Source organism: Salvia splendens, chromosome 15 (genome assembly GCF_004379255.2).
Source record: "Salvia splendens isolate huo1 chromosome 15, SspV2, whole genome shotgun sequence".
NCBI lineage: Eukaryota > Viridiplantae > Streptophyta > Magnoliopsida > Lamiales > Lamiaceae > Salvia > Salvia splendens.
In genome coordinates, this window is record NC_056046.1 from 11,662,446 (window position 1) to 11,723,278 (window position 60,833).

The 60,833-nt window shown below is 36.6% G+C and overlaps 4 protein-coding genes, 1 non-coding gene and 1 pseudogene across 7 annotated transcripts; 3 read left to right on the forward strand and 3 right to left on the reverse strand.

Moving 5' to 3' along the window:
• Window positions 1–6,576: 6,576 nt before the first annotated feature.
• Window positions 6,577–8,594, reverse strand: LOC121767677. 2 transcript variants are annotated; one of them, XM_042164005.1, is made up of 5 exons: window positions 8,492–8,594; window positions 7,908–8,044; window positions 7,768–7,831; window positions 7,581–7,694; window positions 6,577–7,156 (listed from the first exon to the last, which is right to left on the reverse strand). In XM_042164005.1, the coding sequence occupies exons 1-5, from the start codon at window positions 8,586–8,588 to the stop codon at window positions 6,873–6,875; spliced, it is 696 nt and encodes a 231-aa protein (XP_042019939.1). In that variant the 5' UTR covers window positions 8,589–8,594; the 3' UTR covers window positions 6,577–6,872. The 2 variants fall into 2 exon arrangements, with proteins under 2 accessions (XP_042019939.1, XP_042019940.1); XM_042164006.1 differs by lacking the exon at window positions 7,581–7,694.
• Window positions 8,595–12,080: 3,486 nt separating this feature from the next.
• Window positions 12,081–12,374, forward strand: LOC121766702 (NADH dehydrogenase [ubiquinone] 1 beta subcomplex subunit 7-like). The gene has a single exon (XM_042162966.1). It carries the CDS (start codon window positions 12,081–12,083, stop codon window positions 12,372–12,374), a length of 294 nt encoding a protein of 97 aa, XP_042018900.1.
• Window positions 12,375–35,048: 22,674 nt separating this feature from the next.
• On the reverse strand, window positions 35,049–35,153 carry LOC121769621. Its single transcript, XR_006043641.1, has one exon. It is a non-coding gene; the product is annotated as a U6 spliceosomal RNA (small nuclear RNA).
• A 4,150-nt stretch (window positions 35,154–39,303) lies between these two features.
• On the forward strand, window positions 39,304–43,155 carry LOC121767634 (putative Myb family transcription factor At1g14600). 2 transcript variants are annotated; one of them, XM_042163961.1, is made up of 6 exons: window positions 39,304–40,050; window positions 40,164–40,240; window positions 40,311–40,347; window positions 40,699–40,774; window positions 40,909–41,065; window positions 42,860–43,155. In XM_042163961.1, exons 1-6 carry the CDS (start codon window positions 39,909–39,911, stop codon window positions 43,070–43,072), a joined length of 702 nt encoding a protein of 233 aa, XP_042019895.1. In that variant the 5' UTR covers window positions 39,304–39,908; the 3' UTR covers window positions 43,073–43,155. The 2 variants fall into 2 exon arrangements, with proteins under 2 accessions (XP_042019895.1, XP_042019894.1); XM_042163960.1 differs by having other exon boundaries at window positions 39,305–40,050; window positions 40,681–40,774.
• Window positions 43,156–43,200: 45 nt separating this feature from the next.
• Window positions 43,201–48,380, reverse strand: LOC121767633 (uncharacterized protein At2g02148-like). The gene is made up of 8 exons (XM_042163958.1): window positions 48,011–48,380; window positions 47,416–47,539; window positions 46,989–47,327; window positions 46,396–46,558; window positions 44,967–45,090; window positions 44,807–44,872; window positions 43,946–44,146; window positions 43,201–43,465 (listed from the first exon to the last, which is right to left on the reverse strand). The coding sequence occupies exons 1-8, from the start codon at window positions 48,182–48,184 to the stop codon at window positions 43,364–43,366; spliced, it is 1,293 nt and encodes a 430-aa protein (XP_042019892.1). The 5' UTR covers window positions 48,185–48,380; the 3' UTR covers window positions 43,201–43,363.
• A 4,203-nt stretch (window positions 48,381–52,583) lies between these two features.
• LOC121768752 lies at window positions 52,584–60,469 on the forward strand (annotated as a pseudogene).
• Window positions 60,470–60,833: the final 364 nt, after the last annotated feature.

Genomic DNA, 60,833 nt, shown 5'->3' on the forward strand with positions numbered 1-60,833 from the left:
GAAAATGTCAACAAATGATAAAATAATAGTAGCAACAAAATATGTCAACACAGCGTAAACGGTTAATGCTGTGTTGACAATTTATTGACATTTTGTGTTGCTGATATTTTCTCATCTGTGATATTTTCTAACAGTCCAGATCGTAATTTGGAGTTTATACAATATATAGAGTTTGCGTTTTATCACTGTCCATAAAATATGTTTATTGAAGTTTGACGCCGAAAGAATGAAAGCTAGGACATTAGAAACATGTTAGATTTAATCTTACTCTTAGTATATTCGAAGCATGAATTATTACATGATAATATAAAAGAAAACTGTAAAATCGATAGTATTTTTTTAAAAGTCAAAACTAGCGTTGTATACCATCGCGGATCCTTAGAGCATCCACAGTGGTGCGGAATTCCCGGCGGAATTCCCCGTGAAATTCCCAAAAACACCTCCTGCCACGTCATAAGGAATTCCCACTACACTGCCACGTCATAAGGAATTCTCACTGCACAGTGGCGGAATTCCCTGCCGAATTCCCGAATGAATTCCCACAATTAAAAAAATTCACAAATTCATAAATTAAACAATTTCCGGAAGTAAGAAATTTACGGAATTAAATAGTCGACACAAATAGGGAAAAATATTCCATTAATAAAAAAAGAAAAGTACATTTCACCAAATAAAAAAAACATGTCAATAATGCTTCACCCCCACATCAACGACGACCCCTCCGCTGTCATACTTCTTCAATAATATCGTTCTGGAGTCGAACATGGGCTTGTTTTTGGCGCATGTCAGCGAATGCACGGACTCGATCGACATCGTCGTGGGGTATCCCCATGCGGACATTGCCAGTGGCCACGCCGTGGCTTGGACCCGCAGCATCAGCGTCCTCGTTGGTCCACTAAGTCAGTGCTGGACCTTCATCTTCGACAATCATGTTGTGCATGATAATACATGCGTACATGATGTCGGCGATGCTGTCAACATACCACAGCCGTGCGGGACCCTTCACTGCCGCCCATCGACCATGTAGCACTCCGAATGCCCGCTCCACATCCTTGCGCACTGTCTCCTGACGTTGCGCAAGTATATCTTCTTTTCATCTGTTGGGCACCTGATCGTCTTCACAAAGACGGGCCACATCGGGTATATCCCATCCGCCAAATAATAGCCCATGTTCTGCTGGTTGCCGTTGGCGACGAAGTTGATGGTCGGACCGACGCCCATGCACTGGTCGTTGAAAAGGGGCGACGACTGGAGGACGTTGATGTCGTTGTTCGACCCGGCTACTCCAAAATAGGCATGCCAAATCCACAGCCGGTAGTCAGCTACCGCTTCAAGGATCATCGTGAGATTCTTGGCCTTGAAACCAGTATTGTACATCCCTTTCCAGGCAGCGGGGCAGTTCTTCCATTCCCAGTCCATACAATCTATGCTGCCTAACATCCCCGAAAACCCGTGTTGATTCCCGTGCATATCCAGCAGAGCCTGACAATCTTCGTGGGTAGGCTTCCGAAGATACCTATCCTCGAAAATCTCTCTAACGCCCTGACAAAAATACTTCAGCCAGTTTCGCGCAGTCGTCTCGCTGAACCTCCGTATGCAACTGCCTAATTGCGACAGTGCACTTCTGAATTGGCGTGTAGCCAGGTTTACCAGCCGCATCCTCCCGCACCCTAAAATACCCGTATCGACGCTCCAAAGTGCCCACGATACGCATAAAGAGCGGCCGATGCATCCTAAACCGTCGCCGGAATAGGCTCTCCCCAAACCGTGGCTCCGACGCAAAGTAATCCTCGTACAACCGACTGTGGGCAGCGAGGTGATCCCGAGAAACTATAGTGCGACGATGGATTGGTCGAGGCACCGCCGCGGCCGCTTGTTCCTCCCTCTCAGTGGCCTCCCACACACGTGCGTGCATCATCCGCATCATGTGTTCATAATGCCCACCACCACCACCACTACTACCACTATCACTACCGGCCATTACGAATATATAAAAGAAATTTAGAGAGAGAGAAACTTGTTAATACAAGTGATGCGAATGAAATGAAGTTCAACGGGATGTATATATATGAACCAAAAAAAAACATTTAATGCATTAAACGGGAATTCCGTGCGGAATTCCGCGGGCGTCAACGCAATGGCGGACGTCCGCGCGTAATTCCCCGCGGAATTCGCGGAATTCCGTATCCGTGGAAGGGACGCGCAATGGCGGACGTCTGCCACGGAATTCCCGCACACCGATGGGAATTCAGCGTGGACGTCCGGATGCTCTTATAATAATACTATCATTGCTGCAATAATAATAATATCATGTCAGGCTATATGGTACGTGAGAATCCATTAACACGTCCATGATAAAATAAATACAGTATTTGTAAACAACGAAATCATGAAATAACAACTCTACGGAATTATGAGCTGACACAAATCAATTGATTTGCAAATGATACAATATTTTTAAACAATATAGAAAAAAAAACATGTGGGCTGCCACATAAAACGTCATTTAGATTTTCATGGCCTTCCACCTGCACTGCCAGAATCATTGAGATTTTGTGTCAAACATTTTGAAAATAAATAATTTCAATTTCTAACAGCTGTTTTCAATAATTCTACTTTCCAAGAGAAGTTGACGGCAACTACCTAATTAATTAAAGTATTAATTAAAGCACTAACATAGTGACCACCTAATGTAATTTTTAATTATAACTCTTTTACTAGCCACATTCTCTATGCAGACAAATTGTATCCATTTTTTCCTACTTTGTTGATTGAACATATACATGACCGTATAATGGTTCTTTAACTGTTGATTTTTATAAAAAGTAGGAGTATTATTATTATTGGCAAATTCAATTTAAATCAACAAAAGCAGAAATTGGGTCTTTTTTACAGATGAAAGTGGAATAGTGGATAGTTTCAGAAGATATTTAGGTGAAATAAATTTTTTTAGGTAATGGTATAATTAGTTATGACTTTATCAATACCAAAAAGTTTAACAAATTTGACCATGCGAACAAAACGACATACTACTAACCACTATGACTTTAATGCTTATTATTGTTGCCAGAATTTAATGACAGATCTGGATTTTGCCATTCTTTCTTTCTTCGCTTTGATTTATTCAACATAGGTGAATGATTGTTCATTGGATACATTTTCCAACAAATGGATTTCGTACATAGAATATAGGGATATGGAATGTATATTACTCCCTCTCCCGTTCCAAGTAAGAGTTAGATATTTTATCATTTTGATTCATCTAAGAGTCGCATTTCATTTTTACAATAAATGGTAAATAGACTTCAAATGTCACTAACCCACTTCACTCACATTTTATTATAAAAATAATATAAAAAAGTGGACTACATATTCCACTAACTTTTTAACTCACTATTCTTTACATTTCTTAAAATCCGTGTCCACACCAAATATGACTCATATTGTTGGACGGGTGGAGTATTTGACATAAATAGCTTTCAATATTTCCTCAATCGCATACTTAATTTTATTGTAACATTGCCTATATATATTACTACTAATATTCACTCGTCCAAAAAAAATACTCCCTCCATTCCCTATTAAGAGCCTCATTTGAGTTAAACACGAATTTTAAGAAATGTAAAGGAAAGTGGGTGAGAGAAGATAGTGTAATGTGAGGTCCATTTTTATACATTAGTTTATAATAGAATGTAAGTGGAATAAGTTAGTAGAAAGTGAGGTCTACTGAAACGAGGGTACTCGTATCGGTTCCGGCAGCGAGAGATTGCCGACGAAGGGGTAGGTTCGTTCGCGGGGTCTCCCCGTCGAGCAGCCTAGATTTCTCGGCCAATTAGGGGTTGGCGAGATGAATTTACAGAGAAAGTAAATAACTAAAATAAAAGACGATAAAAAGATAAATTGTATTTCTTCAATGAATGATTCAAAAGATAACAAATGCTCCTATTTATAATACTCCCTAATAACCTAACTTAGTGATCAAGAAATAAGAAAGATATGCTAAATCAATAATATATAAAATAATAGAGATATGAGAATATCTTGTAGATATACTCGTATCAACTCTCCCACGGTTAAAATTCACCTTGTCCTCAAGGTGGAAACCACGACAAAACGAAGAGTGTGGCGAACAAAAGCTTTGGCGAGGTATCCCCACCTGGATCAAATGTATACATACGCCCACGAACTCTCTCATTTCCCGGCACATCAAGCAAAACATCAACAAAATACTTCTCTCCTTCCTTCCCCTCATGAGAACATCTTCCATGAATTCGTTGGTGAGCAACATTTGTAAGAAGGGATACCAGTACTCTTGCCAACTTCAATATTATTCCCATGCTTTTTGTACCGCCGAGATTTGAGAAGTCATCCATTAGCTAACTAGATTTATGCCACACCCGAAGATAGTGCGTATGACTAGGGAGCTTGTCAACGCATCCGTGCATGCCCAAACATTGCACGTCATTGCACGGAGGAATCAACCGTGTATCAGCGTCGAGGAAAGTTGATCGATGATTAATACTTGTAACATTACCAACATGCCAAACCGCATATACACAGGCAATTACCTTCTTCATATCCTCAATGGAACCATCTTCGTCCTCTTTCAACAAAAAAGAATCAATCTTGTTGCTCAAAATTGTAATATCCAACCTGTTATGCTCCACCACATGTATAGGTTCTCGGCAAGTAAAAACAACATTACATGGATCATCTATGCCATCTTTACTACCATAAATTGGTCCACTAACATCAACACTAGAATGGATAACAATTTCTTCCTCTTCATCATTATCAACGACAATTAATTCCATCGAGTCATACCCGAAATTGGAGTCGCACGACAGAGATATTGTGGCTGGTGGAGACGGGATAGCAACGACAACAGGCAGCGAGCTTCTAGATGGATCGTGATGGAGATCAGCTGGGGCGGCGGCTGTCATCTGTGGTAGGGGACACGATACCGGCTCCGTGTACATGACACTGGCTGTAGGGTCTGGTGGAGGTCGTGTCGCGGCGTGTGGATCGCCCAGGCAGCGTTTGTTTGCATCCATCCAAGACGTCAATTGCTTGATAGTAGCAGTCAAACGCTCGAGCTGTGAAGCCAAGGCAGCCACCGTTAGATTCGGTTCAGACTCCAGCCACACTGGATCACGTGGCATGTTGAGAGGCTCCATATGGCCGACATCGTTGGTCGTTGGGAGACATTGCCAATCCGGTTGATCGGGAGGTTGCGGATATAACAATGGCGAGTATGGATAGGAGTATCCAAATTGCACGTTCTGGCTCTGGAGGTACCAACACGATGTGGGGCTCGACATGGGCAGTGGCGAGAGGAACGGTCTATTGAACTGGCGATGGACGTAGTCAGTGTAGGTGTATGACATGATGGCGGAAATACGGAGGATGAGATCACAATGAAAGCACCAGATGATACGGAGAAACCCGTATCAATGATAATTGGCGAGAATTCACCGGATATTGAAGGTCCGTTCGAAGGATCCTCCCGTCGAGCAACTGATGAACAAAGACGGAAAAGTAAATTGTAGAAAAATAAAAGACGGAACGATAAAGATAATTATATTTCTTTCATGATTCCTTCAAATGATAACAAAGACTCATATTTATAATACTCCCTAATAACCTAACTTAGTGATCAAGAAATAAGAAAGATATGCTAAATCAGTAATATATAAAATAATAGAGATATGAGAATATCTTGTAGATATACTCGTATCATCTACCTACCATTTATAGTAAAAGTGAACTTGAACTCCTAATGGCGGACGAACTAAAATAGTACTCCTGATGGTGGACGGAGGGAGTAGTGCATACTTAGCTATTCTCTAGTGTTTCAATTATCTTAACCTTTCTTTTGTGGACATTTATTTGATACTATACTCTCATGGGTCTCATGGATTAAATTGATAACTGACAACTATGTAAATAATCTATGTTAATATTGATGTCAACAGAAAACATAAGTATGTCAACTACATTTAGTTGACATACAAATGTCTTCATGTTGACGTTTATAGAGTGGGTTGTTGACATAGTTATTAGTTATCAATTTAAAATAGTTATCAACTAATTATATCCTTTACCCTCATTTTATATACTTTATTTACAAATACGTGATTCACCATTAGGTACATTAGTTAACAAAGAAACAACAAAATAAAGTTATTTTTCCATTCACAAAATAGTATAAAAGAACAAAATAAAATAAAGTTATTTTTCCATTCACAAAATATATTACTACTATCCAACTTTAACTAAAATTTAACTATGCGTGTATTAGCTACTTCTAAAATGGACGAAGTACTATGCTCTATTTGTTCGCGAGTAATAGAGTCAGTTTGACTTGGTACGAATTTTAAGAAATATAATGCAAAGGATTCGAAAGTGGTAGTGGAAGGGTGAGCCATATTTTATATATTAGTTTTATACTAATAAAATGTGAGTGGAATTAAGTTAGTAGAAAATTGTAAAATAAGACAATTAAGCAATATTTTACCAAAGTGTAGCCAGACAATGGATGAATTCATGGCATAATAGTAATGCTAATTATACTCATACCCACAAAGCACTAATGTACATAAAGAACAAAACAAAAAAAAACGCGATTTTCCTTGCTTGACGGTCACTTCAACTTTAATTTAAGTCTAAGATTTCAAATTAAATAAAAACAAATGTACTACATACATACGTACGCATAATATCTACACATACTATTTCCCTTCTCTATCCTTTTGAATAATCTCTCTCATTATCTAGCACATCCATTGAAACGCACTAGTACATAGGTTGGACCCTCATCATATCCAAATCTTGCATGAAAATGTGTACATGAAATTAATTTATTGTCCCCATCAACCTCTTGTCCGAACTATAGTGATTGTGCCTCTCCCTTGTGTATGAATTCTTGTGAAGGCCACCACAGCCTTGCCTGACAGACCTAGTCCGTCAGGCGAGACTAGTGGCCGACAAGCAAAGTCACCCACAGGGTGTCGGACCGGCCGCGTCGGGGGCATTAGGATTCTCTCGTTGATGTCATTTAGCGTTGCATCCCCTTCGAATCCCCCCGGCTTCACTAGAGCAAATGGGTATACCACTTTTGCCACCGCCCTCTTTTTCCTTTTTTCACCACTACCACCTGATACAGTTAATTAAAGTGTTACTTGAGTTATGGAAATAATAATGAATGAATAATTTAGAAGTTGTTGACTTTAAATACTCAGTTTCACATTTTTATAACTTCTCATACGAAAAGATAAATTGATTAGCCGAAAAGCCGTAGTTAAATAAAACTCTTTTGGAATAAGATGTGAAGCAAAGTATATATGCCGACTGATTTAATTTGGGCAAATTGAAGTATAGCTTGACTTTAATTTGTACAGTCTTTCTTTATTAATTAAAGTTTCTCTCTTTACTTGTAATTAAAGGACAATTCTTTGTGAGGAAAAGACAAGTGCAGGGAACACTTTGAGGGACAAAGATTCTTTAGGAAAGAAATCTAACTCAACAAAATTAAAAATGATTGTTGGTAATTTGTAGAGTTAGAAAAGAAAAGTAGTTACCAGAAGCAAAAATATTGGGGTCTATGCAATATAGGTTTTCTTTCTCAGGTGATTCTTTCTGAGAAGACGAATCATAGGTTTCCGAAACAGCACCATCTTCAGGGCTTTTCAATTCTGCCACACTTTGTATTTTTAGTTCCAAATTCGGAATTTATAATAATTTGTAAAGTGAAACGAGATGAATTACCGGAAATGGTGTCGAATTCGGTCATTTGATTGAAATTTTGGATCAGATTTGACGTCCAGCAGTTCTGCGCATAATCAATTAAAATGTTAAAAATGGCAATGCATATGTATGTATGTATGTATGTATTCACACACAAATACCTTGATAGAAGTGTCGATGATCCTTCTTCGTTTGGAGGTGAATTGAAAGAGGACATCTTGGAGGTATCCGGTGGAGAAGCGATGGCATTCATCGTCAATAAATGAGGATTGATCGAATTGTAGGCTTCTCTCCATGTCTGATTAAATTAGGAACAATTAATTTAATGTTGTTCAGTGTAAGAGTGATACGATTCTTCACTTAATTAGTTTAGATTTATTAAGATTTTGCATATCTTTACGTATATTTATTTCTTGTTCGATAAGTTAGGATTTAGTATTATAAATAGGGAAGAATGTGATCATTTGAAGCAATCAAGGAAATACAATATTAATCTTTTGCCCAACGACGAGTTGAGAATTATCTTTTACTAAGATCTCGCGCTGCCCGACGGAGAGGAATTCCCGCGCACAGCCGGTTCTTGCTACCGCCGATCCTTCGTTAGGACGCCGGTAAAACGGGATACGACGTAGGGTCGTATCATCTGGTGCTTTCATCCGTGAGCTCATGAGCCGTTTCCACAATAACGGTGAATCAGTGTGGGGCGTTAATCGCCCGGAAGAAGAATGAATATGAAGGCACATACATTGAGACATGTCTGCGTTGAAAACTCCAAGATTATGAGCTATGGATGACCTCTGCACATTACCACTGAAAGCTATGGACTCAAGTTCCTCCATCATTCTATCTCTCCCTCTCCCTCCCCCTCCCCCTCCTATTATGGAGTTATTTATATATTTATTTAAGACGGGCAAATTGCCTCTTTTAAAATAATTGCAATGGGAGATAAATTTTACTTACATTATTCTAAAATAAGTCATCATGATGACATAAATTGTTGTCCATGTATTTTGATCTATTCATGCATTAAGGGAATTAAGTCATTTTCTTCCACAGTTAGACATGGGACATGCTTGAACTTCATAAAAATACTAATTGTTTATAGCAACTTCTATACAAATAACGGGCGTGATCAATTGCAAATTTTCTTAAGTTGCTAACTCAGCTAACTCATCAACGCAGTATATTAAAAATATCAGCACAATGACATTAAAATGTCAAGACATAATTTTGGTGACATTTCAATATGTTGTGTTGATATTATATATTGACATTTTAATGTCATTGTGTTGATATTTTTAATATACTGCGTTGATGAATTAACAGAGTTAGCAACTTAAAAAGTTAGCAATATAACACACCCTCTATGTTACATGTCTCATGCAAGCATTATTTATATACATTGCTCGCATATCATCTAGCACATGTTAGCTTTAGTTCTTTTTGTTTTTCAATTTAGTTTGATTCCAATGGTTTAAAAGTTATCATTAATGTCATTACTTGTACAAATTTCAAATAAATTAATAAAAGAACATTTTTTTAAAAAAATTTAGAAAATTAATGGCATCAACAATAATTTGAGTATAATTTTAAAATCAAATAGATAAAATATAAAAATAATACTAACATGAAATAAAAAAGAGCGGTATCACATAAGATCATGGGCGGACACAAATGCAAATTTCAAGGTATTGAAGGCCTTACTAGAATTATTTTTAAAATTTTTTAAAATTTATAAAAATTTGATGTAAATTGTTATTGAAAAAACATCTACTATCAATTATCTATATCAGTTAAAAAGTATATTTAAATAAAATTTATAAAATATTGAATCAATCTAAACCTTTTTCCTACATCCACTCATGCCTAAGACATGCAACATAACATCTCATTCTATATATATTCATTATAAACATATTCTAATTTCTCATCGTCGTCCTATTAATTATTCATCATCAATGCACATATATCCAGCAATTCACTTATATTTAGGTTAAATTTATATGAATAAATTAGTACTACTATAAACAAAGATTAGCTTAGCATTACTAGTAATTAGGTCCGGCTCTAGATATTAATGAAATTGGGTAAGAAACGAAATAGATAATCGGCAGTCAACGGCCAGAAAGAAGAGATGATAAAGATGGATATGTTTTCTTGGGATTCGGAAAATATATATGCTTAACTTTTTCATATTTCTGCAAATCTTTATGTGGGGCTACAACATTGGTGGGGTTAAAGTGGGGGACTAAATAATTGCTCTTCTAATCATATCTTGTTTCCATTCCATACAAAAAAGTGAATTTTCAAAACCTCTTGTAATACTCTATCTCTATATCTATATATATTTATTCTTGGTTCGAATAATATTATCAACTTAATTTGTTATACTAATTTGAAGTTTCGAGGATAAATCATTAATAGGTTCGTATAATTGGACATTGAACAATATTTTATAGTTATTAAAATATGATAATGAATCAATCATTTCAATTACCACGTGGATGTATTTGATTTGCAGAGTTCAAATGTGAATATGTATTAGAGAGAGAGAGAGAGTATTGACTGCACTGCATGGCGATAGGGCACAATTCAAATGGGATTTATTTCTTTTTGATTTATGGTTGTGGGATGGTTTCCAACTATTTTCTCCTTTTGTTATTTGATTTTGGAGACTTTTTCTTCACTCCTACCGTGGTGGGCTCACGCCAATCTCATGCTTTTCCTTATCATTTTAATTTCAACATTTGTTGAGAGTTTTAGTTATATGTGGTCAATATATACCATCATAGCCTTGGTCAAACTTCTTTAAGGCATGTGTGTTTGGACCATGCAATGGTTGTTGTAATAATGTGATCAAAATTGGGAAAACCATGTCCTATTATAATTTCCTTTTTTCTTGCCTTACATCTCATATGTATGCAATAAGTAATCCATCAATTTATATATAAAAGGTATTCTATGCTAGAGCTTAACCAAAAATATATTGATGAAATATGAACTAGTATGTGAAATCGATACCTTAATCAAAAGAGACACGTGCAAAACTTGTAATAATCGGCAAAAATGGTTGTCTTCGCCATTTTCCATCTTCTTCCCTATAGATAAATAATACTGCATTTAAAAAACAATTAAGTGAAAAAAGGGCAAATGGTGTTGAGTCCTGGAGTCGAATGCTATGTTATTAAGCCAAAATGAAATGTTGACAATGGTTTAAGATTGGTAACACATTATTTAAGCCCATATTTAAACACGAGTTTGGATCTAGACAGGAATACTATCTTTGAGATGTTGAGAGGGTCCCACACAAAATTTAAAATTACTTTTATGATAAAATATATAGATAAATTGATTCATCATTTGATACAGATCATTTGGTAATATTAGATTCATTATTTTCACGTTGTGGTAATAATTTAAGTTAATTATTTTTGTGTATCGATGTTCAAACATTCCGATTGATATATGTCAAATTCACAATCTTTGGTTGGGTCCAGTTGGGAAAATCCATGGACCCTGAAATAATCTGTCTTAGAAAGTTCCTACTTATTTGATTCCCTAGCCCATGCTCTAGCGGATTCTGGGCTTCATGTCTCAAAACACTCAATTTCATAACCCACTCTGTTTGAGAAAAACCTTATTAATAATTATAATATTAAATCTCAACAATTATTAAATGATCATAAAATTGGGAGAATGCTATAATTATATACTTCAATTTTTCATTGGAATATTTATCCAATGAAACGAAAGTTTTTAATATAAATAGAACACTTATTTAAACACAAATATGATAAATGTCCAATTTATCTTGGATACTATACTATTAAAATGAACTTCAATGGTATAGGTGTATATTTTTATGCTAGTAATTCGAACCGAAACCAATGAAGAGTGACATGTGAAAATAAACCGAACCCAACATTGAGTTCAAGCTGGTTCGATTTCCAATGTCATTATATTCAGCTTAAAAAAAAAACAATTTGAACATTTTCGAAAATAAAATGGGGAAAATGTTATTTATATTGCGTTTCTTCTATCATTGTAAATTTGTTAAATCACAGCAACTAAAATTCGTCCATCAAATAATTACGAAATTTTTTAGCTTCGTGATTTTAAATTTCAGATCAAATCATTATAAAATTCACAAGAAATGACGAGCATTCCAAATTGAACTCAAATGTAAAAATGACTAAAGGGGGAAAAGAAGAAGCTTAAACTTAAATTTCCCAGACAAAACAATAACAGCGAACCCCAACATACAAAATCAATTCAAAATTGAAAATTCCCCCAAATCTAAGAAGTAAGAATTCACCGTCCGATTCATTCATTCAATGGAGGCTCCGGGCTCATCGAAGAAGATGATAGCGACGCAGGAGGAGATGGTTGAGGCCAAAGTGCCGCTGGCGTACCGAGACCAATGCGCCCATCTGCTCATCCCCCTCAACAAATGCCGTCAGGCGGAGCTCTACCTTCCCTGGAAGTGCGGCTCCGAGCGCCACTCCTACGAGAAGTGCGAGTACGAGCTCGTCATGGAGCGGATGCTCCAGATGCAGAAGATCCGCGAGCTCGAAGCCCAGTCGAAGTCGCAGCCCATTCCCCTCCTCCCCAAAACCGCCATTGCTTGATTCCACATTTTGATGATGATGAATGATCCTTTTCAAGGTCAGTTTTTGCAGGTTACTTGATGATCTTGTGGTTTTTTGGCTTCTTCCTATTTGTGCGCTCTTTCAATGGAATAGAATCTGCAACTTTGAAGCATGTTTTTTTTCCTGTTGACTCTGTTTAGATCTTGTATTTGAAGATAATCGAACGCATTGTATATGTCTCAATGTATATACATATCCTGAAAGAGCTTGTTGAAATTAACCTGGAATTAAGTTTGTGATCCTTCATAACGGGCACATATGATTAAAGTTCATTGAATTGTTTGAATTGATGCATGGTAAATATGTGTGAATATTGCATTTTGTACATTGTTGAGTGATTTATTTTTGCATCTGTATCTGCCTGAATTTGATGTTGATGTCATTAGACAAAATTAGAACGCGTAAGAGGCATTGCTATGAAAGAGGATCATCTTGCATTTGTATGCCAAATATTGTGGTCTTAATGAAGTTGATAGTGAGATGAGAAATGGGAATGATTTAATACGTAGAAGAGGGTAATGTTTAAGGCTTACAAAGAACTCACATGTTGGTAAACAGTACAGCGTCTGAGATTCTTTTTCTTAAAATCTATATACAGGAGGCACTTCAAATTGTTAGGAGTATATGTTTTTTTACCAAAGATAAAACCAAAAGTGTGACTATGTTATCTAATTATATATTTATGTAACAAGCATGATGAGCAACAGTGTGTAGCTCGAAATGCAGAGTCAACATGAATAGTATATTTTCATGTGCTGTTGTGATTAGAGCTTGTATTTCATAGCTCTATATTAATGTGCCTTTTGAAAGTCTTGTCCCAGGTTTGTATATAAATTTTTTTCTATTTTACCTGCCTCTATTTCTCTATGAAGTATGAACATGTATGTCCTCTGTTTTTAGGCTTCAGGGATGACTTCTGATTAATAATATGGATGATTGAGATTTTAGAATACATTAGAAATAGAGTTCGTAGTAAAATTCTGTGATACATAATGCATCTTAAATTTTTTGGATGACTACAAAATGGGGTATCATATTCAGAGCAACTCTTTTGCAATAATTTTGAATTGAGAAGTGAGTGATTGGTAGATGCATATCTGCCTATCTGGTCAAATTACTTAGCTCCTTTTCACAAGGGCCTCTGTGGATCATTTGTAAACCAATAATTAGAGTTCATTGTCATCTGGATAAGGGATTGAAGAAAATTAGTTTCATTGGCAGCAAGGATTTACCATTTTACCTATTATCATCAATATCCTTGCTAGTTCGTTAAATTAGGCCTTAGGGTGGGTCAGGCCTTCATTCTGGGAACCCTACTGTCTGTTTTTTCCTTTTGTATTCAAGTTTAGTTGTTAGGTTGTTGAGTTGTTGCAAGCAGGGCACACTTGGATTGAGTTTGTACTTCTTTTCACTGCTAGTATTGTTAGTCAAGTTCATTAATCCAGTGTCCATTCCTTTTGACCATTGACTGAACCAGTACCACCGTGTGTCAATAACTCTGTTGCTACATTTTCTTCTCATACCGACCAAGAGCTGTACTTCCTTCGTCCCTTTGTAGTCAGTGTTATCAAATTGCAGATATGGCGGCGCCATGGCGCTATGGCATGGCGTTTGGTAGTGGAAACGCCATAGCACCGCCATATCCACCATTGACAACATTGCGTGTGTACTGCATTTAGGAATGGGGCATTATGCTAGAAACATGGAGGTTAGAGTTGTATTTTTTGCTTTATTAATTGTTTTAAGAGTTTTAGATGTTATATTTTTATTATTTTCTAATTTTTGAATTATATATAAAAATATAAGTATTATTTTATTTATTTAATTATTGACCGCCATATCCACCATACTAATACGTCATATCCCTGTGGCGGTTTTTAGGCAAACCGCCGTAAGTCGCCATACGAGATTGATAACATTGCTCTGAAGTAGAGGTGTTTCTTTTGGGCACAAAATTTAAGAAAATTGTGTTAAGTGGGTTAAGGGAAGAGAGAAAAGGTAAGAAAGAGAATAAAGTAAGAGAGAGGAGATGTGTTGCTTTTTGCCTAAAAAGGAAATGACTTAGCTATAGTGGGACAACCCAAAAAGAATACGATTCAGCTGCAGAGGGACGGTGGGAGTAATGTTTGTCTTAGTCAATAGCCATTAACTAACAAAAACATAGTAGAGCACCAGGCTGCTGGTTAAAATTCATTTCCTGTGAACTGCCATCTATTGCATCCAATTCATCGCTGCTATCTACTGATTTTAAACACTGTGTTCAGGTTAGTTATTGGGTCCATATAGCTAGGGCTGGAAATTTATGTAACAGTGTTAGTGTGTTGTGTTACATGTGTCGACCACACTATAAGCATATGCCCCTATATCAACACAATTGCTGTCTGTTAAGTTTAAGTGTTAACGACTTAGATACAAACATTTTTGTGTTGATATGACACTACACAATATGAAACAGTTATAAACTAATTAAATTTAAAATTTAATATTAATAAATATATAATAAAATAAATCCGTATTATTGAATCTCTAACTGGTTGATCACACTTCACAGGTTATCCGGTTGTTAGCATGTTGTAAGTTTATCATGTTTAATAGGGATTAGGGTGCTTTGAAACACAATACAAAAATTTTGTGTCAGCATGTTGTGGCTACGACAAGTGTAAAGTACATTAACCTGATTATCTATTTCATGTCAACAATTGCCAGGCCTACTATAGAAGAAATTTAGTACTAAAGGAAAAGGCTTCGTTCTCAATAATCTTGTTAATACCCATAAATTGCCTGGTTTTATTATCAAGTAGTTTTCCAAACCTAATCCAGAGCATTTCTGAGCCTTCCTTGTCAAGTAGGTTACAATCTCCCTATCCATTTCTCATTAACATTCCCTTGAAGACCCCTCTGCCCAGGCCACCTGAACATGTGCTAGCATGCTAGATCTTCAGAAGGCTGGATCTGCAGGGATGGCATAATGGTTTGAATCCTACTCCTATAAGATAGTATAGCTGGTTCAGAACTCTGTGGACCTCTTCAATCTAAAATGTCCTGGATCATTGCATGAGTTTGTGCCCAAATAGTAATGTATATCTGCTGCATGTATTTAATTTCAGCGGTACGTACCTGCTGCAGATGATTTAAAGGATAGAAGCAGGCAGTAACATGCTATGTTCCAAGTAAAGTCTGTTGCAGCTTTAACATAAGACCAGCATCCATCGTGGATGATGTTTTTCAACTTCGTATAGGAACTAGATATTACATATGCTAGAAACAACTTTGTCCGTCTCTTTATGAATATCGACATGTTTCTCTCCAGTACAACTGGATTTTACCCTGGCAAATCGCCCTCATTAGCAACCCCGTGTTAAAGAAATAATGTAGATGACATAGAAGTGTACAAAAGTTCATAGGGCATTTGTTTTGCTATAACTAACCTGAACAATTAGCGACATACAAACAACCAGTTGAAATTAGCCTTTCTCCTTTTAATGGGAAACAAGCATTTCCATGGTAAAGATTGATTTTCCTCTTCCTCATGGTTGGCTAGATATCATTCTAAGTTCACTAATCAAAGCTTGATAAAGGTAAAAACTAGATGACAGAGATAAAATTCTGGTGATTAACTGACGATTACTTCCGGTATTGAAATCAAGATTATTTGTATTGAAACATCTCGTGTTAGCAAGAATGCTTGCCTGGTTTTTGTTATCTTCTTTCCACATTGCACCAATGATTTATATGTTTTCACATATTTGGGCTGCAAAGTGAACAACCTGTCTTCCATTAAATATATTTCCCATGGTTGCTTATTTCTAAACGAATTACTCATCAGCTTTTACATGTCACACAGGAAGAAGCTGGAAGTATTGACAGTGGCAGAATGTGGTCCGAAGTGGAATTTATAACTTTGGTTTTCTCAAGGTACACCAGTCTGTAATAAATAACGCATCTGATTGTGTTCCATGTTTACTTATTTTCCAGTCTTTTACCAAAATATCCAATGAAACGAGTGTGTTTTACTTCTAAATGTTGCAGTTTCATATTCAAGCTTTTAAAAGAATTAGATGGTGCGTTTGCTTGTTTTGATACTACTGCTATACATCAATGTATACTTTTATTCAATTGATTAGATGAATAGATATAATTACTAGTACCATGAGGAATTAACGCTGTTCAGCTGTTGTTCAATGTTGAGTGACTGTTGCCATCACGAAAACATAAGCAAAAAATTCTATAAACACAGAAAATGGCCGACACATAAATTTTTGCACAAATGTGACATCGAATAAATGCACGATGAATAGTTGCACAAAATAGATTGGAGCACTGTCTATTTGTTTTCCAATTTCATGTTGGCCCACTTCAATGGGGCAGCCACATTATTATTTCACTGTAAACCTTTTGGGCAGACTTTGTATCTCAAGGACAACAATTGAACTTTTAAATCATTATATAATAAAGGTTTACAAAATTATGTACTCCTATTCATCTTCTGGTAATTAATATTTGGCCTAAATTGTACTCACTCTGTCCCATCTTAGGACTCCCAGTTGAGTCCGACATGAATTTTAAGAGCATTCGACATGAGTTTTAAGAGCATTAGCAATGGAATGACCCTCCCATAGGGCCCTTCTTTTTGTTATTATTTCCACGTCATTTTTTGAAAGGGCCTATCTTCCCACAATGGAAGGGCCCTCCCATAAGGCCTGTCCCTTTCCATTTCATTTCCACGGTATTATTTTATTTTAATTTTTTAGTACATCTATATTTAATATGTTAACTTAATTAAATTAAAATGTAAAAATATTATAGTACATGAAATAAATTTTAATATATCTCAAATATGTGACAACTTATTAATTAACTAAATGAAAACCTAAATTAGCCCATCTCAAATATAGTCTATTAATTTAATAAAATTATTGGGCCATTAATTTATAGTCCATCTATTTAATAAAATTATTGGCCCACTAATTTATAGTTTAAATATAAATTATTAGGGTTAATCTTAGTAATCACACCACCGCTTTCTTCTTCTTCTTCCTCCACGTTTCTTTCTATCTCTCATTCTGTTTCAGCAAAAAAAAAAGAGAAAAAAACAAGATGAAGGACCGATATCCTGCCCTCTCACCACAATGAAGGGCCGATCGAAGGGCCCTTCTCATCGGCATAGACCGATATATCGGCCATTTGGGGGAGAGGGGGAGGGGGCGATCGACCGCCCCTTGGCTGCTATGGTGGGGCGTTGAGGGCCGATGGGGAAAGCCCTTCCATCGGCCCTCCATTACTAATGCTCTAATAACTGTAAAGAAAAATTTGTGAAAAAAGATAGTAGAATGTGAGTCTCACTTTATGCATATGACTATCTATGAACATGCCATCTTTTTCGTCTCGCCAAGATGCATGTTAACTTTTTCTATGATCATAAACCTGCACAGATAGAAACTGATTTTGCTTTTATATATATATAGATAATCCTTTCACTTTCTTTTTTCATTTGGTGGGATAAAAAAACTGATGCTAGAAGATCTGTATCTGATCAAGTTGATATGCAAGCAGTTAGCCGGGGACCACTGCGAAACAGAAAGATGACACGTATAACCGATGCGCTGGAAAGCGATCATCAATCGGTTATCAAGGACCACGGCGAAACAGAAAAGGGGACACGTATAAGCTGACTCGATGTGAGATAGTTAATAATTGTATATGGATAGTCCAAAAAAATTGGCATATAGCATTGTTTGAGCTTATATATAAAATATTAAAGGTCTGGCCATAAACTGATATTTGTTGTATACAGACAAATTTACACATTTCAACATTTACATGACATTTAAAAAAATATTAATGTATTTTGTTCGGTTTATTTGAAATTACTTAATATGTAGTTATCAAAATTCATGACATTTTAATGGAAAAGGTCATAAAACCAAGATTTTCCTACCATTTTACGAAGTGCGTCTTATTCAACACCCATTCACATGCAATTTCAAATAGTATATATGATATATTTAATGCTTCAGGAATATTTTATTTCAATATCGAAATAGTGTTTGTATATTTATGAACAGATACAGATCTTCTAAACTTCACCCATAAAGCAAACCTATACATCAGTCACCTGACATTTAATCATGAATAGAAATAACCATGCCAAATAAGTGTATCTGTCCATATATAAGTAAGATTTTTTTTTCTAAAATAAAGGACAGTTTAATTTATTCCTATGTAAACTATATTAGACCGTAAAATAACACAACTACTACTTATTTGAGAAAGTAGAACAGGAAAATGGTTGAGAAGCAGTAGCATTGAAAATCAAATACAATTTGACACTATTTTTCATAATTAACTCTTCCGCGCACTTGATTTGCCATAAACAACAAGAATTCGACCAACATTTTTTAATTTCCAAGGTTTGAATATTTTTCTCAACTCAAGTATTTAACTTAGAGCAGTGGGGCGCCCTATACACCGCCACATTACCATTTTATCCTCATACCCTTCCACCTGCAGTGGGGCGCCCTATAAGCCGACTAAAGGCCGCCCTATAGGTTTCACTATTGTTTTGTTAATTAATTTAAATGTTTTCAAATATGTCAATGCAAAATAATTAAAAAATACCACGATTAATTAAAAACGGAAAATCCTACATTGATTAAAAAAAAGTTTTACACGAGTTATAAATGAAAAAAAAAGTTGACTACTCTACAAAAGTCACCTGATCCCAGTGCTTGTGGAGCTGTTCCCTATGGCGCTTGTACGCGCTCGGCGGCTTCGCCTCATTGTAGTGCTAGGCGATGGGCTCCCAGTACGCAACCTGCTTTTGGTTGTTCGTTAATATTGGGTCCTCCGAAATATCCACCCAACAAATCGTCAAGACGAGGGTTTCATCCGGTTGGTAGTTCGTCCTCCCGGGGGCGTACTCTTCATTCATTTCCGGAGGTGGCACCTTGTACGCCCGGTGCCGGTTCCACTTCTTTCTAGCGGGGGCGGCGGCGGGAAGGGGCGGCGGGGCGAGTTGGAGACGACTCCATGTCAGACATACCGTACGAATCCGTACTGAATTCGGGATCGTACTGCGTGTTGGATTCGAACGACAGATATTCGTCAGGGTCTGTACCCGGTCAACGTGCACCACCCCCAAACATCGGACTATTCGGACTTGGGTATTCACCGGAATCCATTTTATAGTGTAATTTGAGTGTGGAAAAGTGAATGGAAAGGTTACAAATGAAGGTGGGGTAGGGGGTAATTATATAAATAAATTTTTTGAAATTAAAAAAAATAAAAATAAATACGCGTTGCTTCATCCACGCCATCGTCCGCGCACCCACATTGGACGATGCCCTATCGTCCGGCCCATTGCAGATGCTCTTAAAAATATTAGTCCAAGTGTTCAATTCCCCACATATTAATTACTCGACGCTAGCAATTTGAGTAAAATAGAATCAATAATTTGATTTGTGTAATTGAATAGCTGAAATAATTAAAGTTAAATGAATATCTGAAGTCTGAACAGTATACTGAAAAGGGTAAAAAATGAATAATACAACCGGCGGGCTCGACGGTCAAGCCATGTAAAATGTAGGCTACCATGCCTACATTTCCAACCCTATTTGAAATTGACATCACTAGCTTCTTTCTCATCATTGACTTAACCACTCTCTCCTCCGTTCTTCCTTGGGGATCTCGTTTGAGTTCAACACAAGATTTTAAAAATACAAAAGAAATTGAACAAAATAAAGATAGTGAAAAGTTAAACCTATTTTTATATAGTATTAATTTTATAATAAAATGGAGGAGAATGAGTTGGAGGTAAGTCCAGTCAACCTACTATTTATAGTAAAAATAAAAATAGTGAATAATATCAAAAGTCTCTAATATTTCCATTTGTGTCACTTCAGGCCCCTAACAAAAAAAAATATCGACAGACAACCATAACCTTAAACATAATCAAATATCATATATTTGTAGCAATTTTTCGGACAAAAATGCCCAAATACCTTCAGAGGCATTTTAGTCAACTTACCAAAAACCTGTACACCTACACTGCAGACCTCCACTGCCTTGCAGACATACCCTCTGTAATGTCATGTCATATTTGAGACCTTGATGATTAAATTTATTTTATTCTAAACAAACCCTCTGAATTAACTAAAGTAATACATGTATCAAGTCAAGCCTATAAATTGTAGTACTACTACAACAAATAATACTTTGAATTAATTTACATGCATGTGCATGTACAACCTATGTATGTATAGTTTGTCTATTTTATTAATTTTTAAACCAATTTACACTAGATCATTTAGTCCTAAATCGGAATAATTAAAAATCATTCCATAGCAATTCCATCCTAAAATTTTAAATTTATTAATTTATCCCCAACATTCTCAAAATTTTCGACCTACTAATCTATCAAATTTAAAAAGTGAAATAAAATCAGTAAGCTTAAAAAGGTTAGAACAAAATTATTGAAAATTAGAGATACATTTGATAATTTTAAACGTTGAGATGAATCTGATGAAACAACTAAAAACAAGATAGATTCGATACAATTTTAAGTCAATAAATTTGGTCAAAACTTTGATCAAAAAGTGTTTTATGGGGTATTTTATTATTTTATATAAATGCAAATTCTCACCATTATTTTGTGAATTTACACTCATGCTTCAATTGTTCATAAAATAAGATATAGTATTAATTACTTTCCCCAATTGCAAACTCTGATATTTTGTGAATTTTGCAATGTCATATACAGATATATTATCAATTATTCTTAAGTACAATAAATGCTACACAATTTTGCAATCGTGGACCTAACTTTATTCTTAAATACAATAAATGCTGCACAATATGTCCAATCGCCAACCATCACTGAAATGATCGGAATGCCCTTTTAGGGCTTAAGGGCAATATAGTTAGAAAAAACACGATATGTGATTATGTTTAAGGTTAGGATTGTCTGACGATTTTTTTTGTTAGGGGTCTGCAGTGACACAAATGGAAACGTTAGGGACTTTTGAGGTAGTTCACTCAAATGAAAAATGAACCGGAACTTCTAAAAATGGTCAACCAAGACTCCTAAAGACACGGGTTTTAATATAGGGAGTAAGAAATAAGGAGAAAAGGTGAATAAAATATAAGAGATAAAAATAATACTATGTTGGTACACATGAGAGAGAAGAGAGAAAAAGTAGATAGAAAATTATTAATAATTTGTGAGATATTTTCCAATTTTTGATGATTCTATTTTTTATAGGCATTTCTAAAAGAAAAAATGAGATTATATATCATGGATGAATAAAATATTATTTCTCATTTAATTATCTCTTTAAAAGGAGATGAATATATCTTCTTATTAGAACGTAGTAGTGAATTTTTCAAACAAAGAAAGTAAATTAGAAAATATATACATATAAAAGTAAAAATTATATTTGGTAACCTTTTGTACGTTCAAATCTGAAAAATATATAATAAAGGATGAGTTTCCAATTGATCACTCTCATAAAGGATAAGTATAGTGGTTATTTCTATTTAACTCCTCCTTGAAAATGCTTTTTGTAATTATTTCATATACATTCCTAGATATTGTTGATAATATTACATGACTAGACATATTATCCTAATTAATAAGTAGTAGATGAATTTGAGGGGAAAACTAAGCTGAACCATTTTACTAATGCATGAAACTCTATCAGCTAAATTTTCATTTTCAAGCCTTTTATATACTTCCCTTATCCCACAATAAGAGTCACATTTTATCATTTTGGTCCGTTTCACAATAAAAGTCACATTTCACTTTTATCATAAATAATAAATAGATTTCACATTCCTTTAACTCACTCACTCACATTCTATTATAAAACTAATATAAAAAACTAAGAGTCACATTCCTAATTAATAAGAGTCACGTTCTATTATAAAACTAATATACCTTCCTAGATATTGTTGATAATATTACATGACTAGACATAATATCCTACTTAATAAGTAGTTGATGAATTTGAGGGGAAAACTAAGCTGAACCATTTACTAATGCATGAAACTCTATCAGCTAAATCTTCATTTTCAAGCCTTTTATATACTTCCCTTGTCTAGAGTTACATTTTATCATTTTGGTCCGTTTCACAATAAAAGTCACATTTCACTTTTATCATAAATAATAGATTTCACATTCATTTAGCTCACTCACTCACTCACATTCTATTATAAAACTAATATAAAAAAGTGGACCTCATATTCCACTAATTTTTTCAACTTATTATTTTTTACATTTCTTAAAATTCGTGTCTACACCAAAAGTAACTCCTATGATGAAACGAAGGGAGTACTCGACAATCCGCTTTTTCATAAACAATTTTCATAGTGGTGTGGTATCTATTGTTACAATATACAATTACAACTTTCATAAGCAATTGAATATGGCAATTATTGAGATATAGTAGTACATCCTAAAAATTCTTAATTTCTTTTTTTTGTTGAAAATTATTTAATTTATTAACTAATGTTACAAGTTTATCTAACTGTTACCAAGAGATCATCTATACTATATGTACTCAGTATTTGATATCTTCATGAACTTTGGCGGAATATTATGCAAATTGCAAACCAATAATGACGTCATATATATAATAGTAGGAGTACTAGCTAGAAAATTGAAAAATGTATACAGAGATATAGAGAGATACTCCCTCTATCCCATTAGAAATGAAACGTTTGATTTGTCTCACTAAAAATGAAACGTTTCCAAAAATGGAAACAATACTCTCTCTACTTTTTCTTCTCTCTTACTTTACTCTCTCTTCATTAACTCACAAAACAACACTATCTAAAATCTCGTACCGAAAAGCAAATGTTACATATTTAATGGGACTGAGAAAGTACATTGAGATAGAGAGAGACATGAAACCTGATGCGTGCAAGAATTGCATGAAGATAGGAGGACAGAGACAGTAGGATAGATTTGGCAAAAAAAAATGGAAATGCAATTGGTTGATGAATGGTAAATACAGAGAATAATTAAGAGGAAAGACAAAAGGCATTACAGAGAGTAATAAATTAATAGGAGTACTACTGTATCTTCTGCAGTTTTCTTAGACATATTTATCATTTTCTGATAGAATTTCCCATCATTCTTTCTGCCACGCCCTATTTAATGCCACTTTGGCCCCCCCACCCCACCCCCATTATTCTTTTTTTCACTCCCAACATTTCACCATTTATCTTAATCACCTCAATACAATATTAGTACTTTTTATTTAAGCTATTAAACGTCTAAATTTAATGTACTCTTTTCTTTTAGCTATAAAAATTAAAAATTACTAGTACTATATTTAGTGAGTTAAATAATATTAAAACTAAGTAAATATGTAATGAGAATTTTTTTTAAAGAGAATAAAATAAAAAATAAAGTAAAGGAGAATTAAATTCTACCATTTCTAGGTAATTAGTTTAAGTCCATTTCTATGCTAGTTGTATTTGAGAATTGAAAGGCACGTGCAAAGTCAAAATAAGGGATAGATTTATTAATCCAAATGAAATATATGTTGCTGAGTTAACTTGAATTCAAAATGAAAAATATGTTGCTGTGTTGTGTATTAACTGGAATTCAAAATGAAAAATATGTTGCTGTGTATAAAATTTGCGTTGGTTTTTGCTTACATATTCTGTTCTCTTTTCGAGTGGGGATGTTTATATGTTTAGAAATTTGAACTCTTAAAGTTCGTCATACTTTTTGTCATTCACTTTATTTAATACTCCACGTACTAGAAAGAAGAAAATATAATTAAATAGAAAAAATTCAACATATTATTCTATTCATAAAATAATATTCGTATTTTAACATTTTTTACATTCATGAATTGAAATTTTGTAATATCCCTCAACAAGGACTACTTAGAAGTATATTCTTACGATGTAAAATTTTTAGAAGTATATTCTTACGATGTAAAATTTGTTCGAACATCGGGTTAGAAATAAACAATTTTCAAAAACGAGAAAAGAAAGGTTTAAAACTTCATGATAATGTAAAGTAATGTTGTTTATAATAAGAATATGATAAGAAAATAAGAGTATATAAGAGAAACTGTGAAAATCAAATGGTTTGGAAAAGTAAGTTTATCGTGCAAAATGATGCCTATAGTGGCCGACTCGGGTCAACAGGGACATTTTTATGTGAGAGGATGTTGTGGGACTCAACCAGACAGCGCCAGCTATGTCCATGAGCTCGGCCATGGGGTGAGAAGTGCTCGGCCAAGATGGAACATCGTTGTGCTAGCGCTATGGCCCATTGTGCAAGGCCATCGAGCCATGTCGTCGTGCTATTCTGCAAGGTCATCGCGCCATCGTGTAAGGTTGTCACACCCGCATTTTCTAAGGATAAAAAATACGGTTGATCGCGACTAGGGGAGGATTTAAGAAGCGGGAAAGAAAGGGGAAAACAACACAACTCGACTATAGCTCGAATAAAATCAGAGTATCTCAACAATCAACAACTCAAAAATGAATATTATCTCAGCGATACAAGATCTCAAAAGAAGGACAACTACTCAGCGGAAGCATTTGAGAGAAGGAATATGCCACGTGTGAAGACATGACACATTCTAAACACTTAATTTCTTCAACGGTCTTGCTCAACACCCACCGCATCCGTCACGCTCAACCTGCACATTTTTAAAAGAAATGCAGGGTGAGTACTTGATGCACTCAGTGGACTCATGCCGAAAACATTTTATAAAAAGTATTTATCATGCCACCATTGAGTGACCTCAGGGTTTTAACTTTAGAAATCGCCCAAGACACTAAAATAATTTCCATCATAAAATTCGGTTGATCAATTATTTTCTCATAGCTGTCTACCATATCCGATCCATTGATGACAAAGAACGTGACCACATTCCAAGTCACTAGACCGGCCAACTCGAATAATGGCGCACGATCTCCATAGGTGTACACTAGCCTGAATAGGGACTCACTCCCTAGTCAGACCCGAATTCGATTATCCATTAATGGCAAAAGCCACATCAGATAGGTTCCATAGAATAAAACAAAACACGGCATGACAAATATTCACATCATTTTCACATAAAAAATATACTTAGGTCATAACCCTTATTTAAAAAGAAAGCCCACCTCGTTCGTTTAAAGCCTTAACTTGTGGTCCATTCCATTCTCGAAAAGCATGCGTGAAGTCACCCATTGATTTAAAGTACTCCGGCCCAATCTCCCATTGAATTAATTTATCTCAACCTCGCTCCTGTTCCCAATCTCGCCACTGCCCCTGTTTCCAATCTCGCTCTCTCTACCCTCCGATCTGTACTCCGTCGTCATCGTCGGCGAGCTCGAAGGCTCAGCTCTCCGCATATCTTCTTCTCTCATCGCCATTGCGATTTGCCGCAGCCGCGACTCTCCATCGCTGTTGATCAGCCAGCGCTGCCGCCGCAGTGGTGTTTCAGATCTCGGATACAGCCGAGCAGCCACCGTTGAAGATACATGCCTTGTCCAATTTCTAATCGCAAAGCCGCTAAGTCGTTGGCCATCGTTGTGGGGCCCATAATGCCTCACTCAACACCTTCCCCCCCCCCCCCCGTTTAAAACTCTAAACATCGCCACCCATCTTCTCCCTCTCTCGGTCCTTTTGGTATTGAAAGAAAAATCTGACTTTGCTAAACTCTAATCTCTCTTTCTCTAATTTCTAACTCTCGATTTTGTTGGAACTGGTTGAACTGAAGAAAAACGTGGAATCGATGGAATATATATCTCCATGGGAAAAGATTTGACTAATTATATTCCTCTTTTTCAGGTTGGTGGAGAGATTTGAGATAACTACCGTGGATTTGAAATTGAAGAATGATAGATATCATTGGATTAAAATTAAGAGGACTAATTTTGGGCTCAAAGAAGGAAGAATTAAAAAGTTTTGGGCTCATAACAAGCGGGTTCCTAATTGATAGTAAAAGAATAATTGTTTGGCCAAAAAGTGAAATACTTCTCTCGACAAATAAATAAAGGCGAATTTTTTTCAGGTGCACAAACGATGTCACTACGAGAACAAATAAAAAGGGTAGAAAGAGTCGGGGTGTTACAGTCATCGTGCCAGGTTATCGTGCCATTGTGTAAGACCATCGTGTCAGGTTATCGTGCCATTGAGCAAGACCATCGTGCCAGGTTATCGTGCCATCGTGTAAGGCCATCGTGCCAGGTTATCGTGCCATTTTGCAAGGCCATCGTGCAAGGCCATCAAGCCATGTCATCGTGCCATCGTGCCAGGTTATCCTGCAATTGTGCAAGGCCATCGTGCCAGGTTATCGTGCCTTTGAGCAAGACCATCGTGTCATCGTACCATCGTGTAAGGCCATCGTGCCAGGCTATCGTGCCATTGTGTAATTCCATCGTTCCAGGCTAGCGTGTCATGCGATCGGGCCATTGTGCCATTGTGAAAGGCCACCGCGCCATCGTGTAAGGCCATCATGTCAGGTTATATTGCTAAGCCCCAACCATCTGCACTGTGAAAATATGTGATTAATTGAAAGGTTCAGAAGTCAAACATATACAAATGCGAGAAAATACGAGACGTTGATATTCAGTGCACGCAAGTGATTTACTTGATGTGTCCCTGCCCTTACTATTTATATGATTTTCGTAATATATTTGATTAAGTCACGAATAAGCCAGATGAGAGGAAATGTGATACTTGTTGTATGGTAACATCGGGTGATACAAGTCTGATTCATCTGCACCCTAAATGGGTGGTTTGATAATCTGTTCTCTGATCTGTCTGCACCCTAATAAGTGGTCTGATATTCTGTTCTCTGATCTATCTGCACCCTAAATGGGCGGTCTGATATTCTGTTCTCTGCTCTGTCTACACCCTAAATAGGTTTAGGGTGGTCTGATTATTTGTTATCTGCTCTGACTGCACCCTGAATGGGTGGTCTGATTATTTGTTCTGCTATGTCTGCACCTTGAATGGGTGGTCTGATTTTCTGTTCTCTGATCTGTCTAGGTGGTCTGATTATCTGTTCTCGGGTCTGTCTTAGAATGCAAAAAGGATATATCTGGCATATTTTTTGGTTTATTATTTTTGGGGCGTTACAAATTTCATTTTTTGACATTCATGAATTGATATTTCATTTATTTAGACCCAATACTTACTAAATACATTATATATAAAATTATACATAAAAAATGAGACTCTCATCAATTTTTTTATCCATTTTTCTTTCAATTTCAAAGAAAAGCATCGAGTGAGGCGAGATTTTAAATCTCCATGGAACTGAATTTTTAATATGCGGCAATATATACAGTATAATACTACTTTCTCGGTCCATTAAAAATGATAGGATGTTTGTTTTTTGGGGTTGTCTTATTAAAAGCGATATATTTCTTAAAATGAAAATAACGTCGATCTCTAGTTGATCTATTTTATTTAACTTTTTTTTCATAAAATAACATTATATAAATTACATACAGCAAAAATAAATACTAAGTAGTAGGAGTATTTCACATTTAGTGGGATGAATATGTTTGTAAGTTAATTTATCTCCGAGCAAAATGACAAGACTGCCTCACACATTTAGATTTTAGTCTTGACCAAATGATTATTTTAGAACTGATCATTACTTAGAGCATCTCCAATGGCGGACGTCCGGTCGGACATCCGCGACGGGCGACCGGGACGTCCGCCATTGTGGCGTGGCAAGTCGGATACGGACGTCCCATAAGGACGTCGGATGTCCTCGGACGTGCGGGCGACGGGCGGGTGGACGTCCGCCATTGTGGCGTGGGTCGGACGTCCGGTATTTAATTTTTTTTTAAACTCTATATATACGGCTCGTTGAACTTCATTTCATTCGCACCACTTGTGTTTTATTACTATGTATTTTTTTTCGAAGCATGTATGTTTTTTTTAATGAAGTTGTTAATTTTTCCCGTTCGTATTCGTGTTGAAATTTTATTTCCGTAAACGTAAATTGCTTTATTTGTGAATTTGTGATTTTTTTTTTATTGCGGGAAGTCCTAGTGGGAAGGGCGATAGGAAGGACGGATTGTGCAGGGGAAGTCCTAGTGACGTGGCAGTGGGATGGGAAGTCCTAGTGACGTGGCAGGAGGTGTTTTTAGGATGTCCTAGTGGATGTCCGAGTGGGACATTCGGGCATTGGAGATGCTCGTTGATTATGACAATAGAATGAACAAGTTTAAATTGTCGCCTTGCAATAAGAACGAGAGTGGACCTATTCCTACTCCTACCCACACCAATATTTACTTTAAATGGAACAAAAATAAAGGGTAGTTAATGGGCCTCTTAATTTCTAATAATTTTCCAACATCTAATAAATTACTAGTGTTAGAATAAAAACTAGGCCTTCACCCGTTTCAAAATACTAGTATTAGAATAAAAACTAGTCCTTCACCCGTTTCAAAATAGATAGCTCATTTTTTATTAGTTCAAATTTTAGAAATTATTTGACTTTATAAATAAAAGTGAGTATACAAAATTAGTGGACGTGGTTTCTACTTTTATACTCCCTCTGTCCGTTATTAATTATCACAAGTTGACTTGACTTGAATTTTAAGAAATTAAAAAGAGTGAACTACAAAAATGGTTCATGGACTATGAGTTTATCTCGCCTATACTCCCTGGACTTTAAAAATATCGCCAGACATCCCAGGACTAAGGGTTTATTTTGAAATTGATCCTTTTGGCTATTTTCCACCCGAAAATGCCCTTTTGAGCTGTTGGGCAATTTTGTCTTTTCACATTTTTAACTTTTTCAATCTGATATTAATTCAATGATGTTCTAAATCTGATATTATTTTAAAATTATCGTCTTCTTCCCTTTTTCTTCATCCTTCATTTTGTTTCATTTTTAAATATCATATTTAATTTTATAAAATTAAATTTAAAATAGTAATAAATTATTTTAATTAAAATTAATAATTTATAACTTTGATTTTCAACCTTTCTTACAATTGAATGTATAACTTTGATTTTCAACCTTTAATTATTTGATAGTACTTTCGAAAAGTACCACTTGATTTTTCTATATTTTTTCTAGCCCTTAGAATATTTTACACAACTTAGTAAAGAGAGTTAATTGTTATTTAACTTATTCTTATTTCTTAATTAATGATCATATTTATTTATGTTTAGAAAAAAGACCAAATCAGAAATTAACAAATATTTTATGGTATTGAAGTCAATTTTTACCTTTAGTGCTAGAAATATTAACAGCTACTTAAATCACAATATTTAACCAAATTTTAGTTCGTTTCATAAAATTTAAGACAAAATAACCAATTTTAAAGTATCAAATATTTTTAATTATCTATACAAAACTAACTTCTTTAATTAGTGATGTTTTTATTAAAATAAAAGATGGGAAAACAAAAGGAAAAAAGATACTTATTATATAAATATACAACGTCGATTTGAACATCACCGAAAGAGTTTTGTGTGAGCTGGCTGCATAGTTTTATTTCTATAGTCTTATAAGATTTAAATACTAATAAATTATTTTTAATTAAAATTATTAATTTATGTATTCTATTATAAAAGAGTTTTGTGTGAGTTGGCTGCATAGTTTTATTTCTATAGTCTTATAAGATTTTTTAAAATAAAACATGAAATTATGGAGTTTAAAAAAATTTATTTTAGATATTCGAACTATAAGAAAATAGCATATCCAATACTCAAGAGAGAGAGAAAATATTATATCCAGTACCTAGTTATGAAAGTCCAATAATACCCTTCATGCCTTGGGGGTATTTTTGGTGCAAATTTATAATGAATAGTGAAAGGTACCATAAATGTGATTATACCTTAGTTCATGGACTACCCATGATATTTTTAAAGTTCAGGTAGCGTTTGCGTGCGAAACGCATAGTTCTGGGACCAATTGCGTAGTTCGCTCTTTATAATAAAATGTTAATGAAATTAGATAGTGGAATGTGATATCCATTACCAAAGATAGTAAAAGTAAATGTGACAAATATTGATGGGCGGAGCGAAAAAAAACTAATACAACACAAGTAATAATGGTTAACGGGTGGAGTATATGGTTTTATAATCAAATGTGAATGAAATTAGTTAGTAAATATGTTGTCTACTTACCAAAAATAGTACTCCACCTGTTCATTATTAATTGAGTCACTTCTTTTCGGCATGAAGTTTAAAAAAGATGAAGACATAAAATAAAGTAACAGAGATAAAAAGAGAATAAAGTAGAAAAAAATATTATTTTTTCTAAATGTAGAAATGACTCAATTATCTTAGAATTTTTCGAAATAGGAATATCACTACAAAAAACTTGTCATTTAATGACAAAAAAATTGAGACGCAATTACTTGCATTGAAAAGTTTTAAAAAAAACGACAATCAAGGATGCAAAAGAAACATCCCTAAAATAATGACAAATTAACTTAATCTTTTGCTTTTTTAGGACACTTCTATTTGCGTCCTCTAATTTTAGTTGGGACACCAACAATAAGGACGTTTTTGAAGTGTTGGTGGTATATTTATAAAACACAAACTAGCGTTCTTAATACATTAAATAGGTCTTAAGCAATTTGTTTTTATTTTAGTGTATGACTCAATATAATAAGGAACATAGGGAGTCAAAGTGAAATATTTTGTAGCGGAAGAACGAAAAAAATTGAAATATTTAAGGGCAGAGGAAGAAGTAGTAGACTAATCTATTTTTTCAAATTTTCATAATTATGCCCTGATTGATATATTATGCAACTCAAATATTGTTCGGTTGTACTCCAACATGCTAAATGTAAATGAGATGTTAAGTATTGTAAATACGATAATATTGGTACAAAATTGTGAAATATTGTAAGAGAGCGTGTCACATAATAAATGACATGAAAATGATAGTACATCATATTGGAAAATACTCAATGATTGTGATGAATTAATTATTGCCCAAAAATGGACCATGCAGCACCTAACTTACTTATTTTTAGAACGTTACGATAGGGATGGATGGAGGAATGTCTTCTCTCAAGGTTACATAATTGGATCTATTTTTGTAAAAATATTGGTACGCTATTTTCACATTATATAATGCATTTATGTTGATATAAAGTGTAAGCAAATAGATATATAATGGACTTCTATAATTGCAACGATATTTAAATGCTACTCCATAATAAACGGAAAATGAAGATGGTTGTTTCACATAATTAATAATGTCACATGTAGCGAGGTAGATTGTTTAAATATCTATCTACTTAAACATTAACTAATGGTAGATACTTATTTCATAAATATTCTATTTTATATTGCCCAGTACAATTAATTTCCATCTATAAATATATATATAGGAGTATTTTTTTTTGTTTAATGAGTGTCTCAGTTTTTTTAATAACAACACTTCAATCACTTTTTTTCTCAATCTATTTCTTATTTTATCAAATTAAGATTATAAGAGGTAGAATTAGTAATAGTAGTAGGAGTTGGTCATGCCTGCGGTGGGCAGGGAGCAGAGGCCACCCATTTATTTAATCTGTATTTCATTTATTAGATACTACTATGTGACTAAATTTATTATTTAAATACATAAATTATACTCCCTCCGTCCCATGCTACTCGCACTTTTCATTTTAGGCCGTAAATTTGGGATTGATTTTTTTGTGTAATTAAAAAAGAATTTTAGGTGTAATGAGACATCACTTAATAAAAGAGCTCTTAACTTAAACTAACATATTAATTAAATGCATTAATTCTAACTTAAATTATAAATAGTGTAAGGACTTTGTGACGAGCCGAAAAGCAAACGTGCGAGTAGCACGTTACGGAGGGAGTACAACTTAGAATGTACTAATTATGAGTCTACTAGTTTATTTTATTTATAATTGCGGATGTTTGCGGATACCGTTTCAGAAATAGAGGCGTATCTGTGTAGTTAGACATGATAGGAGATTGTCCCATCTTAAGAAATATTTTTGGATGGTTTCAAATTCAAAATCAAATGAACTTCTCTTTCCTTTGTTGAACTAGAACGAATAGTATCTTGATTTCATTGTGTGGCCCCATCTACAAATTCAACTTTTTTGTCGCATAGAAACAAGAAAAAGCACAAGCTTAAGAAATTATTGTAATTGTATGTCCAAAAGATAATTTTAAAGAGTATTTGTCTTTTTTAGTTATAGAGTGAACTATAACTTTATATTGAGTGAATTATAAATTTAGTTTATAGACAATTAGATTTTAACCTTTTCAATATCTAAATAATTTATTAGTATTAATAATTTTTGGACATATGGTATAACATTATTCCAGGATATTTTTATCCTTTTAGCTATTTTTTGAGTCGAGGGACAAAATTGTTCACTGACTATATATCCACTAATATATGTAATTCAAATGGTACCTGAAACTATATTAAATACTTTTTATTAAATACTTCATCGGATACATTTCTTGTGATTTTGGTTTTAACTATTTTTCACTTTTTTTCCTTCTTTCTCATATTTTTATGTATTATTCTTAAAATATTAAAATAAATTAATTACAAAAATTTTAAATCGCAATTTATTTAAGCAAATTTTATCAATGCTTAATTTAAAAAGATGATCAATAAATAAGTGAATCGATAACTAATTAAATCATGCCCTTTGTTGCATATATTTTAATTGTGTTGATACATATTTCTATATATTTATTTTTATTACTATACTACCAATATGATTTACTCCCTCAGTCCGTCATTAGGTGTCTCGATTGACCATTTTAGTCCATCCGCTATTAGGAGTCTCGATTCACTTTTATCATAAATGGTAGGTTCACCTCATTTTCCACTAACTCATTCTCCTCACATTTTACTATAAACTTAATATATAAAAATGGATCTCACGTTTCATTATCTTTTTCCACTCACTTTTCTTTGTATTTCTGAAAATCTGTGCCGAACTCAAATAGGACTCCTAATGGCGGACGGAGGAAGTAGTTGTTTTTTTGATATGTTGAAAGTTCAAGACATTTTCTTTAGAAATCAAATAGTTTAAAATTTGATCCAATAATAAGTCGTTTATTTAGGGTATTTGATTAATAGGTATATAAAAATATATGAAAAAAGGAAACAAAGAACAAAAAAGTTGACTGAAACAAAAATGATAAAGAAGGTACCCAATGAAGTATTCCGTAAAATTTAATATTATTTCAAGTACCCTTTGAATGATGCATATTAGTGGATATATAGTTAATGGATAATTTTTTCCTTAGTTCAAAACATAGCTAAAAGGGTAAAAATGTTCAAGGATAGTGCAAATGTTCCACCAACTGGAACATACCCTGTGTCCAGGGACTAATGGTGTTGATAAAATTAACTTGGTATGGGAGGTTATTACTCAATTGCCTAAAGACTAAATTTGTAGTTCATTCTTTTGTGTTTAAACTTGAAATTATATCAAATGCAATATTTAAGCTTTAAAATCATCTTCACACGTCCCTAGACTTTGATGTAACATCGTTAGAGGTACTTTTGAACTTTTTTTGGTCCAAATTACCATTTGGTCCTCGCAGGATATTTTAGTCTATTTGTGATGAAAAAAGACCGTCACCATTTCCCTTATTAAATCATTATTTGTAATATTAATCCTACAAATTAATTAACAAATAAATGAATGCTAATACGATATGGGAAGTAAAAGTATACCTTCCTTCCGATTATTATTCAAATTTTGTTTTGGGTCATTACTCATTGCTAGTTCCACGAAAATACATTTTATATTGCCTACAATCTTTTATTGATAAGTGATAGTACTATTATAGTCTATACAAAATTTGAAGTCCGTACAATATTTAGAGTTTAAAGTTTATTCACTGCCAAATACAAATAATATGATAATCAAGGGTTCATATGGAATTTTACATATTATTGTAGACTAAAATAGATATCTATCTAAGCCTCATTGTACGCATAAAAAAGAACTTAAAAGTGGAGAGTTCAGTGGTTGCGCAGCATGCTCGATTTTTTCAATGATCCAATGAATCAGGTTTAGAATAAGTTTGCTTGCCCTCCATGCACCGTCTATCTTTTTGTACGCACAAAAAAAGAACTAAAAGTGGAGTATTTATTTTTTTCAAGTACCAAAGCAACTACAAATAATTGCGCAATGGAAAATGGAGAAACAAGAAAAAGGTAGTAGCATGGAAGAGTAGTCACGAAAAAGAGGTTGTTCTTGGTCCTACGCACCCTACTAGGCCTCGTCACTCAGGGACATACGTGCACCGAGAGTTCGAAAATGCCACTCGGCGATTGATCACTTGTCTGCAACGAAGTATGCAATAGCAAGTTACCGACTATCGAGTTCACGACCAATCGCCAAAAAACATGATATATGCTACTACTTGGTCGATAACATTTATCGAAGATGGTAGGTGTTCGTGAAATCAATTACATGGCCCACTTACCTAAAAATGGCATTGTTTGCTCATAGGAAATAGGTGGCCTGAAAGGGTGCTGAGAGTTTTCGATGTACCCCAAGCATGTTAGACAATAATAAAAGGTATGCTGCATATATCGTGTATATGCTATCAGTCAACTATGCATATGTTATCATGCATGATGTGATTATCGAAGGCTCAGAACCAACCTAGTCTAGCCGATCATAGACCCATCTTATATAATTAGAATTAGTAATTAATTACTAATTGTCTATTTCTCAATTTATTTGTGTCACTCTTGCGCATGATACATGCTAATTTTCTCTACATTGTTCTAATTTTATCGGGATGTCCCCGAAGGGACTTAACAACTAATTATCTGATACTTATACAAATTCCCAACCAAATCCATATTTATGCAACATTTATTTTTGGATGATTCAGTTTTTTTATATATTTATTTATCCAAGTTAAAAGTAAAATTGATGGTCATAAATTATACATTTAAAAATGTTACTCATGTCTCGGTATTCAGACAATATCTAATGAACAATTATAGTAGTATTTTTAAAATTTATTATAGTTAGTTCCTAAGTAGTACTTTAGAGCATCCACATCCGTGTTCGTTGGCAAATTTATTATAGTTAGTTCCTAAGTAGTACTTTAGAACATCCACATCCGTGCTCGTGCCAATGAGCACGGATGTGGGTCCGGTCCCACTTTTACTCCTTGCTCTTAGGCAAGAGTACAACACCCACATCCGTGCTCTTCCGCAAGGATAAGCTCAAGGGTCCCACCATTCTATTATTCAATTTAAATAAAAACATTTCAACAAAATTAAAATGCATTAAAAATACCTGAATAATATTACAAATTACAAAAAATTAAAAATTACATAATTAAACACCTAAAAAATAAAAATTACCCCCGTGGATGACTATTCATCCGGCTCTACCCCCAATGTTCTTTGGCATCGCCACATGCGATCGAAGTTGCTCAGGGGTCATATTTGACCTATCGGCCAAATTGAGTTGGGCCAAAATCCCCCACAACGAGTTGGTGGGGGGGTGAGGTGGCACATAGGGAGCGGGTTTGGGAGCGGGGGCGGATGGAGTCGCGGCACGACGGCGGTTGGCCGCTGCCTTCTTCCTTCCTTGCGGCCGGTGTTGGGAACTGCTCGGGCCGGCGTCGGGGCTACCCAAGTTAGCTCCGGCAAGTTGGCTAGCCACATCCTTGGAGCCGGCGTCGTATAGGGATACCGACCTCGACCGTTTGGAGGAGGAGCTAGCGGAGGATGATACGCCTCCCCTATACTTCGGATGAGCCGTTTCTCCTGCCAAATGTTGAGGTACTTGAACGGCTTGTAGTTCATCGATTGGTAGGTCGCCAAGGCGGCGGAACTGATGATGTCAAGCTCGTTTCGGCCGCTCCCCGTCGACCGCTCTTCCTGGAGGTAATACCCCTGGAACTTTTGGATTTCTTTGTTGGCTCTGTATATGGCATTGCGCACCATACTCTCGTTGCGCTCGATTGTTCCAGCCGGCCGGTTTTGATTGTACCGGCGACAGATGCGCCACCAATAATGGTCACCGGATTGGTTCATGCCAACCTCCGGATCTTCGGAGATTGACAAGTATGCTTTGAATAATTGCTCCATCTCCCCCGGAGTGTACGGGGTACGGACACCACGAGTAGGAAGAGGAGGAGTTTGAGAGGGGCCGCTCCTTCCCGCTCTAGGTATGGGTGGTTCGGGTGTCCACCCGTATTGTCCTTCGGGGGCATCTTGGTCGTCGATCGGGTAAGGCCGGTAGCCACCCGGAACTTGCGAACCTTGGGTTTGAGGAGAGGCCGAATATTCCGTTTTCGGACTAGGAAATGGTTGTGAACCGAACCAATCAGGGTTTCAACCGTGGGAGCCGGGGGAGGGGGGTGATCGCCGGAGCCAGATTTTTTATTTTTATTTTTTTTAATTTTTAATTGGATTTTTTAATTAAAGTCTGATTTTTAAAAAAATAAAAATAAATTGCCAACGACATTGATGTTGTCCAATCACAGGCTGACACGTAGGCTGCTCGCTGGCACGGACGTGCTCAATGCATCGAGCAGCGCCATGCCAGTGGCAAGAGCGCAACGCCGAGCAGTGGTTGTCACGCCGCTGACATGGACGGACGGCGGATTTCAACCGCTGTGGATGCTCTTACTCTCTCTTATCTCTCCTGTTTCATTATTTCTCATACTTTTTTTCCATTCAACTCGTTAATTACAACTTTTTAAAATCTCGTGACGAAAAAGATGCTTCAAATTGAGGGAGTACTTCTAGAAAAATATTTGATGTCATTACAAAGTCAACAAATAGACTTAAAATGTTTGTTTAAGTTTAAATTTAGTGAAAGGAGACATATATAATACATGTTATAATATATTTTATTTTTGTATATAATATTTTTTAGCACCTAATATACTTAAATAAAAAAAATATAAACAAGGTTTGTCAGGGTTCGGCATCTACCTAGCCTGGGCTCCCCGGGAAAGGGCTGACCCGACCCATTTGACAATTTTTGCAGAGTCTGCAATAACCTATTAAATACTTACTAGTTTTAAATGAAATAACAGTCAAATGAGTTAGTGGAATATATGATCTATTATCATTTATAGTAAAAATGAATTGAGACTCTTATTCGTAGTAAAGAGAACAAAATGGAAAAACTTGATTCTTATCCGGACAGGACAAAATGGAAAAATATAGTTCTTATCCGCGGATAGGAAAGTAGTTGTGTGGCTAAGAGCATCTGTAACGCGTCGGGCCGGGCCGCAAATCACGAGTCCCGGCCCGTCCCATGCGTTACACGGAGGCGAGTCACGGCCCAGGCCGGTCCCGGGGCCGCGTTCCCGGCCTGGTGAGCGTCCCGCGTCCCGGCCCGGGACGGGGTTGCACAGTGACGGGCCGCATGTCCCGCGGCCCGGCCCAGCGTTACACGCTCTTCGGGCCGGGCCGCAAATCCATTTTTTTTTTAATTCGATGTCTATAAATACGAGCTTGCGTTCCATCCATTTCAATCCCGCGTTCCATTTCAATACTCTATTATACCCTTTTTTTTCGGCGCCAATGGATTGGTTCAACAACGATCAACGTGAGATGGAGGAGTTCGTTAACTCGAACAATTGGTACATACCGTCGTCGCAACCATCGCAGACACAGCCTAGTCCGGGAGTCGGTAGCAACGTCGACATTACATCGCCGGTCAACACCGAAGATTTCGAGCTCAGTGATATGGAGCCCGCTCAAGAACGGGGAAAGGAGAAGGTCAGGGAGGAGGATGGGCCGAAGAAGTACACTCCGCACGAGACATTGTGGCTTGCGAGGAACTACATCGATGTCGCCGAGGATCCTATCATCGGCAACTAGCAGACCGGCAAGGCTTTTTGGGAGCGGATTGCGCAGAAATATAACGCTGGCCGTCCGAAAGGGTCAATCGAGCGTAGCTACGTGAAGCTGCGCAAGCATTGGGGTCGGGTCCAGGCGGATATGAGCAAGTGGAACAGAAAGTGGGCCAACGTAGTCCGTATGTGGCCGAGCGGGTACAACAAGGCGGACCTCGTCGAGAAGGCGAAGGATGCGTTCTTCACTGACGGGAAGAAGACCTTCAAGTACTTCGAAGTTTGGAAGCTCGTCGAGAAGAGCCCGAAGTACACCAGCGGTGCCGAGCCGGCGGCAACAGGTGCGGCGAAGAGAACCAAAGTTTCCGCCTCCGGAAACTACTCTTCGAGCGAAGGAGGTCCGGCGATCGACCTCAACGTGACGGACGACGATGTCTTCTGCTCCTCTCCTAGCATTCAGAGCCGCCCGATAGGAACAAAGGCGGCCAAGAGGAAAGCAAAGGGGAAGGCAGCTGCGAGCAACTCCGCTATTGTGCCACCGCTGACCAATCTGTCTCTGGATAAGATGACCGACACTTTGTCGGAGATGAATATTACATAGCGGATGAGCCAGCTGACGGAGTTGACATCGAGGGATACATCGAAGATGTCGGACGAGGAGATCGAGTTGCACCGTGAGATGATTGCCTACCTTCGCGCCCAAATGAAGAAGTAGTAGTCGTGGCCCGGGTTTCTTGTATTTCAAATTTGCTTCGTCTTAATGTTAATTTCTAATGAACAATGCATTTTCCCGGTTTCAATTGTTCAACGAATTGCGTTTACGAGTTAAATAGGTTGGAGTTGTGAATAGTGTCATTTATTAGTTGCAGCCCGGGCCGCAACCTGCAGGGTTACAGCAGTTGGGGCCTGGGCCGCAACTGTAGAGGAATGATGACGTGGAGGGGACTTGGGGCCGGAAATGGGGACGGGTTAATGATGCCCTAAACAAAATAATTATTATATTATTATTACGTTAGACCCTGGGAAAAGAGTTGTTGTGGATTTCATTTATAAACTTTTCTATATATATATAAAGACCTTCACCGCTTGAAACAAATTATCATTCCACTGAAAATTCTAACACTGATATACGTACACATTTATTATTGCATAACATTACCAAAAAAATTACAAAATTGAATGAGAATAAGATGTCAAAAAGGAGTGGTTATAGAAATGAAGAAGAAATGTGTAGTTTAGTGATGATGGCAAAGCAAGTAAAGATGTTAGAGAGAGGGAGGGAGAAAATAGTCAAAGGAGCAGCAGAGTGTTGCAGCGCAGCAGTTGGTATTTGTATTTTGGTAATGATTTCGTGCGGAGAAGAAGATCAGATGCCTCGTGATATTCCTTTTCTTTTCAATTCCCTTTTGCTTTGCTGCATTTCCTCCCCCTTCACACATATACATACATACATATAGAATTATAGATATACCTCTCTCTCTCTACACAGTACTTTCACTAGCAGGAATTTTGCAGCTGTAGCTGTGCTGTGCATACTCCTCTTCCTACCCTATTTATTTTTTCCACGCCTTCTCCTTCTCTCTCTCTCTCTCCTATTTATGAATTTGATTATTTAAACTGGATTGGGGTCAGAAGAGGCGAGAATTCCTTCCTTTTGTTCCCTTCGATTAAAGCAGGTCGCAATTGAAGTATCCCAATCCTCAGGTGCCACAAAATCAAATCTCCCTCGATCGAGAATCAGAATGGGTAGCGGTAGCTACGGCGGCATCGGAAGGAATCATGGCGTGAGGCAGTACGTAAGATCAAAGGTTCCGCGCCTGCGATGGACTCCCGATCTCCACCACTGCTTCGTCCACGCCGTTGACCGCCTTGGCGGCCAAGACAGTGCGTTACTCCTCTTCTTCATTTCTAGAGAGAGAGAGAGAGAGAGATTTTTAATTTAGGAGTAGTAATTGTTTATGATTTTGTTTAATTTTGGTTTGTGTGTGTTTTTGCAGAAGCAACCCCTAAATTGGTTCTTCAATTGATGGAAGTGAGAGGCCTCACCATATCTCATGTCAAAAGCCATCTACAGGTTCAAATCCACCATCTTAATCCACATTTTATTCATTTGAATTTACTTTCTCCATAATTTGTTCATGTAGATGTACAGAAGCATGAAGACTGAAGTTGCCAGACAAGGTATATATATATATATATATATATACATATATAATATTGTGTGTGTTGAATAATCTTCTGAAAATTCAGTAATACTAGTCATAAAATTCCCGCATATACTATCTTTTATGGAAATGGAATTGGAAGGATGTAACCACTTCATTTATGAATAACATCCCATTTTTATGGCATTTCATGTGAAGAAACACAACCCCACCAAGTCTTCTAATTATGGCATATATCCAAGGAATACTACAACCCTCATTTATTCAAATTCTCTGCTTCATCACATTTCATTTAATTCAATTCACACCCTAATTCTATTAATTGTACTAATACATACAATGTCTCAAGTTTCAAATGTGTTCCCAGAGATGAGCATTTCACAGCAAAGGAAACACTGTTGCGATGAACGACAACAGCTGATGTTTCTCTCTCCTGCAAAAAGGTGACCACTTTTTATCTCTAATAAATTACTCTCAGATTTCGAGAAGGAGGTGGTAGTGAAAAACAAGAAGGATATGGATTTTTTACAAGTTCCTTTTCAGTTATAATTACAAATGTTGGTGTTGGGGTGTGTAGAGCGAGAGTGGGGAAAGTGGAAGAATGCAGCCAAAGGAATCCGTACGGAGATGATGATTACATGGGTGAGAAAGTTGGAATAAAGGATAAAGAAAATGAAAACCCTTCTTCTGCCACTACTGCCGATGTACTGCTCCTGCATTCTGACTTTTTCAAGGTATAATCAATGACCTCTCTCTCTCTCATATCAAAGGTTTGGGTTTGAAAAGGAGTTGGATGATTTAGGGGAAAGTGCATGAGCAAAGTTGGTTTTGGTGGTTGAGGATGAATGACTTCTTGCATATATATGTGTGCATATTTCTAAAGTTGGTAGATTATTTATGAGCGTTGGTCAATATTCTTTATCTCGTTTTTCTTGCCATTCTCCTTTTTCTGCTTCTTTCGCTAGCACTACTACTTAATTTTAGAAAAATACATAATTGAAATAAGATACTACTAATAGATAATCAAAGACAAAAAAATTACGTCGGTAAGAAAAAAAAATTAATAATTCAATCAAGGATTTTTGGGCATGTTGAATTTGTGTTTCATTTTGTTGCATGGATTGTTCTTGTACATCATGAAATTTTAAGTTAGTACTCCATACCTTTTATTTTAAGTTCTGTATAATATGTCTCGTAACAGTATTAGATTTAAAAATTACATACATCACTTATTGCAAGGTTTATTGACGTGGTCCATAATTTGGTTGTACTATCAAAGTGGAATGTTAATGCCTTTATAAAAGTTTATGAATTCAAATAATAAATTGTATACATGTATAAACAGATAAATTATAGTATATGAATTCAGAGTTTATTAAGAGTTTCTATATAATTTTGGCCTGCATGAAAAATTGAATTAGATACAAAAACCATAGTTTTTTGTCTTATATATATATATATTGCAACATATATAATGTGTACCAAATTATCATTAAATTTTAAAAAGAGATTGTATTGTGGATGCATCAAAACTTATTAGTAGTAATCTATTTTTATAATAGTAATAGTTGATTTAATTTTGGGGAACATTTTGATGTAGCTCAATCACAGAATCAAAACTGTGCAATATATTGATTTTGTCTCCCTTCATATTATGAAGAAATAAATAAGCCATATATAAACCTTGTCCCCCTCCGTGCAGTTTTGTCTGCTGAAAATACCAATGCTAAAAAAATAGGTGGTCTTCGGTAGCCCATATTTAATACACTGAAATTCGTACTACTGTATTAATTTAAATGGACCATCAAATAAACATCCCTATCCCTATTAATTTAACTCATTTAATTTTTTTTAAAAAAACAAAACATTCCATAATTCTTTCTTATTTTTTTTCTCTTACTTTTGAACACAATTTCTAATTTATGTGCCCAAAAGTGTTGAGTGAACTTAGCTGGGATGAGGTGAATATTATTATGTACAAGATTTATTTATACCTTCATCAATAAATTCACTAGGTAAAACTTTTTAAACTCTCTAGCTTTGGCTAATATTTTGTCTACCTGTTTAGGACTCTATTCTTTTAGACATGTTGGTGGTTGTAATTTTAATCAAATTGAAATTTAAAAATATTACTCCAAATCTGTTTTGTTAATACACTCATGTAAGTAATAGGTAAAAGTGCACTCTAGGTTTTTAAGTATTTTTCTATTTTATTGCATATAACAATGTAAATTTAACTAAGTAGTAGTAGTAGTATTTTTATTGACATTATTCCACCACTAACCCTTTTTCTTTTGCACTCTTATTTACTTTATCAGCTTTATCCGCTCATCACATATTTCACCTAATAAATTTTAAAACTGGTGTGTAATCAAAAGTCATGAATCTTTATTTGGACTGGATGGAGTATCTGTATTACATACAGAAATAGTGGATGGCTTATTTATTCTTACATTTCACCCATGTTCTTGCTATATTTGGTTCATCAATTTTAAATTTTAAATTCTGTTTTTTGTGTGTAAATGTAGTTGCAGAAGGGGATATGCAAGATGGAGCAGTTTAGTAGTGGGAATGAAGATGGATGTGAATTGTCACTGTGTCTGGCTTCGCACAATCCAATTGCAGATAACCTCCAGAAAAGTAATGTGTCTGTGTCTTGTACCACTGAGATCAGTGATGCCATTTCTTCTAATTCTTCCCATGAATTCCCTGGAATAAACCTTGATCTATCCATTGCTTGACCTTCCTTTAATCAAATTTCCTTTTTCTTTTCATTTATGTTAGTATTTCACAAGTATTTGTTGCTTATTTATACTGTCTTCGACTTTGATGTGACCTAGACACAATGTCTTCCAAGTTACGAACTCAGTGCTCCAAATATCCTATATAGTACTTAGTATAAAACTAATGAGGATACGTTGCTGAGGTTACACAACATTTCGAAGTTAACATTATGAAGTTACGATTTGGAGTTGGGAGAAGGCAAATGGGGATGAATATTTGTACACACTTTGACTGGGGATTTCAAGACTCTAAGTCCCTAACCTCTTGGTACCACATTCAGAGCAGAACTTTGAGGTCTCCCTGAGATACGGAACTCCACATTCGTCGCAAAACTTTGCCGGACTTGTTGGCTGAAACCACAACAAAGAAAATTACAACATCAAGTAATGCTCTTCATATGTAGTAATAAAACTTCTCCAAAATCAAGAATGGATTGCATGTGGCACCACAGAAACCTAGAGGAAGTGTTAACATGTATGAATTATGTTATTACCATAGGGTTCGCAGGTGTAACTTTTTATGGAAAGAAGGTCTGCGTAGTTATGGTCTATGGTTCGGATCAGTTTTACAAAGCAGTGGAAAGATTTTAGTAGCAACAAGAGGAGAATGCACCACCTTTTTATGGGTAAATGAATATGAATTTAAAGGGCTGCGCCACGGATGACACCCGTTACCTTTGGCCTCGGGTATTACCTCTTTACCAACTCACACACGGAGAGGAGGATGCATTATTAGAAAACATAAATCCAGATAAATCAAAGTGAGACAAGGCCATTGTAAACTTGAATATTAGGTGGAAAGTGGAGAAATTGAGTAAGAACGAAACTCACCATAACATGCAGACGTCCTCCAACGTGACCAAGAGACTGTAGAGAAGCTATATGGTTGAGGGCCGATGATGGCTGCTGGTTGTGAACCATTTCAGGCAACTGAGGTGGGGGAATACACTGTTGGCTGAGCATATAGTGAGTCGAATGGGAACTGTGATTGATAGAATTGTTATGCCCCTCGTGCATAGGATGAAACTGAGCCTGATGTGCAAGTATTTACAGAATATTATCAGACAAATTTAATCCTTGGCTAATGAATCAAATGAAAAGAAAAACATGAAGATGCTCTTTAACATCTATAAATATAAAAAGTAATGACCAAGTCTTTTTCTAATTGACATTAAAGCCAATATAAGGACAGATATAGTCAATTAATTTAAAAGAAATAGAACTATAAACAGTACAAGCTCAAAGAAATTCCCATTTATACATTTTCATTGACGGCAAAGTTTTAGGATATATCATTAGATCTTTGTATGATATAGTACACTACAAACATTTTCAACCAAAGATCATTAACATATAATTCATCATTGGTTAATAGATAGATGCATCTGTTCCTCCTGTGATTTTCCAATCAAAGGCTCCACCTGAATAGGCTGATTTAAAATCTTCTAAAGCTTTAATTAGACAGTAGATGTATATGGAAATAAACAATATAAATTCATCATATCCATGATAATTGATTTCAGTATTTCACTGAAATAATTTTACTATCATGCTTCTTTATCATCCCCCAGACAGAAAACAAGGATGAAATGCAGCACTAACAAGACAACCGAAATGATACAGCACATACATCAAACTCTAGTCACGTGAAAAATGAATGCAACCCAGTTACCAATATAAAGAATATCTCACTTCGTTTGCTGCTCGATAGCCTTGAGAAGTCGCCATTGAAGAAGAATTTTCAGGACTAGGGAATGCCTGAAAAGTATGCTTGGAGTTTAAATTTGATACAACCATTAAAATGGTGAGGCCAGAAATGACATTTTAACTCAAAGAATTCTGTATAGCTTACAGGCAAACAAGGCATATTGGAGTTAGAATTTGACACAGCACGCCTATACTTGTGCCTTGGAGCATAAAATTTGTAGTCTCTAGCAAAAACAGCAACTTCATTCCGTCCAGTCAGCCTCTTAAACCTATTTCAGATATTGTACAGTAGATGGTCAACAGTGACTGTCATCTTCCTCAAAGCATACGGAATATAAGTAACATTTGAAATTGAGACAATGGGATGTGCTACCGCATAAGTACAAAAACTAAGATCAATTTGAACCATTATAAGTATTTCTGAAAAATATTCATGTAAATTAGTCACAACTAACGAGCGATAACATAATGAATGTAAATGTACTGTAAGGAGTTCCAGTATACTCACATAGTAGAACAAAATATGATTTCACTCAAACTCCCATGATGCATTGAAACCATTTCTTTATTCAATTCTAAGTTCCTTAAAAATATCAATATTCAAATGATTTTTCTTATGATTTTACTCATGATGCATTAAAATACTAAATTCTTCTAAAATCTACAATTTTCAGTTAGTCTAGTCCTCTGTCCTGTGCTACTACCATCTTGGGGTGCTACCAGACATTTACATATTAAAGGCAGGGGCATAAGATATCACTCAGTTTCCCCATATAATCACTCCCCTGTTTTTTGAATTCAAACAATTTAAGAATTTGAGCTGCAACCCTTCATAAAACAATTAAACGGTCCAAAAGTTAAATACTCAACACAAAGAATCAAATTCTTTCAATGAATAATTTTTCAGGATACATTTATTGTGGAAAACCAACTTTTGATTACTTAATACACAAGCACAAGGAGCTTTTGTTTTGTTGGAGCAGATTGTGGTTTCCATCATTCAATGATTTTCCTAATACGGAGTACTTGTTATTTTGATCATGGTTCCCCAATATACACTTCTATCATGCATTCTCAGTTTCAAATAATTTCTAATCAATTATGGGTATTGTACTATATTTTCTAAAGTTTTACTTATACCATAACATATATGTTATGAACCAGAAGATGACATCACTTTGTCCCTCACTTATATCTAACAAAACATTTTGGAAAATAAGGTGTATTTACGTATTTAACTAATTTGACGAAACTCTCAAAAACCACTCTATATTCAGTGACCTGACAAAGAATGATAAAAGTAATGAAACCAAGTAAATATTAAGCATCCAAGATCGCAAATGCTGCCCACATGTTCAGGTAATGACAAATTAATCCTTGAAAGAATATCAACTACTAGAACTTTAAGTAAATTATATCTAGACAGGGTAAACACATACTTTCTATGGATAGAAAATACTGATATATGGGTCAGAGAAATATACCACATTTATCAAGCTCAAAAAACATAGCTGGGACTTAAATATTCACTAGAACTAGTTTTCCTAGGGCAGGACAGTTAACTGATAACATACCACTCAGCATCATCAATACCAACTTTGGTTGGTTTTTCAACGATAGCTAAGCCATTGACCACCACAAAGCGCACACGCTTCTCCTCCTGTATCACCAATTCGGGAAACTTCGATCTTGTTTCAAATGAAGTCGCTAGCTCCCTTCTCTTAAACATACAAGTACCTACAAGTAGCATATCAACATGAGACAGTTTCCAGGACTACCAACTCCATAATTCTCCATCTCCGAGAGAGAAAGGCCAGTCTCCAAGCATTCAAAATAAACCATGTAGAAGGAGTAACAGGCAAGTAAATGTAATAGATCCACTATTCCATCTTTGACTCGGTGCCGTATCCAGCTCTCCTAATTCACATAAATAATGTTCTCTTTTTTTGAACTCTCGGGAAGGAAATGGCCTATTCAAACTGCACTCCAAAAAAACCCCCTCCATATATCCAGTACATCTATGCGACAGGCAAGGATTCTAGAGAAGCCAAAGACACTATGCAACATGGAAAAGAATTTAATACACTAATTGCACCTTCTCAAATTTCCAGAAGGAAACTTCAAAATTCGGTTTATTCTGACTCATAAACAGTAAAACAAATCACACCTTTTCTAGGAAATTTCTTTGCAAGCTTTCTATACAATCCACCAGCAGCTTCAAGGGCAACACCAATGGTCTTCTCGCGGATGCCACTCATTGATGATAATCTCGTGTTAACTTCATTCACTAGTGTTTCATATAGATTAGCAATATACATTAGTGGCAAAGCATAGCGTGCATCGCCTTCATATCGAATCTCTTTGGACTTCCTCTTGCTTTCTTGTGACGATTGCTGCACCATGTAATCAGTGTCATAATCTGACATCTCAATAACATGTGGATCAATAAAATGATTCACGACGACGTCCATAAACCTTGCCCTAGCGGTTTCAATAGGCGAAACATCTGGCAACAGGGTACCAGTGTTAGATTGACATTAGGTTATCCTAAATGACTTCAAATACTTGGTAATTATAGGGAACACAAATGTCACCATCAATTGTCAAATTTGAGTAGGGACCACATGATGATCCATTATTTTCAAGACTACTCCTCTCGTCCTCCACACCCATGCTGTGAAGTGGCAAAGAGCTTTGGTAAGGCTCGCGCATGCAGTCCTACATCATTCAAACAACAAAAAATGAGAATGTTGTATAGTAATATGACACCATGAAGTAGGCAACATTATTATGGAGAAAAATTCAAACAGATAACATCATAGTCAATTCAATATTATGATAAATAAAGTGAGCAGAAAAAAGCTTGTCAGTGCCACAATAATTTGATATATACACGAACACTTCAACAAAATTTGTTCATGTAAAACAGCACATATGTTTTAGCAGTTCAATAAACTTTAACGAGGATAAGGAAAAACAGGGAGTCGATATGGTGGTGGCAAAAGAGAATCTTCTCCATAAAAATTGACTTCTCGTACATGAGTTTCCCAGATGAAATTCACAGATTAAACATTATCATCATTGAAAAATTTAAATTGAAATAAAAACTGTCCCTTTTCACGAAATCAAGAATGGAAGAAGTCTCATCACCACGACCATAAGAAAAAACTCCACTGGTTTAGTACTAACACTGGCGACAGCGGAGGAGCGGTCGTCGTTATCGTCGGTAACATGATCGGCGGCGGCTTCATCCCCGGAATTGGGATCGTGCAATGAGGTTCCGATGTAGGAGTTGGCGGCAGCGGCGGCGGCGGCGGCGGCGGATGACAAATCGTAGTGCTCCACGGGAAGTCTGCTCCCCATCGGCAGCAGCTTAAAACCCTAACAGCGGAAATCAGAGAAAATGGAGGGAAACGAAGGAGGAAAAATTTAACGGCTATCCAGATCAGTGAGTGATGTCTACAAGTGCAGGTTCCGGGATTTCCGAAGCTCAGTCCGAACCTGGCGCCGCCGAAACCCTCCTGCCTCCCAAGTTCCAAACCAGTAGGTCGCGAGAGGTACGGTGATTCGCTATATATGCTTTATCAAATTAAATAATGTTTTCTTTTCAATTTTCCACATATTACACCTACTTTTTTACTACGCCCTTTGTCCCACCAAATACACTCGTCTCAACAAAAATAATTATTACTAAAATTAAAATATATTTATTTTTACTTTATTTTTTTACTAAATACATAAAATAAAATTACATAAATTTCTGTACTGCATAAAAAACGAATCATCTTTATTGGAACAGAGGAGATATAAATTAATAGAGTGAAATGAGACAGTGACATGCAAAATAAAACTAAAAAAATAATATATTTAAATAATGTTAAATATAAATTTAAATATTACAAATGAATTTAGACTAATTATGCTTTTAAGGGGTGTAGGGGCAAAATAGGAAAATTAAGTAACCTGCAATGTGATATAGTAATACTCCCTTCGTCCCAACTTAAAAGTCGTAATTAGTTAGGGCACGAGTTTTAAGAAATGTAAAGAAAAGTGGATTGAACAAGTTAGTGTAGGGGCAAAATAGGAAAATTAAGTAACCTGCAATGTGATATAGTAATACTCCCTTCGTCCCAACTTAAAAGTCGTAATTAATTAGGGCACGAGTTTTAAGAAATGTAAAGAAAAGTGGATTGAACAAGTTAGTGGAATATGAGTCTCACTTATATATATTACTTTTATAATAAAATGTGAATGAAATAAGTTAGTGGAATGTGAGGCCTACCTACCATTTATGGTAAATGTGGAATAAGACTCTTAAGTTGGGATAAACGGAAATGACAAAACAGGACTCTTAAGTTGGGACGGAGGGAGTAATTATTTAGAGACTTATGATAATATTTTTCGAGTTCGGCGACCTAAAAGGTGTGAACTCCATTTTCCAAGGAGCTAATTTGAAGTTCACTAAAATAAATACTCCCTCCGTCTCACTATAAGTGAGCCATTTCCTTTTATGGCAAAAAAACAACACTATGTGGGAGTATATAAAATGATCAGAGGCTCGAGCAACTCATTCAATCAAGTATCCGAAGTTAGTTGTCTTCACATAGAATTGAGTGTACACCGCAAAGAGACATCGTTTTGTATCAATATTCAATCGAGTGTTTGAGTGATACATTGCATGGCTTTGATTCTGTTCTAGCAACGGTTTGTGATTAAGCTGATGCATCTCTGTTTGTTTTGTTGGTGCGATTAATAAAGGAAATCTCTCATTCTTTCATGGACGTAGGTTCTTGTAACCAAACCACGTACATAATGTGTTCTTGGCATTCTTTCCTCAGTTCTTGGTTGTATATTCGCTTCCTATCATGGTCATTGGTTGTTCGTGCTACTTGTTACGAATCAATCAAGAAAATGATCGGCTAAGAACCAAAAAACGACACAAGAATTTACGTAGTTTGATATATCGATCTACGTCTACTAAACCAGGAGAAAAGATCTTTATTCGTGTGTCACACAAATTACAATGGAGAAGCTAAAATGTATGCGCAACAAGAATACAAAATGAAATGCCTAATCTAATCGCCAAGTTAGGCTCTTGATCTCAAACTGAACTTTCCATATTCTATTTTCCTGATCTTATATCCCAACTCAATATAACAGTTCAAAAATAACAAACTAACCGTTACAACGACTAGTTTCCAATGACAACAAGCTACTATTGACTCAGCTCACGTCTCTGGCTCGAACCCTGACAACACTACTCGTCTCATTTCTTGGTTGTTTGAGTTCACATTTTGAGTTTGAGAAATTTATCGACCCAAACACTTGCTCTAAAGATTGATTTGAAGACCTACCAATTCTTTCTTCATACATGGGAAGAGAGCGTGTGAGATCATGTAGAGTATATGTTAATAAATCCCATGTCACCGTATTTTGGTGGAAGACTCCAAAGTACTTTCTAACTTCGTATTTTCGTTTGTTCAATCACTTCTCCAAGTCTTTTAATTTGATTCACGATTTTGGCTACTCGAGAGTAAGATAGATTTGGATAGTTTCACCATCTTTCTTTATTAACATTGTCGTAATCCTTTTGTCATATTCCAATCTTATTTGGCTCAGTTTGACATCATAAATCCTTGAATATATGAGTTTACTCAGGCGCCCTTGTAGAATGAATCTCACGACACTTGTATCTTTATTCACATTCTTCTTATAGTCGTTACGTTGATTTTGACTCCAACCCCCTTCATATTTGCTGTGTTGGTGGTTATGGAAATCCATCTTTCACCATAAACATCCTATATATCTTGAGACAAAAATTTAGTCATCATTTGATTGATTAGCAATCGAGATATTATCTTTCAAATATCTAAACTTGATTTAAAATATTAAGAAAATATGAAAATGTTTGGTGTCATGTCTAATAATAAGTCTACTGGTACTACCATTTGTTGGATAAAGCCAGGGTCGTATGAGAAATGATAATACTCGTATTGTAGCACGTTAATATTAGAGAGAATATAATATGATATTTAGCTAGATGTGAATATGAATATTTTAATTGAATAAAATGATAAAGATTACAAAATATCTAAACATGAATCTAGTTTGAATTTGATATACATGAATCAAAAAATAAACTTAATACATCAATGGTTGAATTACATAAATAGATAGATGCACAAATTAATTTCAACATATTGTAACTGAAACAGACTCCAAAATCACGCGTAGGATCATCAAGTTTTTAATAGATCATCACTTTTAAAATCCACAACCATATAGTAGTATATCTCTAAATAGGAAATTCTGGGTTTATTAAAGTTCAAAATCTCGAATTTAGGTTTGATTCCCCAAAAATAAGGGTTTTTTCTTCTTTTGTACTAGACAAAAGATATCATTCCTTGTTTGTACTGCACTTTTTTTATGTTCCGGATTTAGGAGAGACGCATGACCCTCATGCGTCTCTTTTTAATGAGACGCATGAAAGTCATGCGTCTCTATTTTTTTTCCGTTTTATTTTAACGACGCATGAGCGTCATGCGTCTCTATAAATGACGCATGAGACTCATGCGTCTTTTATTTTTTTTAAATTCCACCGACGACGCATGAGCATCATGCGTCTTATAGAGAGACGCATGAGACTCATGCGCCTCTAACTTCGAATTAAAACACCAGCGCAGGCAGTAGCTCATTCACGACGCAGAGAGGCGAAACTTGGTGGCGATTTTTCTTTCTGATTCGGCGAAGAAGGCGATTTCCACTCGTGTTCCGGTAAGTTTCGTTCAATCCTTCTACCTTCCTTCCTTATTTGTTGTTAATTTGAATAGATTGATTAGATTTCCCCTAATATTTGTAAATTAGGGTTTATAACAAATAGCTCCAATTTGTTTGATTTTTTTGTTGTTTAGTTAATTGTAATGGATTTTAGTGGCTAAATTCATGCTATTGTATAATATTGGTATGTTTTAGATGATTGATGTTGTGATTTTGGTTGTAAATTAGGGTTTATAACAAATAACCTAACTCATTACACTTGCAATCATATCACTCGTTGTTCTCTTGTTATATTATGTTATTTGTACATGCCATTGTGAGTTTGTAATTGTTGTTTTGTGAATATGTACTTATACTAGATGGCGACTTCAAGTTCTACCGGACATTTATTGTATGGACCCGAAGACCCGTCCGTCTTAAATATGCAAAAAAATCACATTTCAAATAAACTCATGAAAGAGGGAACAACCCAAGTATGCATATAAACAACAAATAAGGGAGCAATGTTGAAAGATTGAAGGAAACTTACCGAAATACGACGGGAATCGCCAAGAAATCGCCAATTTTTCCCTTCCTCTCTTTCTCTCTTGTAGTCTGCCTATTCTGGCTGGATTTGCAGATTTAAGCAAGTTAGAGACGCATGAGTCTCATGCGTCTCTCTATAAGACGCATGATTCTCATGCGTCGTCGGTGGAATTTAAAAAAAATAAAAGACGCATGAGTCTCATGCGTCATTTATAGAGACGCATGACGCTCATGCGTCGTTAAAATTAAACGGAAAAAAAAGAGAGACGCATGACTTTCATGCGTCTCTATATCAGACGCATGAGAGTCATGCGTCTCATTAAAAAGAGACGCATGAGGGTCATGCGTCTCTCCTAAATCCGGAACAAAAAAAAAGTGCAGTACAAACAAGGAATGATATCTATTGGCTAGTACAAAAATAGAAAAAACCCCCAAAAATATAGAAGCAGCATTGGGAAGATCACAAGAATCGTAAGACTGTGGATCATTCATTTCCCCTCATATAATAATCATAATATCCTTTCCTGCACTTGAAGCAATCCTCATCATCGCTTCCCATCTTTCCAATATATAAAGCGCATTACAGATTCCAACTCTTCATAGCTAATGGGTAGTCATGAGGAGGAGAGATTGCTTCTGGAGGAGGGTCATGTTCATGTAGAGGTGATTCGCCTTTATTTTAATAATAATTCATTTTCTACATTAAGATTTTCTTCTCAATATGTATTGGATTGGAATGGAATTGTTTGAGTTGAGGGTATTATTCTGTTTCTGTTAGGCGGGGAATTATTCCAAATATTGAAAAAAAAACCAGTTTTGTTTTAAGTCGCAATCAAGGGAGGTGATGGGGGCATTTTGTATCTTTTGTAAAATCAATTGATCAATCTTAATATACTTGGGTAGTTGACTTGGCAAGTGCTTCTGCTGGTTTTCTCATGTCTTTCTCCATGAGGAGATAGGTTTTATTTATTTTTACTTCTTTTCCCACAAATTGAGTTATTAAGATTGGAATCATGGGACCTGAGTCCTGATGCTAGGGCTAATGGAAAATTTTGTGAATGTCTTTAATCCAAACGCAATTTACTACTAGTAAATTGCAACTCTTGGGAGGTGAATTTTCACATTTGATTTGAAGTTGTCTAATTGACTGCACACTGTAATTTTGTGCCGTTTTTCTTGTAGAGTGGAAGTGATGGACTACATACTGGCGATGGTTCTGTCGACTCTAAGGGGAACCCTGTTCTGAAGAGCAAAACTGGGAATTGGAGAGCATGTCCTTACATTCTAGGTATTAAGTGCTGTAGTAGTTAGATAGTTGTTACTTCCCAGTTTCGATCTTTTATGTGTATCATATGTCAGGGACTGAATGCTGTGAGCGTTTAGCATACTATGGGATTGTGATACGATTATATCTTCCGAAATATCTCCCATAATCTCTATTATTATATTATCATATTTTTTCCATATCTTTATTATCTTGTTTATCGTCTCTGGCATCGTGATAAGGGAAATACCCTTATCAAATTGGTGCTTTCATCCTCGAACTCATGGCCGAAGTCAATCTTCGTTCATGGCCGGAGGTATCGCAAGCATCCGAAGACTTGCAACTGAATTCAATAGCTGCAAAGTTGGAATATATCCTCGCTTGGCATGCCCGACTAGAGACCCGATTGAGTGAGCATGAGCGTAGGGCAGCAGCCACGCTCCCTCCGTTGCGCCTAGAACCTGACCCACCCGACGAAACCTCACTGTACGCAGCTGCACGACCGCAATTCCAGTTCACCTGCTACCAGCCGACGCCGTCTCCAAACACCGACCAGCTGCCGCCTCCGTACACCTACACGGATTCGTACGCGCTGCTGCAAAGTCTCTACGCCGAACAACTGAATCCACCGCCACCCTATGTCCCGCTGCGTCAAGCGTATTCCTACCACGAACATCCTTGTTGGCCGGTTCCAGTCGTTGTCCCGCAGGAGCCCTACACCTACTCGGATTTATTCGCGCCGCTGCAAAATTCTTACGCCAGATACCATTCGTGGCAGTATAACTACCAGCCCACGAATTTTACGTCCCAACCGCCACTGCAGCGATCAGAATACCCGCTGCAGCCCCCACAGCCGCAACAGTCCTCCTACTCGCACAACTGCTCCGCACCAGCGCCTCCTCCTCCGGTTGTTGTCCTCAACGCAACCCTGACAACGTCTCATGAAAAAGTCGAGGATCTATCTAAGTCACTTGAAGAAGCTCTGGCCAAACAAGCGGAAGAAAGTGATGACCTAATGGACTGTGAGAGAGACTATAATATGCTTCCAATAGTGGTAGAACTCTCGGCACATAATTGCAAGGGAGATGTGAGGCAAGCAGTTGAACCCCGGTCTCAGACGAACGAGCTTCCTATCAAGTATCAAGGAGGGGCAAACCGAAGCGAACACATATGGTGATGAAGTAAAGAATGACATTGCTTATATCTATGTGGATTTACATGTCGATAATGCAACAAGTTTTGATCATCAATCATCATCGTTCGACGACGATGCACGGTGGATTCCTCTGCGCAATAATACGCCATGTTTGGGCATTCTTGAACGCGTGGACAAGCATCATGTTTTAGCGTTGAATTTTGGCAACCACATTGGTCCTCCTTTGATTATTTTTGTGGAAGATGATGAAGGGAGACGCTCAATTATTTGGTGTGTGTTTGATCCAGGAGGGGATACCTCGACAAGGTTTTCACTTTCAACTTTGTTCGTTGCTTCGTGGTTCCCACCTTGAGGACAAAGTGGATTTTAACCGCAGAGGAGTTGATACGTTCAATGAAGGAATGAATTTATGAATTTACGTTTCTTTCTGTTTTATTTTACGCACTTTGTTTAAGCTTGAGTTGTCGACGGGATTCCGCCTCCCGGGACTTCTCTTTTATCTTGTTTATCGTCTCCGGCATCGTGATAAGAGAAATACCCTTATCAATTGGTGCTTTCATTGAGAGTTCTCATCCTCCGAATTACCTCAATCATGTCATCCACATATGCTGCCTATTACCATCACCAATTCGACTACCGTCGGCCGCAATTCGCCCACCACCCATCGCAGCCCATATATCAGCCACCACACCATCCGATTGGATCATTAGATCTGCAACAATCCTATCCACGGGATAGACACTTCCACCCACAATATCATCCCTACCAGGCTCGACAGCCCACTTGCTGGGACCCGCCATGGGTGCGCACGCAGCAGAGTTCTTCGACCTATGATCAGTCGCCGCCTCACAGCACGTACCTCGCCTATGGTGAAGCGACATACCAGGGTTCTGACCCCAATAATCCTGACCTCATGGCTCGATCGTTCTCCCCTGCCCAACTAGCCGCCATAAACGAATACAACGAGAAGTTACGTGTGTATTGATTGGACCAAGCCGCCCTGCTCGCCCGTGTGACCGCTTGGTTTGAGGAGAACACTGATGATGAGAGTATAACTGAGGAGAACATTGATAACACTTTCATGATGGTATTGAGTGCGGATGTTCCCAAAGACATTCGCGATGTTCCCAACAGCATCACCGATGTTGCCATCAACACTGCTGTCGGGGTAGATGTGAGCGATGAAATTGAACAGAGTGAAGGATCTCAAGACGAGGCACGTGAGATGTTGAGGGACAATAAGGTACTCCCGAGATCTGCTCTACAAGTGCTTCCTCGGAACCGAATGATTGGAGGACAACGTTTGTTGGACAGATGGAGTTGGGCAGGTCTCCTTGAAAGTTCTCGACATCACTATGGTCATCTCATCTATGGGCGTAAGTCGCACGGAGCCCTTGCACATGACAAGCCCTCCAACGGCGTCCATGGTCCCAGCGGTACTGCCACTGCCAGGAAGCCAACAGCTAAACCAAACTGCAGAGATGCTGGAACACCTACTTGCCAGGGTGGTGCGTTTCGAGGCAAGACTTGATGAACATGAAAGGCGTTTGTCACCGAGGCCCGGATCTGACCCCCCGGATTGGCAGCAGCCATACTGGCCTTACAACTGAGGCGCGCACGCAGACCCGCCCAACGGACTGCCGCAAAATTATGTCCAGCCCGTTCCCGACCAGCAAGTCCCAACCGATGGTCTCGTGCCAGCGTATGATCCTGAGCTTTACCGCCACCAATTCAACCCTTACCTAGCCCCGCCGCCACCATCAGCGGCTATCTTCTTGCCGTGTATCTTCTAAACCCTAAACCCATACCTTATCAATAATTCCCGCAGCTGCTAACCCATCGCAGGTTCACGAATGTGACAGGGTTGACATACACTACAAGAGAAAGCTGATTGATGCAACAATTTTCAATCCCACTTTTGAACGAGGGGATCCAATTGATATCAAACTTGGTAGTGGACAAGTAATCAAACGATGGCTACTAGTATTGGGGATGTGCTTGGGTGAGAAAAGAAAGTTGAAAATCCCTTCCAAACTCAATTTTGGCGAGCATGTTTTTGATCCTGGAGGATTCCTCGTTGTTAGCTTCGTGGTTCTCACCTTGAGGACAAGGTGGATTTCAACCGTGGAGGAGTTTGATACGATTATATCTTTCGAAATATCTCTCATATCTCTATTATTATATTATCATATTTTTTCCATATCTTTATTATCTTGTTTATCGTCTCCGGCATCGTGATAAGGGAAATACCCTTATCAGATTGCCACCAATCTTGTTAGTTATCTTACAAAAAATTTACACGAAGGGAATGTGTCGGCTGCTACAACTGTGATGACATGGTCAGGCACCTGCTATTTGACTCCCCTTATTGGGGCCATCCTAGCTGATGCTTACTGGGGAGGTATTGGACAATTGCTGCCTTTTCCACTCTTTACTTCATTGTGATTTCCTAACTTCTTTTCATCATTTCATTTATGTACTTCTATTTCTACTACTGGATTTAATGGCTGGCTGGGTCTCTCTCATCTCTAGTGTGCTAACCATTGTTGACTGTGTCCGGCGAACTTTCTTCCATAATCTAAGTTTGAAAATTTTTAACTGGGAAAGACTTTTCGCTGAACTTTCTCCTGTAAATTGTTACGCGCACTTTGGCAAGTAGCCAAGTAGTCCTAATCTTGCTGGCTCTCTTACTAAACTAAGAAAGAAAGAATTTTTCTTGCAGCTTCTTGGAATTGATATATCCCAGCAAGTAAAAAACATGAAAGACATTACAATATACTCATATGTCTAGAAACTGAGGGCAAGCAATCACATGGTTTTCAGATTTTAACTGTAAACTATCATCATACAATTATAAAACAGAATTTTGGAATGCTTTTGGGTGGTGAAGAATGCCCAGTATAATTAAGTTTAAGATATGGGTTTGTTTTGGCTGTCTGTGTTGCTGACAGACAGGTATTTTACCTTTTATGTATAGTGTCAATCCTCTGAAGCAATTAGAGATGTTGATCTGGTTGCCTACTAAGGATCTAACTAAAGCATAAGACAATGTTGGTTATTGCCTGAATCTGCTGGAGAACTGCAGATTGAAGCTGTTTAAGCTGTTCTAGGAGTAGTAAACTTTGTTACTCCATTATTTATTTTCTAGACTCCTGATGCTTGCATTAATCATGTAAACTTTTATTTTCCTAGATGTTTTTATTATCCAGCATATTGATATGTCAGTCCCCCTTATATTAACTTGTACTAATGTTGTTTGTAACTTCTATTTTCTCCGCATAGATTTTTTCTTCCTTGGTTGCTCTCATCTTATTATTCCTATCTCTGTCTTCTCTTATGAAGGGAATGTGCACTTTGACAGTATACCATATTTTAAGCCTCCTGAATGTGTTGACTCTGTATGCCCTTCTGCCTCAGATGCTCAATATGCAATATTTTTCTTTGGGCTATATCTTATAGCACTCGGAACAGGAGGGATCAAACCATGTGTTTCATCTTTTGGGGCGGACCAGCTTGATGATACGGACCCTGTAGAGAGTGTTAGGAAGAGTTCTTTTTTCAATTGGTTCTATTATTCCATTAACATCAGTGATGTTAGGGTCGCGGGGCGCACCGGGTCGATGAGGTGAAAATTCGGGTCGCGGGTCGATGAGTCGACGCGGTCTAGAGACCCACGAATCTAGGCTTATTTTTTTGCCTTGTATATTAAATCAAATAATATATTGCTCTAATGTTTATAATATATCAAATAATATAAATGTAGATGTAATTCATGTGAATAGAGATAAAGTGGAAAATAGAAATGATCAAAAATATCAAAACAATTCAAAAGTCATAACACAAAATAAATAATTGAAACCATTGTCTGAAAATATCAAAAGAAAGGAATATATGAAGGATGGCAGCAAAAGATCTTTGAACTGAATTCTAAAGTGTAGAAAGTAGGTTTGAAAAGTTTGATGTGGTGCATGCATATATATAGAGAATTGAGATTGAGAAAGTCAGAAAACGTGTGATATATTTGAGAAAATAAGAGAGCAGATTTTTAGGTAAGTTTTACTTTTATATTATGTTTATTTTAGTAAAAACAAATCAGCACTGAAGGGAAAGATTTACATAAAAAAGATTTACGGATTTATCTTAAAACATGACTGCGCAACATGTGTTTGGGCGACCCAGCCGACACACTCGACCCGGGCGACCCTGTATCTCGATCAACCCACCCATGTTGGGGCGGTGATGGTCTCGACCCGGGCGACCCGAACGACATTTTGACAACACTGATTAACATTGGTGCCTTGATATCAAGTAGTTTGATTGTCTGGATTCAAGATAATGTTGGGTGGGGGCTGGGGCCTTGGTTTTGGCATCCCTGATTTGCTATAGTAAGTTTCTTCTCGGGCACCAATCTCTATAGGTTTCAGAGACCAGGAGGAAGCCCTATTACAAGAATGTGCCAGGTCCTGGTTGCATCATTCCGCAAATGGAATTTGGATGTCCCTGATGATAGTAGCCTTCTGTACGAATTACCTGATAAAAGCTCTGCAATTGAAGGAAGCCGGAAATTGCTGCATACTAATGAACTAAAGTAATTTCTCACTTTTTCCCCCTTTACACGATTGATGAACTTGTTGACGATTAGAACTTATAACTCTTCTTACAGTTTCTCAAGATCATTGATAGTTACTGCTTTATATTCTGCAGTATGATTAGAGCTTTAACAAAACTTCTGCATTATTGCTAATTCATATGATATTCCTCGATAATGCAGAAGCATTTCATTCGAATTTCTGGAACAAATGAAATAACCAAATTTAGTTTAGCATTATTTGCTCCTATATACCTTTATATAGATGTACATTATATACGCACATTGAAATATTTCTATATCATCAGAAGCTTCATTATTTCTGTTTCCCTTCTAATATATGAAACTGCCAACCATTGGTTGTCGTGTCCTCTGATAATGCTCCTTTCTTCTGAAGGTGCCTCGACAAAGCTGCTGTAATTTCAGATGCAGAAAGCAACCATGGAGATTACTCCAATGCTTGGAATCTCTGCACAGTAACACAAGTTGAGTAACTGAAGATCTTGAATCGGATGTTTCCCATCTGGGCCACCGGAATAGTGTTTGCTGCTGTCTATGCTCAAATGTCAACAATGTTTGTGGAGCAAGGCATGGTGATGGACACCTCCATCGGTTCCTTCTTGATCCCTGCAGCCTCCCTATCGACTTTTGATGTCATCAGCGTTATCTTCTGGGTCCCAATGTACGACAAAGTCCTCGTCCCACTTGCCAAAATGTTCACCGGGCAAGACAGAGGGTTCACTGAGCTACAAAGGATGGTAGTCGGCCTATTCCTCTCGATTCTATGCATGTCGGCTGCTGCTATCGTGGAGGTCTTCCGTCTGTCATATGTGGTGGATACAGCAGTTGCTGCACCAATGAGTATCTTCTGGCAGATACCGCAGTATTTACTGCTCGGGGCTGCTGAAGTTTTCACGTTCATTGGGCAACTGGAGTTCTTCTACGACCAATCACCAGATGCCATGCGCAGCCTGTGCACAGCCCTGTCACTCCTCACGAACGCACTAGGGAACTATTTGAGCTCATTCATCCTCACTGTTGTCACGTCTCTGACAACGCAAGGAGGACAGCCCGGGTGGACACCGAACAACTTGAATGTCGGCCATCTCGACTACCTTCTTTTGGCTTCTCGCAGCTCTCAGCTCCTTCAATCTGGTGGTATACGTCTTGTGTGCCACAATGTACAAATTCAAGAAAGTATCATGAAATTCAATCTCTGTATTTTGTCGCTTTGAGCAGTATGATGAAATAGGACATATCTGTGTAGTTCAATCTCTCGGAAATTTGCTTACTACTGCTAGTTTTCTCAAGATTGTAGATATGTAGGTTTCATGAGAATTGGAGCTTCATACATATCTCTGTATTAGTTGGGGTATGATGGTTTTTTTTTTAAATTAAATCCTATATAAGGAAGGAAATTACAAATAAACTCATATACTATAGATAAGAGGAAATTATAACTGATATCAAGAGGGCTCGAACTCGACACCTCATGCAATAATGTCTAAGCTCTTTGCCACTAAGACAAAGGCTCTGGACGTTGGGGTATGATGGGTTTGATACACACCTAGTGCAAGAAATTAAAATAAAATAAAATAAAATAAAATACAAATACAAATACAAATAAAGTGTAACTCATAGTATAAACTAATGTACATTTTTAGACAAAAAAAATGTGAATATCGAAACCAGATTTCGTGTA

Bases quoted from the DNA above. Each gene is read 5' to 3' on its own strand.
- LOC121767677 (XM_042164005.1), bottom strand. From the start codon at position 8,588: ATGATGGAGGAACTTGAGTCCATAGCTTTCAGTGGTAATGTGCAGAGG. The intron at 8,045-8,491 runs GTATGTGCCTTC...TAATTTAATCAG, and splicing joins CAACGCAGACATGTCTCAAT to ACATGGAGAGAAGCCTACAA. The intron at 7,157-7,580 runs GTAACTACTTTT...TAACTGTATCAG, and splicing joins CCCCAATATTTTTGCTTCTG to GTGGTAGTGGTGAAAAAAGG.
- LOC121767634 (XM_042163960.1), top strand. From the start codon at position 39,909: ATGGGTAGCGGTAGCTACGGCGGCATCGGAAGGAATCATGGCGTGAGG. The intron at 40,241-40,310 runs GTTCAAATCCAC...TTGTTCATGTAG, and splicing joins ATGTCAAAAGCCATCTACAG to ATGTACAGAAGCATGAAGAC. The intron at 40,348-40,680 runs GTATATATATAT...CAATGTCTCAAG, and splicing joins GACTGAAGTTGCCAGACAAG to TTTCAAATGTGTTCCCAGAG.
- LOC121766702 (XM_042162966.1), top strand. From the start codon at position 12,081: ATGGAGGCTCCGGGCTCATCGAAGAAGATGATAGCGACGCAGGAGGAG.
- LOC121767633 (XM_042163958.1), bottom strand. From the start codon at position 48,184: ATGGGGAGCAGACTTCCCGTGGAGCACTACGATTTGTCATCCGCCGCC. The intron at 47,328-47,415 runs GTGACATTTGTG...CCCTGTTGCCAG, and splicing joins CTCAAATTTGACAATTGATG to ATGTTTCGCCTATTGAAACC. The intron at 45,091-46,395 runs GTATGTTATCAG...TATCTGAAATAG, and splicing joins GGTATTGATGATGCTGAGTG to GTTTAAGAGGCTGACTGGAC.